The following is a 67,333-nucleotide window of genomic DNA, read 5'->3' as shown; positions in this document are numbered from 1 at the left end:
ATCTTGAATTTACCATCTCCATCTATTCCCACCCATTCCTGAGAGTTCTTGGTTTTTATCTTGGCTTTTGATTTCTATCCACTGAGAATTTCTCTTTTGTTTGTTTAATTGCTCTCTCCACTAATACCCATAGCAACTTGTACTTCTTCTTTCATTACAGATCACATTTTAATTTCTTTTTCAAAGTCTATCTTCCCCCCAAAACTTTTAGCTACATGAAGGCAGAGACCATTTCTGCCTTCTTCATTACAATATCCCTAGCACCTTTGCACAATGTCTGGCACATAGTAGGTAATTTCCCTTGTCATTAGTGTATATGAGGTTGTTTTTGTTTTTCTTCAAAATAAATCTTATTAAAACATAATTGGTTCCAAAAGAAAATTCAACAAAGAAACTACAAAAAGGAAAATTCAGAAACGATATCCTTCTGTTCTAACACAAGCTGATTGATGCGCAGGCTCACGAGACCTTTTTGAAAGCCTGTATGAGGGTGCCCCTCAGAGTGACACAACTGCAGGTGCTCTTCCTTCCTTGAGGTCTCAGACATGTAAGCCCTGGGGAAAACTGTACATGAGTGGGATAACTTTGAACCTTGAAATGACTCTGGTCTCCCCCCACACACACACACAGTTTTGATTTGGTGGTATGTCATGACAGTCATACGCTGCATATTTCAGTCAATGATGGACCACATATATGACGGTGGTATAGCATATAGAATAGGTGTGCAACAGGCTATACCATCTAGGTTTGTGTGAGTACACTCTGTGATGTTCACACAACAATGAAATCACCTAACAACATGTTTCTCAGAGTGTAGTCCTGTGGTTAAGCGGTGCATGATTGTATATGTGTTTGCCCCTTGGCTCTAGTGTGATGTGGAAAGATGAGTTGTAATCGGAAAGGTGTGAGTGAATTTACTATTGAATATATGTAGTGCTTATTTAAGTCACTTTCTCACCAGTTATTTCCCAGATCCAGCTGGATTTTATCTCTGGCTTGCAATTAGAGTAAAAGAATGCAGAGAGGAGACAAACTTTTAAAATGTTCTGTCTAGAAGAGAATAAGAACCCTTTCTAAAACAAAATACAAAGTTCTAGTATAAATGATGCTTGAAAGGGGGGAAAAAAGCATAATATGAATTAACTGAAAATAAAAGACAATGCTTTATTCTGGTTTATCATTCTATATTAGAAGCTAAGACATTTTGTTGATTTGTATGCTCTGATAGATACTTTCTCTTCTAAGGGAGGGGAAGAGTTATGGACAGGCTGAGCTCAGTGTGCAGATGTGAAAATGGAGATGTGCAGTGCCCTGACAAAGACTAAAGTCTCTGAGACAGCACTGGGTCACTGCATCAGCATTGCTTCACCACGGTATCCTTGCTTTCTGTATTGAGTTCCTTCCTGGTTCACAAATGTTCTCTCTTCACCCTTTATCTAATCAGCCACAATAAAATACAACTGTCAACCAGAGTGCATTTAAACCAAAAAAAGGTAAGTATTTGGTACTTCACAGCAATGCAACTCTGTTTTACTGTTTAAATCTGGAGGAGAATCAGAGATCCTGAATTCCCAGCCCAGGAAACATATGAGGCAAACAAATTTAAAAGAAGGGAGGATACTTGGCCAGGGAGTTGGTATCCTGGTTTCTAGACCCTGCCTTACGCAACTTCAGGGGCAAGACCCTAATTATAGATCTCAGAGTGCTTCAGCTGCATCATCTGGAATTGTGATGCTACTACGTACACCTTACCATTCCCCCTTAATATACTGCGAACTGGCAGAAGAAACGCATTGGGCTACGCAGAAAAATAATGTTTTGAAGCATTATTAGTATCATTATGATTATTATTGTCATTATCTTTATACTTGGTACTTATTACTGATGTTTCCTTCATCAAAGAAACTCAAAGATTTATTTAAAAAAATATGTATTCATATAGCATATCTCTAGGAAAATTCTAGAATTCTGATATACAAAATATGTAATTTGCTTAAGTTTTCAAACAAGTTTGTAGATAATCCAGAGCCAGAATTCCATTCCAGTACATATGAATATGTATATTACTGTTTGTCAGAGCAACAGCATAAATAACCCATTCTCTGGCATTTTATATTTTTAAAAATATGTTTTTATTAATTTTAGAGAGGAAGCGAGAGGGAGAGAGAGATAGTAACATCAATAATGAGAGAAAGTGATTGATTTACTGCCTCCTGCACACTCCCTTCTGGGGATCGAGCCTGCACACCAGGCATGTGCCCTGACCAGAAATCAAACCCTGACCTCCTGGTTCAAAGGTCAGTGCTCAACCACTGAGACCACTGGCCAGCCTCCCCTAGCATTTTAATCCCACCCCCTAGTAATTGTTTAAATGTCTTGCATACCTCTATTTCCACTTTAAATATTACTTAAGACTAGGCATTCTTTCTTTAAAAAAAAAAATATTTGTATTGATTTTTAGAGAGGAAGGGAGAGGGAGAGAGAGAGAAACATCAATGCGAGAGCGACTGGCTGCCCCCTGTACCCTGCATGCTCCCTACCAGGGATCCGGGATGGAGCCCGCAACCCAAGCATGTGCCCTGACAAGGAATCAAACCTTTTGGTGCATAGGCGAAGCCCAACCAACTAAGCCACACTGGCCAGGACAAGTAGGCATTCTTTTAATTTTTTTAAATGAGCAGCTTTCTAAATTAACCATCAAGCTTCCAAAAATAGTAAGAGAATGAGATTAATTCTGATCACAATAGTCTTCCAAATAGCTGCTGTAATTTGTCAGGGTTCTCCAGAGAAACAGAACCAATAGGATGTATATATATATATAGAGAGAGAGAGAGAGAGAGAGAGAGAGAGATTTATTTTAAGGAATTGGTTTACACGATTGTTGAGGTTTGATGAGTCCAAAACCTAATGAGGTGGGCTTTCATGCTGGAGACTCAGGGGAGAGTTGCAGTTTGAGTCCAAAACCAGTTGGCTGGCAGAATTCCTTCTTGTTTGGGGTAAGTCAGTCTTTGTTCTATTAAAGCTTTCAACTGATTGGGTGAGGCCCACCCGCATTACAGAGAGTAATCTGCTTTACTCAAAATCCACCAATTTAAATGTTAATATTATCCAAAAAAACACCTTTAGAGAAACAAAGGTATTCAACCAAATATCTGAGTACCCTGGCCTTGGCAAGCTGACACATAAAATTAATCATCACAGCTTGTTTAATTATATTCAGACTTAGGTAAATAGTTTAGTGGCATTAAACAAGTACTATATATTATCTTAATTCTGAACACACTATACTCTTCTAAGAGATATAGTATAGAGGAAAATCAGTAGGATAAAAGTTTTAAAAAATAGATATGCATAGTCAGTTTCTCCAAACCTCAGTTTCCTCATCTGTGAAATGGAAATATTTTAATATTCTTAAATTGTAAACTTGAGCACTTTACAAATTATTATTAATGTATATAATTGCTCTGAACATGTGTACTTTTTCCCCTCCAAAACATGATTAAATACTTTATTATGCTTAAGTAGCTCTATTTCAGTTCAATAATTTGTATTTTCAAGAATGATTCTTCAACTGCATTGTTGTAAGATATATTGTAAATAAGTATTGTCACTAATATAAAGTATCAAAGTTTGCAAATGATTTTATTTTTTAATAAATTAGAGTGGATGCAATATCATCCCTATAATACTATTCTTTGTAACTTGCATTCATATATGCTTTATACCTTGGAAAGAAAGGAATACTAGGAATTGCACAAAACTTGAAGACAATGTCATCTTAGTTGCTGCCAGTAATCTCGATCCCCTTTCAGTAATGTTTCTTGCAGATGAACATTACCCATACTCTAACTTTAGTTTTTCTTAAAAATTCTGAATACAGTGAACTGAAAGTATCAGTTGACCTCCTCTACTTAAGGTTCATCTATAGCCTGTCTAGTATAGAAATTTTTGCCCTGAAATGGGCCTCCCACTTCTAGCTTACAAGTCCAACATCAGAGAAATAAGGGGTCTCCATATTGACGAAGTCCAATGAGATCACCTTAGTCATGCTATCATCTAACCATTTAAGAACTTTAAAACTATGTTAGACTTTAAAAAGAGAAATGGCAAAGGAAAAATACTAGCAGGCAGGATCTTGATCTATTTCATTCCACTGGCCTAACAATATGCATCGTAAATACTGTAAGGTGATCATATGTCCTGGTTTGCCTGCTATGGTCCTGGTTTATGACTGCTGTCCTAATGTAATTATTAATAGCACCCCCCTCATCCAAAACATAGAGTGCTTACAATTGTTTATCAATGTGCACTCAATTTCTGTACAAAACATGTATTAAATGCTCACTAAATATTTACTAAATGAATGATGATCCAAATAGAGTGGCCCACTAAATTGATTTCAAAGAATTTAGTTCCGTACTAAGATGCTATGAACAGTGTGGTAGGCTGAATGATGCCTCCCCCCCGCAAAAGACGTGTCCATGTCCTAATCCCTGAAACCTATGAATATTACCTTATATGGCAAAAGATGTATTTAAGGGTCTTGAGAGCAGTTTATCCTGAATTATCTGAGTACGATACACATGTATCTTCATAAGAGAGAGTCACAGGGAATTTTGTGACACACACAGGGGAGAAGGCATTGTGAAGACAAAAAGGGGAGAGATGCAGCCACAAACCAAGGAAGCTGGAAGAGACAAGGGATGGATTTTCCTCTAGAGCGTTGGAAGGAATTATCACCCTGCCAACACCCTGATTTTTGGACTTTAGACCCTCAGAACTGTGAGAAAATTAATTTGTTGTTTCAAGCCACCCACTTTAGGACAATTTGTTATGGCAGCTAAGTCAGCTAATTTTCAATTTCCCTATCTGTAAAATGGGGGAAATGACACTTCCTTACTTGCCTCCAAATGATTTTTACTGAGATTCGAATGAAAAAAAATGTATATTTTTGTACTCAGTAAATATTTATGGAGATCTACTATATACCAGGAACTATCCTAAGCATTGTATCTAAGGGATATAACAGTGAACATGACAGACAAGTTCCTGCTATAATTGAGTGTACATCCTAATGCAGTAAGCAGACAATACACAGAAAGAATGCAAAAAATCATTTTTAATAGTGATAAAACTGAAAAATATGTGGAGTAATGTAATAGAGTGCCCAGAAAAGGAGACATCACATAGGATGGTCAGGGAAGACTTGTCTGTAGGTGACCATAAGCTCATAAAGATGTGACCCAAATTATGAAAAAGAGCCAGCCATGTAAAAAAATGAGTAAGAGCTTTCTGGGTAGTGGAACTTGAAAAAGAGGTAGCCATAGCCTTTGCATGTTGAGGACTAGGAAGCTTTGCTTGAACTTGGTATGTAGGAGGAACAGAAAAAGGGCCAGTGGGACTGAAGTATAGAGGTCGAGAAGAACATGGTACATGAGGTCGAAGCTGTCTTCCAGGGCTGGAGCATGTAAGGCCATGCAGGCCACCATAAAAAATTTGGGGTTTATTGTGGATATAATGGGAACTCATGATCAAAGGGTTTAAAAAATGGTAATGATGTTATCAGATTTACATTTTTAAAAGATGACTGGCTTCTGGGTAGAGAATGTATTGGAGAGCAAGAAATGAAGTTGAGAGACCATTTAGGAGGCTATTGCAATAATACAGGCTAGAGATAATGGTGGTTAAAGTGATAGCAATATACTGGACTGGGTAAAAGTAGGTTTACAGTTGTGAGTACACAAAACACATAATTTATTCTGGTATCATTATTTATTAATTATTGTATTATTTTCCATAAGAACACTTTAACCCTACTTTTGCCCCACGCTGTAGGTCAAGAGAAGTGGACCAGTTTAAGATATATTTTGGAGACAGAGCCAAAAGAACTTCTGATGGATTGGATTTGAGAGATGAGAGACAGAGAGGAATTAAGAATGATTCATAGGTTTCGCCTTAGCAACTGGCTGATGGTACATGATGGAAGAAAACCTATTCTGAACATGTTAAACTTAAAATGCCTATTAGATATCCAAGGGGAAGTTTCAGTAGGCAACTTGATATATAGCCATTGCTTCATTGGGGGAGGGATGAATCGGAGACGAAGAAAGGACTTTGGTAATCATCACCATATAAACTGTATTTAAAGCCACAGGATAAAAAGTGAATTATCTAGGGGGAAAATATTCAGAGAAAAGAGAAAGAGGTCCAGCATAAATTCTTGGGCACATCAATATTTAAAGGTCAAGCATAGATGGAGAAGCCAGCAAAGACAGCTGAACTGGTGAAGGAGCCACTCAGGTAGAAGGAAATCCTGAAAGTGTAAAGTCATGGAAGTCATGAGAAAAATGAATGAATAAATGTCAACAAGATAATATGCACGAATATTTTCTCAGCACCTGCTGGGTGCAAAGGACTGTACTAGAAATGCAAAAGGAGTGTTCCCAGCTCAAGGACCTTATGATTTTGGAAGGAAGATAGAAATAAGCCCCATAAAAATAATACAGTCCATAGCCTTCTAACTGGTCTCCCTAGCTCCAGGTTTTTCTTTCAATCCATTTTACACAAGCCAAAAGCTTAATTTTCCTAAAACAACACTTTGGTCAATTAAAACTTTCAGCTTTAAACTAAAATTCATTAGAATTCTGAACTTTCTCTGCCCTTAGAGTCAGTCCCAAATCATCCTTCTGGTACTCCAGGATGGTCACAGATTCATCTCCTGTTATTCCCTTTATGAAGCCTTAGAGCATTTATTCTTGGTTGTTCAGTTTAACATTCATTCTACCCTTTCCTGCCTTTGTGTATAATTGGCGTATGTATCTTTTGTCTAGCTTGTGAGCTTCTTGAAAACAGAGATTAAGCTCAAGCTCCTTGCCTAACCATTAGTATATTAATCCATTAGCTTTATTTTTTTCTGCCAAGTCTCTGACAAAGACCTAAATTTTAGTCATATGATATAAAACACTGATGTTATAACAAGTTTTGAGTCCCATAGAGCTAGATTAGGGATAAGCAGGACTGGAGGTGGGATGTAGCTAAGAGCAGTGAAGAAGTCTGAAACCAGATGACAAAGGGTCAAACTAAGGAGTTCTGATATTGTTCTGTTAGGGGAAATCTACTGGCATTTATATATTCATGTCTGTGCTTCAGGAATAAATAGGTAGAGGGGATAAATGAGGATGGCCTCAAAATTACAAGCAATAGCACATCAGTGGGAGTGAATTCTTTGAGGCAGCAATACCAGCCTAACTGGCTCTGTGAGAGAAGACCGGGTGTCTGGGAGTGGTGAAAAATAAGACCAACAGAAGGAGGCTAGGGCTTGAAAGCCAGGCAGAAGCATATGAACTGGGATCCCTGGGTTCAAATGCATGTTTCCCTACTTGGGGAAAGTCCCTTTTCTAGAACCCAGTTTCCTTTTCCTAGGCATTTTTTTCCCCCCAGCTGTAAATGTTATCATTTTCTATAATATTCTGACCTGCTACAGTGGTTCTCAAACCTTGAATGCACACTGGAATCACTTGGAGAGCTTTAAAAGCTGTTGATGCCTGGATCCCGCGTCCCTGGTCTTGGACGAGGCCTGGGCACTGAGAGTTTTAGAAGGTCCCCAGGTGATTCTACTGTGCAGCCAAGATCGAGATCAACTGATGCAGAAAACAGTGAAACACTAAGATCTTAAAGATGGCAATGATGGGGGGGAGGCGGGGGGGCAGTGTTTTAAGGAAGACTTATATGAGTATCCAGAGTAGAGGGAAAAGACTATAGGAGACTGACTGTAAGTTTTCAATAATCCAGGAGAAATTTTTATACTAAGGCCTAGATTAGCATGCATGCAATAAAGTTGTAGGATAGAGGTGAATGTAGGAAGATTATTAGAGGGAAATAACATCAGTACTCAGTTACTGATTGAATATTAAACCTGATCAAAAGGAAAGAGAAAATGTAGAGTCAAGTTTCTAGTACAAAAGAATAGTGGGATCTTTAGCAAAACTAAAATAGTTGTGAAACAGTTGATTAATCAATATTATTGATAATATAGTAATTGACGTGTAATTACTATGTCAGGGACTGTGCTACGTCCTTTCATACATTGTCTCATTGTCTGGAATTTAGCTTTTAGTTTATAGAAAATTGAATTTTAAATACACCCACTTCAATCTGTGATGTTTAACACTTCCATTTTACATCAGTTTTCTCTAAGATTGAAAATCTGTTAAGAGTCCTGACTTGTTAATTCATATTCTTTAGCATTATTTTAACTAATAATGTTAACTGCTGGTTATTATTCTAATATATAGCTCCTGCATCATCTGCTATCCTTTCTGAATTTAAGGATACCCTAATCATCCACCTTCAGCCCCGATCTTTCACTAACTTCAATTCTGAATTTCCAACAGCCTATTACTGATCAGAGATGCCAACTTGCAGGCGTATTTACTTTGGACCACGGTAATTTTAAACATTTGAATTCATTAACATTCAAATTTTAGAAGATTATACATACAAATCCAGATTTCCATCTTTTCATGAAAAATCTTAAAATATGGCAATTCAGGGACTGAAATTTCAACAGATATTTAAGTATAGCTGAATAGCAACGGCCTCATCTAGATGTTTTTTCTTTATTTCACCATAGTTAAATCTCACTTGGCCCTTAGCCAGTTTGCTAAGTGGTTAGAGCATCTGCCTGAGGCCTGAAGGATCTCGGGTTCTATTCCAGTCCAGGTCAAGGGCAGGTACTTCCACTGCAGGCTCGATCCTGGCCCAGTTGGGGTGCATGCAGGAGGCAGCCAATGGATGTGTCTCTCTCTCTCCCCCTTCCACTCTCTCTGAAAAACAATGGAAAATGCATCCTCAGGTGAAGATTAAAAAATAAATCTCACCTGACTCACTCGTTTATGTTCTTGCCTGGCCTCTATAGCCATTTTGCTTTTTTGAATTATTTGTTCAAATTCAAAAGATTCAGTATGTAACTGATCATTTTCCTATTATAATACAAAGCAGTCAGATTAGTTAGTTCAAATATCTTCTCTACCACTTACTGTGTTGCTGTGGGCAAGTTATGAAACTGCTGTCTCTTAGTTCCTGGATCTGTAAAATAGGAATAACAGTATTTATAGTTGTAAAGATTGACATAAAATGGAAGTGCTAAACATCACAGATTGAAGTGGGTGTATTTAAAATTCAATTTTCTATAAACTGAAAGCTAAATTCCAGACAATGATTTGAATTTTTACACATCCATGATGTGATGGAAATATATCAAAATTGTGAATATCTTTCTCTCCCACCAACTGAAAGGTAATTGAAAGATTATGTTTTATCCATATTTTCACTTTTTTTTTTTTTAACCATGGGTTACTTTCTCCCAGCCCAGGTTCTCACATACACTCCCATCTCCAAAGCCCATATCAGAGGAGTTTTACAATTAGAAAAAAAAAAAAAAATGGTAAGTATGCAAAACCTTTTTTTATTTTTAATTATTGAGCTGCAAGTTCCTCAAAAGTCCATCCAGGTTTGAGGGCTCAGTAAATATTCTCTTGGTAATATAGACTAGAATAGTGCTTCTGAACACTATTCTATCAGGTTAATGTATTATTAGTCATGAACAATGTAAGCCAGTTAGGCAAAAATAAAACGCTATGTATATGAAGCATTTTTGCCACTGGAAAGCCCTATAGAAATTATAGAGAAATATTATTCTGGTGTTATTTTGAGGCTAAAGGGGTCCTGAAGTTACAAAGTGAAACCTTTTGTATTTGAAACATAATTTGCACCTTTCCCCTAAAAACGCTTCCCCAGCCCCAAGAGCGAGACTGTCCTTCCAGTTGTCAGAGCCCGAGCGAAGCTGACTTACCGGCGACCACCGCGGGCGCGCGGCGCGGAGGGCTCTCAGCCTAACGCCTGGGGGGCCCGACGCGCCGCCGCGGCGCCGCCCTCCGGGAGCGCGCGGAGCGGGAGCCCGCGGCCGGGTCGGCGTCCGGACGAGCCGCGCTCCCTCGGGAACGGTCAGGGCCGGGCGCTGCACCCCAGGAGCTGCTCGGACACGTCAAACACAAGTTTAGGTCTTTGAAAATCCTGCCCTTTATTGAACACGTTCTTTAGAAGTCATGCGTAAGACACACACACGCTTTCTTTTGATTACACGTTACATTAACCGTGTATCCAAAATGAAGATGGGGACATTGCTGTTGGTTCTTTAGTATGTGGAAATATGACTTCATTTTTGGGTAGCTGAAATGTCGCAAACGATATAACACTTCGTTTTGTGGTACCCCGCCTTTAAAATATTACCCGAGAAGTAAACACAGTTCACCCGGCCGGCTTCGAAAAGCCTAATCCTATTTGTTACGGTGGACCTTACATAAAATGGAAATACACAGCTGACCATCTTCAACGGGCTTTAAAAAAAAAGAAAGAAAAAGAAAACACGAACAAAAACAGGCGCTAGCGATTGAACCCTCGGGCGCCCGGGCGCCTGGGGAAAGCTGTTCTGGGTGAGGCGCTGGGCACAATGAAGCCGCCCGTCGGCCTTCCCGTCCGCGCCGCGGGGCTGCCACTAGCAGGGCGCGCAGGGCAGCTTTCTTCACGCGCTCGGGTCGCCGTCTGGTCTCCCGAACCCGTCTCCCGGCTCCCCCACCGGAGGCAGCCGGGGCCGAGCGCCCGGGGACCCGCAGTGATTCCAGGCGCTGCGCCCCGGGGGCGCCAGCCTCCTACGGGGAGCCCGGCCCGCGAGGAGCAATCACTGCTCCCGGAGGCACCGGGAGCATCAATGCTCCGACGGGCGACGGACAGGAATCGGATAGGGTAGGGAAGGGCGAGCTTTCGTCCCCCAATCCGGGGAGGAAACGAGGGAAAGGGAAAGAGGGCTGTGAAACTCCCGCGTGGGGAACGAACTCGGGGAACAAAGACGGGAGGAAGATGAGGCAGCCACGCCAGCGCAGACGCAGGCCGGCCCTCCGGCTTTACGCAAGCGGCCCGCAGCGCGGCCGTGCTCCGCGGCCCTTACGCCGCTGGCTCGGCTCAGAGTCTTCGTGAATACGGCTTTGCGCACTGCGGCGGGGCTGCGCTGCAACCGAGCTTGGCGCGACGGCTCCTCCCCGCCATCCTGCGCGGATTGGTGGCGGGCGGGAGCCGGGCTGCTGATTGGGTGGCGCAGGAGCCATTCGGGGCGGCTCTGCTGGGTTCGGCTGCCCCAGAGTGATAAGTTCGGCTTCAGACACGCCTCAGAGCCAGCAGTGAGTCGGAGCTCTATGGAGGTGGCGGCGGGTACCGGGTGGTGGCTGCAGCAGCGACTCTTCTGAACTGAGAGTTTCCAGCCGTTTCCGACTCCTTCCTCCCCCTTCCCTCCCCCTTTTTTGTTTTCCGTTCCCCTTCCCCCTCCCTTCCCCGTCCCCGACGGCCGGATCCTGAGGAGGCAGCTGCACTGGCAGCTGAGTTCTCGGTGAAGGTGAGTGGAGCCGCCGCCGCGCCGCCGCCGCTGCCGCCGCCGAGGGGTGCGCTCTAAAATGGCCGCCGTCCCCAGGCCACTTCTCGAGTGGTACAAAATGGCGGCCGCAGGCGGACCCGGGCGGGGCGACCCTTTTTAGCGTTTCCTCCGCGCTTGGGGCACCTGAAAATTCTTCGCCTTTGTTCTCCCTTCCCGTTGTCGACCGTCCTCGTGGCTGCGGGGCTGGGGTCCGGGCGGGCCCTTGCGCGGGTGTGTTCGGAGCGGGAGAGAGCGTGGCGGGGCCGCACGCGCCGCGGCTGGGGAGGACGCGGGTCGGCGGGAGGGCCCGGCCGTTGGCGCGGGACCAGCCGAGGCGCAGGAGTCCCGGAGACCGGCCTCCCGGCGGGGAGGTGTGTGAATTCCCCGTGCCGGCCGGGGGCGGCTGGGCTGCTCTTCCTGGAGGCAGCGAAGGGCATCCCCGACGGGCTCCTCCAGAGACCCGAGAGGGGAGAGAAAACAAAGATTTACGTCCTTTTGTCAGTTGGGAAGGGAACGGGGAGGCGGATGTCAGCCCCTTGGGGATTTATGGGGTGGGTGGGGGCCCCTTGGGAGGCGGCGGGGGGAAGGAGACCGCCTCCCCGACTGGAGAACAAAGAGCCGGCCGGCGGTCGGCGGGGGCGCCTCCGCTCGTCGCCGAGGCTCTCCCGCCGCGGCTTCGTGGGGAGCCCGTCGGAAACGCTTCCCTGACGCGGCCTGGCTGGGAGGAACCCACTGCTCTTTTGTTCCCAGGAAGGGAAGAAACGGGGCGGAGGTTCCCGCTGCCATGTTGGGGCCGAGGCCGCCGCCCGCTCGGTGCCGGCCTCCGCGCCCCTGCCCCTCGCGCGTCCTCCCCGACGCCCTGGGCGCGGAGTTGAGAGAGTGGACAGTGAGGAAACTGCTAGACGGGCCGGTTGTCCCTGACCCAGCGTTTGGTTTGTCGTTGGGGCGTTAAACTGTTAGGACATTTTCCACGTACTGTGCCCATGTTGATAGCTTTTCTCTTACTGAGCTCAGTGCTCAGTGTTAAAGGAGGTAGAATGTGGCTTTTCCTCAAAGATACGTTCTTAGCAGTTGAGATGTTTTTGTATCTCTGCATTCTTGAACATAAGGGAACTTGTAGGTGGCTAAATGTGCTGCCCGTTTGAGTGCATTCTCTTAGTCCTATGAGATCTGCAGTGCAGTGAAAGTTGGATCAACTGCAGTGCCTCGATCCGAAATAAATTGTAATTGAAGGGGGATTTATAGACTTGTATGTGAGCAGTGTCTAATTTTGGTACTCTTTCTCATTCTAGGTTTTTCATTTCTCCCATCCCCATCCCTCCCCACCCCATCCATTAATATTATTCTTTTGAAGATTCTTCATTGTCAAGCCGCCAAAGTGGAGAGTGCGATTGCAGAAGGGGGTGCTTCTCGTTTCAGGTACGTGTAGATTTATTTGGGGCAATTGTTAGAGACCAATCACAAAACCAAAAGAATCATCACACCACACCTAATAATTCTGAATAAACGTGCTGTATGTTTAATTCATAATGTGTTGCGTTCGTTTTTTAAAGTCCTTAAATTTTCACTATCTCTTGTTTATTGCCATGTGAATAATAAATGTAATTGATTATTTGTATTTCCATTATGGCACAGGTTGAGTCTTTATCTGTGGTGTAATTTCTAAAATACAGAATAATTAAAGAGATCCCTCTGAATGAAACATAACTGGGGTATAGCTTTTTTTAATGTTTTTCTTTTAATCAGTGCTTCTTCGGGCGGAGGAGGAAGTAGGGGTGCACCTCAGCACTATCCCAAGACTGCTGGCAACAGGTATGGTGAACAAGTAGAAACAATGAGCCTTACAAATAACAGATTTGTATTAGTTATGCATAACAATATAGTTGTGGCAGTAGACGTCAGGAATTGTAACCTTACTGGGCATGGTTTCTGCTATGCAACCTAAATTTAGGTTATACTGTACATGCAACATGTTCATGAGACACTAGAAAATGTTGGTTCCCAAGATGTGGCAGCATTGGCATCACCTGGGGGTCTGTATTAGAAATGTAAATTATCAGGCCCTCCCCAGACCCATTAAAGCAGAAAGGGAATGGGCCCAGCAGTCTGTTCTAACAAAATCAGATGATTCAGATGTACACTTTTGAGAACTACTGATTGTTTTAGTTGTAAAGGAAGTTGAGAACCTCTAAACTGAAATTTTGGTATTTAGAAGGATTTCTGATCAGTATGACATTTGTTATATGTGACTGCAGGCTATGTTTTAAATTGTCTCGATTTTAATTACAATTTTCTTTTTTTACTAGCGAGTTCCTGGGGAAACCCCCAGGGCAAAACGCTCAGAAATGGATTCCTGCACGAAGCACTAGACGAGATGACAACTCCGCAGCAAACAACTCCGCAAATGAAAAAGAACGACATGATGCGATCTTCAGGAAAGTAAGAGGGTAAGTTGATAGATCTATTTGGTCCTTTTACTAAAAGGCGTGACGAATGGGTTCACTGTATTTCTTTTGTGGGTAGGCTGTATTGCTCAGAAGGCAATGGTTATGCCCAAAGTATTTTAGCAAATGCCAATGTTGACAGTTTTATCTTAAAAGAGCAGCACCATCAGTATTTGGGGGCTTAGAGTTCCTTTTCAGCCTGTTGTGCTGACACTGCCCATGTCTGGTGTTTAACCCAGTGAAGCTCAGAGAACAGGCCTTAGCTCCTGCATCTAATCTAGCCTCCATAATTAGGAGGCTCTTTCTTGTTCTCTGGGTTTTGAGGATATGTGAAACATTTCTTGTCAGCTGGGGACCCCCAGTCAGATACAGATTATAGTCTAAATTATAGTGACAGGTTTATTTAAACATCTTCGGTTAAATGCGTAAGAAGAAACATCTTGATATTAAAGGGAGATGATAGAAGAAAAAATTAACATGATTTAAAAGCTGTTTTTTAACTTAATAACTTGTGTGTTGGCTGACAAAGTGTGATTCCTTTTTTCCCAGCATACTAAATAAGCTTACTCCTGAAAAGTTTGACAAGCTATGCCTTGAGCTCCTCAATGTGGGTGTAGAGTCTAAACTCATCCTTAAAGGGGTCATACTGCTGGTAAGTTACATGTTGGCTTAACTGAAGGGGGGAGAAAAATATTTAACAAACCCAAGTTGGTTTTTTTACACTTGCATTATTGCTTAAAACTCTTGAGGTGTGAGCTAGGTAAATGTATTTTTGAATGATGATTTAAAACACCCACTAACTTTTATGGCATCAGACTTAAGAAGCGGATCTTAAATTGTTCATACTATGTAGGCTTGGAAAGTTAACGAGCTTATCACAAGCAGGCTGTTTAGGTTTTTTTGTTTTTCATTCTGTGGAAAACATTTTTATCTTGGGGGCGAGTTGTGTGATAGTTGATATAATATTCCAGTGTCTGTTTATAGTTTTGATTTTTTTTGGCATATTTTCAACATCTCTGGGGGTGACTAGTATGATTGGACTCTTTAAATACACTGTAATAGCTAACTTTTAAATACTTGTGTTTTTCCAGGCTGTGTGCTAAGCACCTTACGTGCATTACCTAATTCAGTTTACACAGTAATACTTACAAAAGAGGTTTTCTTATTCCCAAATTATAAATGAGGTATAGAGGATTTGTAAGAAATTTGAAATCTAAGATTACTGTGACTGCAAAGAATTATTAAGTTAGAAAGGAAGGGTTCTTTAAATTGTCATACTGAGTTTTGTGGGTGGGGGGGCTTTATGCCATTTCCTGTAGATTGTGGACAAAGCCCTAGAAGAGCCAAAGTATAGCTCACTGTATGCTCAGCTATGTCTGCGATTGGCAGAGGATGCACCAAACTTTGATGGCCCAGCAGCAGAGGGTCAACCAGGACAGAAGCAAAGCACAGTAAGTGGTAGTATTTGCTTTGCCCATTTTAAAGTTGATTTGAAAGATTTCATTAATAAAACTTGCCAAATGTCTTCTTTTTCTAATAGACATTCAGACGCCTCCTAATTTCCAAATTACAAGATGAATTTGAAAACCGAACCAGAAATGTTGATGGTGAGAATTTATCTTTGATACTAAGTAGTAGTAATATGGTACATTTTCAACTTAATTCTGAATGTTGACTTTATTCTTTCATATTTTTTCCAGTCTATGATAAGCGTGAAAATCCCCTCCTCCCCGAGGAGGAGGAACAGAGAGCCATTGCTAAGATCAAGATGTTGGGGAACATCAAATTCATTGGAGAACTTGGGAAGCTTGATCTTATTCATGAATCTATCCTTCATAAGTGCATCAAAACAGTAAGTATGATTAAAAAATAGGCTTAGATAATCCCTGAGTACACGTAATTATTTTGGGGAAATGAGTCAGTCATTGCTTTAGCCATCTGAGAATGTTAGATGGCCAGCAAAACTTAGTTAAATGTCCTGACTGTGGAAGTAAGTATGCAGTGTAGTAAGGTAGGAGTAGACTGATGACCTACTTATGTTAAATTGTTTATTTTGGAGGGATTTCTTTAACACAGACCAAATAGAAAGTACTATATTAGATACTGTAGGAATTATGAGTCAGTGCAAACATAGGGAAAGTATAGCATAAATGTAAGATTTTTCTCAACGTGAGGCATTTCTTTTGGTAGCTTTTGGAAAAGAAGAAGAGAGTCCAACTCAAGGATATGGGAGAGGATTTGGAGTGCCTCTGTCAGATAATGAGGACAGTGGGACCTAGATTAGACCATGAACGAGCCAAGGTATGTATGTTACTAACAATATATAAGTAGTTTGTCTTAATTTTATTCAAATCATTACATTTTTATGTGGTATTATAGAGGATTCCCATATTTAGTCATTAACTTTGATTGGAATCTAGAAGTCTTAAAAGCCTTAAATAGAGTATACATTTGCCATAGCACTTTCTTTTAATGATTTTTTTTTTCTTTTATTAGTCCTTAATGGATCAGTACTTTGCCCGAATGTGTTCCTTGATGTTAAGTAAGGAATTGCCAGCGAGGATTCGTTTCCTGCTGCAGGTAAAACTGGCTTCTTTAATTGTTAGTAAGCTTCTTTTGTTTAGAATATTAAAATGAAACTTACTAAAATTATTTTTAAATTAAAGGATACCGTCGAGTTGCGAGAACACCATTGGGTTCCTCGCAAGGCTTTTCTTGACAATGGACCAAAGACGATCAATCAAATCCGTCAAGATGCAGTGAAAGTAAGATTTTTTTTTTTTATCAAGTGAGCTTTAAGATTATAATCAAAGGACCCTATTAAAACTTGTTTGAGGCTCGTACTGGTGGAGCTCAGAAATTACATAAAAAGCACAACAATTTCCCTCAATACAAGAATTTTAGTTTTACATAAAATAGTGTCCAAAACAAGTATTTTATTCACTTTATTTCTAAAGGATCTAGGAGTGTTTATTCCAGCTCCTATGGCTCAAGGGATGAGAAGTGACTTCTTTCTGGAGGGACCGTTCATGCCACCCAGGATGAAAATGGATAGGGACCCACTTGGAGGACTTGCTGATATGTTTGGACAAATGCCAGGTGATTTAGAACAAAGCAGTAGTTTGGTTATTTAAAAAAAATCAGTGTAACATACTGATAGAGTTGTAAAAAGTAGAGTTGTAAAAAGTTGTCCATGTATATATTTCAAGGTAGCGGAATTGGTACTGGTCCAGGAGTTATCCAAGATAGATTTTCACCCACCATGGGGCGTCACCGTTCAAATCAGCTCTTCAATGGCCATGGGGGACACATCATGCCTCCCACACAGTCTCAGTTTGGAGAAATGGGAGGCAAGTTTATGAAAAGCCAGGTAAGAAAACATTTAAGAATGTTTAGGCAACAAGTATTAAACCCTGTAACATAGGTGATTTAGTTTCTGCTTTTTAAAAAATGCAAATACTTTAGGATCATGTGTTTCTAAACCAATTTATGCCTGTGGCAGTTGTTTTAAACTGGGTGAACTGTTTATCCCTAAGATCACTAAAGTACTAGTAAAACCACATCACTTTATTTGAGAGTTAGGTTAGATTTTACTCTTCCCTGTTTCATCTTTTACTTTCTCTGGGCAAATTCAGTTAAGCTTTCCTTATGGCTTGGCTCATCCCTTTGGTACTTTATTACCATAATTTGTGGACCCCTTTTTATCTAGACTTTCTTTCTCCCTTTCTGAAATAGGGGCTAAGCCAGCTCTACCATAACCAGAGTCAGGGACTCTTATCCCAGCTTCAAGGACAGTCGAAGGATATGCCACCTCGGTTTTCTAAGAAAGGACAGCTTAATGCAGATGAGGTACATTTGCCTATGTTACTTAATATACCACAGTTTGTCTATTCAGAAATCTATTGCCCGATGATTATAAAAAGACGCGTTGTTAAGAGGACTTAATGCTGGAGTTCTTTACCTTCTTTCTCTCTTTTCTGTACTTCTTTTTCTTTCTTTGGATATCCAGCGTCCTGTGAGCGAAGATTATGAGATATGAGGGCAAGTTTCTTAAGTGTTTAGTGAGAGCAAGGAAAATGGTTGTCAAGATTTTTACTGTGATTTCCCTTTAAATAGAATGACTTCACTAAGAATAAAACTCTTAATTAAGTTTTCTGGTTATTTTAGTAATGCTAGTCCTAGGAGAATTCAATACAAGTATAAGGTTTACAGTATCTTATTCTCGTGTAGATCAGATTTTTAGTTCTCTTGCCAGAAATTAAACCTGTTCACAAGGAGTACCTTTTTGGTTATTGGTGAAACTTACATTCCTGCTCTAGATCCTATCATGTTTGTATATACTGAGTCAATCTTAGGATTTTGGAATGTTGTATTTAGCGTCTTACCCAACTGCATATTGTTAACTTGGGATACCTGTTTTGATTTGTTTCCAATTCTAGATTAGCCTGAGGCCTGCTCAGTCGTTCCTAATGAATAAAAATCAAGTGCCAAAGCTTCAGCCCCAGATAACTATGATTCCTCCCAGTGCACAACCACCACGCACTCAGACGCCACCTCTGGGACAGGTATTGCACCATAGCATGGCAGCTTTTTCTACTTTAATACTTTTTAAAGATGTCTAAAGATTTTTTTTTAGTGTATTCCCTCTAAATTCACAAGTTTCCTTTTAAAATTTTTAAACATTTATACCTGTTATGTTACTGTTTTTTAGACACCTCAGCTTGGTCTCAAAACTAACCCACCACTTATTCAGGAAAAGCCTGCCAAGACCAGTAAAAAGCCACCACCCTCAAAGGAAGAACTACTTAAACTAACTGTAAGTTTCAAATAATCCCATAGCCTAGTTCATGAAGTATATTTGAGTTTAAAATAGAAGGCACTGAAGACACTGGGATTGTGTTCTTTTCAGGAAACTGTTGTGACTGAATATCTGAATAGTGGAAATGCTAATGAAGCTGTCAACGGTGTGAGAGAAATGAGGGCTCCTAAACACTTTCTTCCTGAGATGTTAAGCAAAGTTATCATCCTGTCACTAGACAGAAGTGATGAAGATAAAGAAAAAGCAAGTTCTTTGATCAGCTTACTCAAACAGGAAGGCATAGCCACAAGTGACAATTTCATGCAGGTAGGACACTTTTCTGGTTCTCTGAGAAGTCTTTCCATTCAAATTGGAGAACTAACAAACTGATTCTTATATCTTCCTTTTAAGGCTTTCCTGAATGTATTGGACCAGTGTCCCAAACTGGAGGTTGACATCCCCTTGGTGAAATCATATTTAGCACAGTTTGCAGCTCGTGCCATCATTTCAGAGCTGGTGAGCATTTCAGAACTAGCTCAACCACTGGAAAGTGGCACCCATTTTCCTCTTTTCTTACTTTGTCTTCAGCAACTAGCTAAATTACAAGACCGAGAATGGTTAACAGAACTTTTTCAACAAAGCAAGGTCAATATGCAGAAAATGCTTCCAGGTAAGAGAACACTGGGGAGGGTTTTGTTTTGTTTTAATGCTAAGTCTAGATTCCTTGGTACCTTGAGTGGGTTTATGTAGTTCCAGCAGTGTCATTGTTCTGTCCAGATTGTGATAAGTATTACCTGCCACGAGTAGATTCACTTTCATAAAATGTTGTGATATTTTTTTTTAACTAATTTGCTTCAAATGTCAAGTTTCCTTTGCTGGGTTAGTTCTTTATTTTTTTTATTTGTACATTTGGGAAATCATTACCTGATGATAAAAATTGCTTTCTCTCTTTAGAAATTGATCAAAATAAGGATCGTATGTTGGAGATTTTGGAAGGAAAGGGACTGAGTTTCTTATTCCCACTCCTCAAATTGGAGAAGGAACTGTTGAAACAAATAAAGTTGGATCCATCCCCTCAAACCATATATAAGTGGATAAAAGATAACATCTCTCCCAAACTTCATGTAGATAAAGGATTTGTGAACATCTTAATGACTAGGTAAGAAAAAGTTGGCCTTCTGCAAAAAGTTTATAGGGCAAGGGATTAAGAATTGTCTGTTTCTAATTAGGAAATTTGCTTTTGGGTTCTAATAAGATTTTTTTCTGTAGCTTCTTACAGTATATTTCTAGTGAAGTAAACCCACCCAGTGATGAAACAGATTCTTCCTCTGCTCCTTCCAAAGAACAGTTAGAGCAGGAAAAACAACTGCTTCTTTCTTTCAAGCCAGTAATGCAGAAATTCCTTCATGATCATGTTGATCTACAAGTGAGTGCCCTGTATGCTCTTCAGGTGCACTGCTACAACAGCAACTTCCCAAAAGGTGAGAGGAGCAACATGGGAAGAATGACAAGTATGGGGTAATTTTTAAACAGCACACTAAATAATGAGATTACATTTTGTCTTTTAGGCATGTTACTGCGCTTTTTTGTTCACTTCTATGACATGGAAATTATTGAAGAAGAAGCTTTCTTGGCTTGGAAAGAAGATATAACCCAAGAGTTTCCAGGGAAAGGCAAGGCTTTGTTCCAGGTAAATCTTGTGGAGAAATTTGGTCTGCTTTTCCCAACACTTGGCATTACTTTAATGACAAGCCTTTAAAACTGAAATACAAGCAAAGTAGTCATAGTGGTTTGTACATATCATTCTGCACTGTTATACACTATGGTAAAGTAGACCGCAGCAGCAAAATGAGGTGAAGCTATGACGTGAACAGCTTTGATCCTACTGGAGTGCGTTAGATGTTAGGTTAGAGATGGCTAATGTTCTTTATGTAAGCAAAGCCATTTATAAATATTGGGTGACTGTGCAAGATTGGATTTAAGCTTTTTTAAAAATGCCAGTCAAGAGGAGATTGCTTCTTCTCATAGCTTGATTTTCTATCTTAGTGTGGAATTCTGACCCTAGGGGATTCTAAAATGACAAGGCAAGTTCCAGGCCTGATTCCAGAGACTCTGATTTAATAGGTCTTACTAGACTAGTTTTCCAGGGGACCAGGCTTTGAGAAACAGTGGTCTCCAATGTCTTTACTCCTAAGGTTCACTACTAGTTTAATGAGCATCGGTCACCCTTGCAGCATTTAGACTTAGAGCTCTGTCCTTGTCCTTTTCGAGTCTGATCTGATCTGGCAATTTGGGGATGGAGCTGGGAATCGCTTTAGGAAATTTTTTTTTTTTTAAAGAGGGGGAAGAGAGAGAGAAACATCAATCAGTTGCGTTCCGCACTCACCCTGACTAGGGCTCGGGATTGAACCTACAACTTAGGCGTGTGCCCTGACGTGGATCAACCAGCAACCTTTCGGTGTACGGGGAGACAGTCCTAACAACAGCCACATGGGCCGGGGCTAGGAATCTTATTTTTACACCCCCTCCCCTTCACTGTACAGCTTTAACATATCTAGGTTTGAAAAGAACCTCTGTCCTACTAAAATGATCCTGAAATATAATTGGAGCAGTGTCATAGAATGACATCTAAGCTAACTTACCATCAACAGCTTATATGATATCTCAAATATAACTAACAAATGGTTTGAAAAATAACCTTAAAGCTAATATACAACTAGGATGTTCGCAGTTATAAAAGGTGCAGTACTACATAAAACTTGGTCCTTGGGTAGGTTGCTAGTTTGGTCCTGAATCAAAGCTTTTGTTAAGTTTTTCTGTTAGTACGACTTTAATTTTTTACATTACAAATTAATTTACAGGTGAATCAGTGGCTAACCTGGCTAGAAACTGCTGAAGAAGAAGAATCAGAGGAAGAAGCTGACTAAAGAACCAGCCAAAGCCTTAAATTGTGCAAAACATACTGTTGCTATGATGTAACTGCATTTGACCTAACCACTGCGAAAATTCATTCCGCTGTAATGTTTTCACAATATTTAAAGCAGAAGCACGTCAGTTAGGATTTCCTTCTGCATAAGGTTTTTTTGTAGTGTAATGTCTTAATCATAGTCTACCATCAAATATTTTAGGAGTATCTTTAATGTTTAGATAGTATATTAGCAGCATGCAATACTTACATCATAAGTTCTCAAGCAGAAGGCAGTCTATTGCAAGGATCTTCTTTGCTGCCAGTTATCATAGGCTGTTTTAAGTTAGAAAACTGAATAGCAACACTGAATACTGTAGAAATGCACTTTGCTCAGTAATACTTGAGTTGTTGCAATATTTGATTATCCATTTGGTTGTTACAGAAAAATTCTTAACTGTAATTGATGGTTGTTGCCGTAATAGTATATTGCCTGTATTTCTACCTCTAGTAATGGGCTTTATGTGCTAGATTTTAATATCCTTGAGCCTGGGCAAGTGCACAAGTCTTTTTAAAAGAAACATGGTTTACTTGCACAAAACTGATCAGTTTTGAGAGATCGTTATGCCCTTGAAGTGGTTTTTGTGGGTGTGAAACAAATGGTGAGAATTTGAATTGGTCCCTCTTATTATAGTATTGAAATTAAGTCTACTTAATTTATCAAGTCATGTTCATGCCCTGATTTTATATACTTGTATCTATCAATAAACATTGTGATACTTGATATAGTTGTGTATGACTTTAAGTTAGCATCCACCAATTTATGAAGAAACAGACATGGAACATTAAATTCTTATTACTCTAACTCCGTTTCCATGAGACAATTTCTCAGGTCAGGCTACTGGAAGTAACCAATATACAAACAGTCCTTATGATCAAAGGCAGTGCTGAGATGACAAGTCTCGTGAATTTGGAGTGCACTGCTCATGGGTAGCAACCAATTTGGTGACCATTACCTTTTCATTGACATACTGAAATACATGGTGACTGAGGCTAACCACCCTCATGGCCAAGGCAGCAGAGCTGTTCATCCTGCAGGCATTCCCAGTAGCTGCTGCTTGAGTCCTGGTTGCTCTCTGGAGAGTTCTAGGCAGACAAACAACAAACCTTACTGCTGTACCTGACAGAACATTGATGTCTTCAGTGTTCTACCAGCTCATTCTCCAAGGGGTGGGGAGTAGAACCAATGTTTGTGTCCTGTTTACATCAGAGAAGCCAGCCCTTCCTATATTAGCCATCCTCTCCACTGAAATTCTAACAACTAACAGGCATAGCTTTTGGTGGATGTCCTGAGTACGATGAAATTAAGGTTAAGCAGAGACTTCAACACTTTAGATAAAAGAACCTCAGGAAGCTGACTGCTAAGCTGTGGAAATCATGATAAATGGCATTATTCCTGGCCATCTGCCCAACCTTCCCACCAGTTCAGCAAGGAAACTGGACCAAAGGAAGTCTTAGACCTGATGTGCGGTTGTCATTGGCTGCAGGGGTGAGGCTTTCATGCTCACACCCTCCCCTCCCATGCTTCAAGAACAACTCATACTGATGACCCTTTGAATAACTCCCATCTTGCTCCAGACACTGAAGAGTGGATTTTATAACCTACCATACTATGGAGTATGATTTCAATGTACTCGGCATGTACCTTGTATGAATAATGTCTTTAGTATTGGCAAAGAAATAGGCAGTGACTTGTCTTAAAGATTCCACAATAGCCTTAACTGGATTTTCTGCTTAGCCTTTTTTGGTCAGAACACAGACTAAGAAAGAGGGATCCTTTTAAAAAAAAAAAAAAAAGCAACACTTGGCCCCAAACCTACCAAATGACTTTCCACCTAGTTAGATTTTTAAGAAAAAGTGAGTTTGATCTACACAGCCCTACATTTGATCCAGTCTCCCCTGTTCCCTGTCCTTACCCTATTTCTCTGACCTATTTCCTGTGAGACCTTTGCTCACTCTGCCCCATGGCCTGGCCTCCATTTGGTTCCTGAGACATGCCAAGCATCGGAGGTTTTCTGTTCCTAACGCCTAGATAACTGGATGACTGGCTACGTCAGCTCCATCAGGTCTTGGCTCAAATGTCACTTATTAGTAAGGTCCCTACTGTCTACCCTATTTAAAACGTAACCCTGAACACATATGCCTTAGGTATCTCCATGCTTACCATTATTATATGACATACTAAATATATCTGACCCCCTACAGAATGTGAAGAAATCTGTTTTGTCCACTACTGAATCCCCAGCACCTAGAACAGTGCCTAGCACACAGTAAACTCAAGTATTTGTTGAAACAAATCACCAATTAATACAATTATCTTACACGGCAGGATCTGGTCGTAACAGAAGGAAGAAGTTGTGGAAAGAACTCAGACTTGAGTTGTAGATAGGTGTAGGATTCATCCCTACTGCATATTAGCAGTGTGATGTTAGGCAGTCATTTTAATTCCAAGTTGATTTTTTTTTTTAATGGGGCTAATGATTGCCCACAGAACTAAATAAGGTAATATGCGAGTTACTTACCTTTGAGCCTCACACCTAGTAGTCCTTCAAAATACAGGGTGGGGCCAAAGTAAGATTACAGCTGTTCCTATGGAAAATAATACAATAATAACACAAGAATAAACTGTTTCACATCCTCACAACTGTAAACTACTTAGGCTCCACCCTGTGTGTGAATTTATGTCTTACCTTCTCAGTAGCTTTTCCAAAACATGTCTCAATAAGAACTTCCATCCTGAGCTTCCAATCAACAGCTAAGATCTAATGGGAATTTCTCAGTCATTTTATTTGACCTATCAAAAACAACAGTTGACTACTCTCACCTTGTATTCTCTCAGGCTTCTCAGTCTCATTTTAACGCTCTCTTTTCTAGCCTGGCTCATGAATGTCCTGCTTTCTTCCCTCAGCTCTTACCACCTACTCTTGTAGCTCCAATTACCACCTGTGTGCTGGTGACATCTATATGTTGAATCCAAACGTCTTTCCAGATGTCAGACTTGCACATCCAACCAGGTCTTGGACATTATTAATGTGCCCAAGGACTGTAAGCAGAACATGTCCATCACTAAACTCTTCCTCCTCTCCAAATGATAACCCCATCCAAAACACCCCATCCAAGCCAAAAATGAGTCATCCTTGACCCCTCCTTCTCTCTCTCAACCAATCATTGCATTCTCTCTGTTTTATTTACATTATAGCTATTCACTGCACCTCCCTAGTCCAAGCACCATCATCTCATGCCTGAATTACAGCAACAGACTTCCAGTTGGTCTCCCCATCTCTTGCTGTCCTAGTCCATTCTCCACATTACAATCAGAATGGTCTTTCTTAAGAGTCTGGTCTTTCCTCTACCCTTCAGTGGCTCCTGATTTTCCTCAGAATTATAACTCAAGTTCCATAATCTAGCAACCAAGTCCTGAGCCATCTGCTATTTCCTCCCTTTTACATTTTATTTTTTTATCTCCTTGTCTCTGGGCCTTTGCACAGGCTGTTTCCTCTGCCTGTAACATTGCTCTCCCTACTATTCCCACCTCTTCACACCCCTTCATCTAACTTGTTCTTACTCTCTTCCAGGTATTAGGATAGATGTCCCACATTTGGAAATCTTGCCTTTCTCTGCGAAGGTTGAGTTGGGAGTTTGTTCCAATCAGGGTTCTTGGTTGCAAAGAAGAGAAACTTACTTTGGACAAACTAAGTAGAAGGAAAATTTATCGTAACTCCACTTAAGGGATCCACAAGCAGCTCAGAGAACCAGGTTTAGAAATGGTGACTAAGAGAAGCTAGATAGCCTGAACCACAGAAATAACCTGGCTAGGACAGTGGTGTAACCACGCCCATCAAACCCTAGAGCTTCCCCTGCCAGTATGTGAATGAATTCTCCAGTGACGTCAAGTCCAGGTTCAGAGTCCCAGGCAGAGGCCCACAATTAATTGAGCTTGGATCATGTGTCCACCCCTTGCTGCCTTGGTTTTCTTTATCAAGCAGTGATCTGGCCTTTTGGGCCCCTGTTGCGTCAAGCAGGCTCTGACTCCCACCAAGACTTACAGTATGGGGAAAAACAAAAACAAAAAACTTTGTCAGGGATCTGGGTGGACAGTAAAAAATCCAAAAAACCAACAAAATTACAAATACAAAATTAGGTACAGAGCCTTGGAAGAGGCCCAAGCACATGGAGGGTCCTGAAGCATAAGCTTCTTTAACTTTATGAAAAAAAAGTCCAGAAACCATAAAGAAAACGTTGATAGATTTGTCTACTAATCTGTTTGGCTCAAAATAAACAAGAGACTAAGAAAAATATGTGCCATACTCACAATAAAGGGTTAACCACAAAAAGCTCTTAAAAATCAATAGGAAAAAGGCTAACTTTTTAAAACCCAAGTATGTGCCTGGCCCAGGGCATACATTATTGCATTGGATTCTTAGACACTACTGGGATACAGACACTGTTATCCCAATTTGAACAGCAGGAAATTGGGGTAACAGAGATAAAGCCAACATTTAAATAAAGCCACAATCCAAAGTCATATAGTTTGTCATTGCAAGAGCTAAGATTTAGAGTTCAAATAGCTCTAAAGCTCATATGTTTTTATCAGACATGGTTAAATTGCAGCTGATTTCCAAAGGTGGGGAATATGAAAGAAAACATGGCAAACCATATGATGCCCCAAATTACCTCTCAAAGAGGAAGTGCCTGACATTTTAGCTCTAATAATTTGTTTCCACTTACATGAGGTCCTCTCAATTACCTTTTTTTGCATAATGATATACTATTTGGGGATGACACATGTGAACCCTGGAAAAAATAAATGAAACCTACTAAGAAGGGATCCTGATGGCTAACTAGGCTCAAATTTAAATAAATAAATAAATAAATAAATAAATAAATAAATAAATAAATAAATAGAATTAAATTAATTAATTAATTAATTAATTAAAAAGCCTAGCATCCATTTCTGTACAGGGGTGTCTCATGCAAACTGCACTTTATGTAGAAGCTGGCACTGGATTGCCTGCCGCTGCACTGAACTGTCTGCACTGTTTCTGATATCTGAGCCAGCCCTTTAAAGGAGCTCCTGGAATTCTATTTCAACCATAGGACTGAAGCTTTCCACATCCAATCAGAGCTGCATAGCTCCAGCCAATCAGAGAGGCTCTATTCTGACCAATCAGGACAGTGTCTTTTGGACCAATCAAACTGTGAGGATTTGGAATCCTCATTTGCAAGAGAATGGACCAATCAGAGACCAAAGGGGGGGGACTTCTACCCATATAAGACAGCTCCCCCCTGTTGTGGAGAGTGCAATTTCCTTTTCCACCAAGACTGTGTGTTGTTAGCTGAGTTAAAACGCCAAGGCTGTGTTGCTAGAGCTGAGCAGGCCAGCACAGGGCAAAGCCGCTTGGCCTGGGGCACAGCAAACTGTGGAGGGCAGAGCTGGGTAGCCGGAGAGGGGCCTGGCTGTGGGGCTGCCTGGTCCTGGGGCTGCCTCACGGCTGGGCTGTTTTCACAACTGTGCTGTACACATCACGACTGAGATGTTTTACAATGAATAAAGTTTCCTTCACTGCACCCCAAATTGGGGATTCCTGTTGGCAATGAATTGGTGCCAAGGACCATCAGCTGACACACATTAACCTGACATGGTCCAATCAATGCTAGTTTTTAATGTTTATGGAAGCCCCTTGATGGGCTTGGTGCAAAACAAAACAAAAACAAAGCACAAAAAATTTTAATACAGTTTTAACTATTATTCCTGGAGACATAATCACACAATCTAAAGGGTTAGCAAAAGTTATGAACAGGAATTTTAAGGATTGCTTCAAAAATCATACACTTGCCCTGGCCGGTGTGGCTCAATTGGTTGAGCGTCGGATTGTGCACAGAAGGGCTGCCGTTTCAATTCCCTGTTGGGGCATGTATCCAGGTTGTGGGTTCAGTACCCAGTTGGGGTGCTTATGGGAGGCAGCCAATCGATGTTTCTCCCTCTCCCTTCCTCTCACTCTAAAATAGATAAAAACATACTTTAAAAAATCACATTCTCAATAAAGATTGAAAATACCCACCTACGGGACAAATAAGGCCAAATGCACTGATGTGATCCAGATGAGCACTTGTCGCTCATAATATTTCCAGCTGAGCATAGTTTCTCAGGCCTGGATCTCAAACAATGTCATGGAAGGAAAGGGGCTGTTCTCTCAAAAATCATGTAAGATGATTTAGAAAGCAGTTTGAAACTAAGATTTCATCACGAATTAGAATGAATTTATTTTCTGAAATGTGAATGAAGTTCTTAATCTTTATATGTGATTTTAAATGTGCATTTGTAATTAAATTAATACACAATATTATTAGTAGACATTGAACTATTTTGCCAAATCCCAAGTTTATAAATTTAAGTTAATCAAAACCTTTAGGGCAGTGAGAGAACTTTTAAAGTGAGAATGGGGTTTTAACTGCATTATGTTCAGGCCGCCATGCACTCGGGCATATGATTTTGGGGGCCCAAAACACAATTATTGCTTTGTCTTTGGAAATGCTGAGCACTGAATACTAATTCACCAGTGTCATGTGGACATTGCTTTAAAAAAGCAACATCCGCCCTGGCTGGGTAGCTTAGTTGGTTAGAGCGCTGTCCCTATATGCAATGGTTGTGGGTTCAATCCCAGGTTGGGACACGTACATGAATGCATAAATAAGTGGAACAACAAATTGATGTCTCTCATGCTCTCTCTTTCTCCCTCCTTCCCTTCCTCTCTCTCTAAAATTAACCAATAAAAAATTTAAAAGAAAAAAGCAACATCAATAATAACATACGATGGAAAAACAAGGTTGCCGCCATATGCCTCATGCTCCAGTGCCACATGCAACAGGGCCCTAGAGAAGGAACGCCCCAGCTTCCCAGTCCAGGGGTGACATCACTCCTATAGTTCTTATGCCCCCTCTCCTCTGCCCCTGAGAAAAGATGCTTGCATTACTGGAGCTGCAAGGGACAGCCCCCCCCAGCCCTCCTATGCAGCCTGAGCTTATTTTCTCATTGTGCCTCACTCCCATCTCAGCCCACCAGAGCCCGAAGCCCCCTGGATCCTTCCTCAATAACTTTTCTATATCTACAAATCTGTCCCAATTCCCCACCCCTTCTCTCTTGAATTCTGCCTCCACACCCTCTGTGTCCCAGTCTGTCACCAGCAAATGTTCCTGTATTCTCACTCTCTCTGAAATTCCTGTCATCATCTTGCTCTGAAGGAAATCTGTCTGTCCCCCGATGCCCTCACTTCCCCTGCTGTTTTTCCTCTCATGTCAACGGCCTTGGTTGCCAGTGTTCACCTTGCTTCCCACCAGAGCTTTCCAACCGCGTCTGCCCTCCTTTCTTCCAAGGACTCAGATTCTTTGAAGTTCTCACCATCGGACTTGACTGCTTCCCTGGAATGCTCACTTTCCTGTTCTTCAAAATAACCACTGGCCATCTTCCCCTCTTTCCTGAGCCTTCTCTGACTCTCCCCCCTCGTCCTTGTCTCTCTTTACCCAGCCCTACCTTATGAAATTGCCTTGTCAGGCCTTTCAGCCACATGGAAATAAAATTGAGGGAGCTTCCCCAGCAAGGACCCATTTACAATGATATACAGCCTTGCTACTCAGAGTGTAGTCTTTAGACTAGTACCACCTGGGAGCTTGTAAGAAATGCAAAATATCTGGTCTCACTGCAGACACACTGGATCAGAATCCCTAGGTTCTGGCTTAGCCTGTTAAAATTTGACAAGCCTGATACACAATCTAATCAGGCCCCTTACTAACCACCAAGGACTGTACTGTGTCCTGAGACTCAGCTTCTACTTCACTGAGAATCAATTCTATCCCCTTCATTTCTTCCTACCATCGCTGCTAACAACTTGCCAACAACAGTCCTGAGGTGTGACTTCCCTCTTTTTACTATGGAAGAAAGGCCCTAGTTCTTTCCAAAGGCCAAACTCCCCATTCTCAGACCCCATTCCCTGGGGCCAAAAAACTGTAAGGCACTTGCCATCCCACTGCAGGGAACAAGGGGCCACTGGGCAGAGCATGATGGTCACTGGGACCACACTGCCAACTCACATGACAACGGAGAGCTTCAGGGTTGCCTTGAATAGGGGCTGTGAAGATCAGTTGTTTGCAATGTGAGATTCCAGCAGGAGGAATCCCTGAGTCCTCTTGGATGATCAGAAGAGTGGAAATTTGATTTCTGCAATTTCTGTGAACCACGGAAAAAAAGAACGCCTGTTTCCAACGCCAAAGAGTTCAGACTGGACCAGCAAGAGAGTTGCAGGTTGCTGAGGCAAGGTTTTAACATCCATTGAAATTTGGGCCTTCACATCATTGCTCAGGCCAAGGAATATAGTGGTACTCCCGTCTCCTACCTACCTCCTTGGCACAAGAGTGGCCCCTTGCACTGCTTCAGCTGCCACTCTCAGCAGCAGGAGGAGAGGTTAGGGGGAAAGCCTGCACAGGGGCACAGGAACACACAGGTTGGCCAAGACAATTCAGCAGCAGGCTGAGGCAGGAAATGAAGTCTCCACTTTTTTCCAGTCAAGGAAATTGAAGCGCTAGCTCCCATTGGAAAAATCAAAGCAGCATTGTTTCAAGAACAAAACAGGCCAGGAGAGAACAAAGGTTTTGGCGTTGAGCCCTCTCTGGAGAAGATGCTATCACAGACGCTCCACTAGCTCAGATGAATCCAGCTGGTTTGGGACTAAAGACCAATTTACAAGTTTGTTTATTGGAATTGTGCTCAAGGGTACTGGTCCTCTTACCAGTTTGACTAACACTCAGTACCTTCGCAGTTGTCAAAACGGGAACAAAATCTGTGAACAATGAGAATGGTTTCTAAGAAACAGCCACCTGATGATTTATAGCCACGTAGAGAGTCTGACAGCACATCTGAGGGTCACCATGTCTGCAACTCATGGCTGAGTACAGGTGCCACTGGACTGAGACCAGATGGCTGCCATTGACAGTCCAAGCGTACACATCATCCCAACAGAACGAATTTGCTAAAACAGTGTAGGAGCAAAGGACGAAGCTACCAGAGACTGCAGTGGAGAGTCCAGTTCTTTCCCGCAACCTCTATTTTTAGATAAAAAATTTGATTTTAAGAACAAAATATCAATTAGTACCCACTTCTTGGCAAGTCTTATGGTTGGCCCTTGGAAAACAGATGAAAAATATATAATCCGTGCCCTTGAGCTGTCTGGTGGTAAGATATGAATAGATCATTTCAGTCAATAATCTGGAGTCATTGAGGGCAGAGGCAAGGGGCCTAACACACCTCACTTTCTCTGGGAGCACACAATAACCAGTGTCCAAATTATGACCCTGAATCATCAAAAGAGGGTTCAATACCTCACTCAGAATTACCATATATGGGAATGGAGACGGGGGCAACTGAGAAAGGTACACAGGAAGCTTCTAGGGGCATAGGTGTTATATTATTTTCACATTTTACTATATCACATATCCTTCTGTTTACATGACCAAAAGAATGAATGAGCCGAGTCTGACAATACTGAGTCTTCCGACTGAACTGTACCTCCTTTTCCCCAATCCCCCTGATGTCCAGTGCAGGATCTTTCCTTATTGTTAACTCAGTTTGAAACTGTTTTCTGTGACTTGTCACCCAAAGCATCCTAATTGCAATAGGGCTATAGAATACATTACTTTTCTTACTTATTTCTCTATCCCATTCTTTTTTAAGGAGTATTCTGGGACTAGTGTTTCATAGAAACCACTCTGGGGCCACACTGGATTAGACATCTAATCAGGAGATAAAATTGTCAAGAATTCAAAATTTCGTGATCTCTGGATAAGAAACTTGCACATCCAGCCCCGATGTCTTGCATTTAGTGCTCTCTTCACTCTTTAGCTGTGGACCACACAAACAAATTCAGATATTCCACCAGAATGTTGCAGTAATGGCAATCTATAATCATTCAGTTATGTCAAGGAAAATGCATAGAATGCTGAGATATTTTTCAAAATGAAAAATGTCCCATTTTTTGCTGTAGTAAGAAGCAGAATAAAGAAAAGCAAAAAGCAAGAGCAAATACATATATGTCATAAGCAAAAAAAGTAACTTATCTGTATCTTAGAAACTATTAGGCCTGAAATAGCAGGCATGGTTTTCAATTACTTGAAACAGAAAGACCTTACGTTACTAACGCACTGGAGGCCCACTAGACACTCTGTGGAAAATTCTCTGCAGTGGAGACAACAGACCCAAAACACAAGTTGTGCAGTAGAAGCAGGAGCAGAAGAGAGAATGTTCTCCAGCAGCACCTGGAACCAAGGACCTTCCCCCCCCCCCCAGCCCACCCATGGAACCAAAGCGCTGGGACGCAGATGGAACCTGAACACCAGAACCCTTTCGGAAGTGAAGGGTCTGCTGTCCGGGGAGATCCAGGGCTGGTGCCCTTTACCACGCCTGGCTAAGTTCCAAGGCCCTCCAGTTAAAACCTGCCCCACCAGCGCTTCCACATGCCTGTTCCTCCGGACCCCTTAGCAAGATGGATACGAGGCACCTCTTCTTCATTGGTGCCTTCTCGATCAATAAATCTTTTCTTACTCCAAAAAAGAAAATATTAAATAAATGAAATAAAATAAAACTCTGCAGTGACCCTGGAATGTATAACTTAGAAGGGCTTCAAACAACCTTATTTTACAGATAGGGATACCGAGGCCGAGAAGTGAAGCATTTTGTCACATCAGTGCAAGTGCCAGAGCAGCCTTCCTATTGTCAGGACCTGACGCAAAGTGAGACTCTGGTGACAGGGTGCAGTTTGTTGATTTGCTCCACTCAGATCAGAGGACACCCTGAGATCTAGATGAACTTGATTTGCCTGTGGCACATCCCCCTCCTGTGTTGTGCATGCAGCAGGCATCAGGACTGACCTGTGCTGCCCTGGCACATCCAAAAGACCGAAGCGTCAGAAACCACCTTCAGAAAAAATCTGCACTGGGCTGTGCTCCAAATTCTAGTTTTAGGAGCTGATACGAGTCTCCTTTAAAAGGTCTTTCTTGCCTCTGTTGGCTACTTCCTCTCTGAGGGAAGAAACTGTTCATTAGTGGAATCAAAACAAGGGATACTTAAAAAGCTCCAGAAAAGTCATACTGCCTGGAGATTTGAAATATTTTCCTCAAGGGGAACTAGGAAGGAGCAAGGATATTTTTAAAAAGGGATCTATGAAAAAGTAACTGACCCAGTCCCCAGTTGGTCTGAACAAGGCTCAGTGACCTTGATGACTACTGCCAGGCATTCAGAACCCATTCGCTCCTAGGGAGGGCTTCTCCAGGAATTTACCACATGCTCACCACTGAACCTGCCTTCACAATCCTTGCAACAATCTCATGAATTAGGGATAGTCTTCCGCTATAATGGAATAGTTGCTCACTTAGGAAACCTCATGTTATAAAAATAGTAATGTCAGCGGAGGAGGTGATTTAGTTAGAGTCAAAATAACAATGTGGTTTTCCTTGACTAAATTTAGGCAAAATTTATTTTAAAATTAAATAGTTCTAATTATGGTTGTGGTACTTGGTCTAGTTCTGAATTACCATCAAAGCCAATGCAGTTCACATTCTCTAATCGTGACAGATCCAACTGAGGCGTTCAAAACGTACAGCGTAGTGCTCACTTTTACCAGCACACATACTAAAATTGGAACCATGCAGAGATTAGCATGGCCCCCGCGCAAGGATGACACGCAAGTTCGTTAAGTGTTCCGTATTTTTAGTAAAAAGCACAAATTGGTAGTTACAAAATAGTCCCAGGAAAGTAAGTACAGCATAGAAAATATAGTCAATAATATTGCAATAACTATGTATGGTGTCTGCTGGGCTACTGGAAATATTGAGGGGAACACTATATGATTCATAAAGTATATGATTGTCTAACCACTATTGTCTACACCTGAAACCAATACAAAATAAAATTGAAAGGAAAAACAACTTAGTGCAGGAGAAATGGCTTGATTTGGATGAGGAAAGTGGCCTACCCAGGGAAGTGACTTGCCCAAGGTGACATGCTTTTTTAGAATCACAGAGCAAAGTTGCAGGACTATCCCAGGACCCCTGGGCTCAGTGTGTCTGCTCTTACCCAGCTATTCAGGTGTTGCTGCCAAATGGGAGGCTGAGGTTCGGTTCAGGATGGAGACAGAGGAAGATCCTGAGCTCATCTCTTCCAAAGATGCACCAAAACTACAGCTACATAGGGAACAATTTACCCTAAAAAATAAACACACACCCTAAAAACTGTCAGAATGACGCCTTCAAGTCAGGCAAATGAGAAAGAAACCACATGGAAGGGGTAGGAAAGGCTGACATAATCTCGCCATAAACCCCGCTCCCACCCACAAGCAGGAGGGAACTCACAACCCTGAGCTTCTCCGAGGAGCGAAGGCTTTATGCCCCCACAAGCCACCCAACTCTAAGACCTGCACCCTGAGACGAGCCCCCAAAACGCCCCAGAGACCCTCGGGCCAGGCCGTGGGAGCTGAGACGCGCCCACTCACCTGAGCCCAGCGCAGGGGCACTTTGGAAAGCACTGGCTTCAGGTGGAAGGGCCCCACTTGCTAGTTCAGAGGCTCGCAGGAGGGGCGGTGGCCCGGAGGGTGGCTGGTGGCGCCATCTTTGGACACTCCCTCGGCCTTGCTAAAGCCCACAGGTGCCACCCCTTTTCCCTGGGTGCTGCTGGCTTTACCCCTGGCCCACTGGTGCCGTCTTCCTGCTCTCCGCCTTGCTGAAGCGAGCGGGCACCTTCTGTTTCTTTTTCTTTTTCTTTTTCCTTTTGCTTTTTTGGGTGGGGGCCATTTTTGCCTCCTCCCTCTCTGCCTTCGCCACTTTCATACCCTCTCTCTGTTGCCCTCTGGAGCCCCAGTAGCACCCAGAGGGGAGCTTCTAGATGCTGCTCGTGCCCTGGTTTTTACATCTGGTGGCCCAGTTTCTGTGACTGCTGCCCAGGGGACTCCCCTTGCTCGCCTGGCTCTGGAGGCCAGAGGGGCGTGTGCTCCTTGGTCCCATGGAACTGTAACATCAGAGACAGTTCTTGGCAGGCTACCACCTCCTGGGGCACTGTGCAGACAGCAGCCCCCCCCCCCCCCCAGTCTTCCTGTGAAAGACGCCTATTCGTGAGTCTGGGGGCTTGGGCCTGAAGGGAAGGCTTCCGGTTAGGCACACACCTAGGGGTCCATGGAGCTGCTCTGCAAGACCAGAGGCTGGAGCACGCAATCTGCTTTCTCCCCCTTGCTTGATCCAGCGTCTCAGAGCTTCCCTCTCGGCACAGCAAGAGGCCACAGACCAGGAGCTGTCTTTCTGTGCAAGAGGCCTCCTAGTGCATCCTCATGGTGCTGCCGGAGGGCCTGCCTTCCACAGTATTTTTCACAATTTCTTTATCTAGCCATCCATCCACGGGCACTTAGGTTGTTCCATTACCTTGGCTGTACATAATGCTGCAATAAGCACAAGGGTGCAGATTTCTTTCTGAGTTCGTGTTTTCTTTTTATCTGATAGATCCCCAGAACTGTGTTGCTGGCTCATGTGGTAGTTCAACTTTTAATTTTTTGAGGAACCTCCATACTGTTTTCCTTTTTATAACTGTGTGGTGACGGATCTTAACTAGACTTAATGTGATCATTTTGCAACATATACAAATATCACATCATTATGTTGCACACCTGAAACCAATGTTATATGTCAATTATACTTGGGGGGGTGGGGGAAAGGAAGGTTAATCCTGACAAGCAGGCTCCGGGAAAATGAAGCTGCTCTCAGTCCCGAGGGCAATGGGAGCAGAGCAGACAACAGGTCAGTCAGGTTTCCTTTGTCAGAGGAGGGACCTTTCCCTTCCTCAGTGGGGCATTCCCCATATTTGTCATTTCTGTCACCTCCAGGCTCCAGAGGGGAGTTGCACCTGAACAAACAGTAGTGGCTTCTGACATGGGCAACGTGACTGGGGGAGGATTGCTATTCTGCTCATCTGAGGGCACACCTGGGAGAAATTTGCCTCCAAAATTGCTAGTAAGGACATGCACTCAAAACACCTTTGTAGGTGTTTTTATTACTGTCAGCATTAGGTTAAACCCCTACATAAAAAGCTTTCCAAGGGACCCTCTACCAATGAACCTTAGTTTAGATACTGCTTGACATGAAGTGAGTTATCAGTAGGGAAATGCTTTTTAATTTCGATGAACTTTTGTCATTTGGGGATTAACCAATTCACCTGTTATATGTGACATTGGAAAAAGCAGGCAGTTTGAACCTCACCTTTAATAGCTGCATGAACTTCTGAATCTCAGGCTCTTCACCTTCCAAAGCCAGGCCTCCCTTAGTTATTCCAGTTCCCACAGCTGCACGTGATTACCACTGCCTGTGGACCCCCTTCATTCTCCACTTGGCTGGTCCTCTGAGTCACCTCAGTTCTCCCATCCGTCAGGAAACTTGGCCTTGACTTCGTCCTGCCTCGTGCTCCCCCGACCTGTACAAACATTACCCCATTTTTCACACACAGGGACAATGAACTTCTCTTCACCACTAGGTTTTTCAGGACAGAAAAGATTTTCTCCATTCTCAATACCTAAATAATGCATTTAATAATTGTTGACTGTGTGTGTGTGTATATATATATATATATACATATATATCTTTATTGATTTCAGAAAGAGGAAGGGAGAGAGAGAAACATCAATGATGAGAGTCACTGATCGGCTGCCTCCTGCACGCCCCCTGCTGGGGATCGAGCCGGAGACCCACAGGCCCGGCATGTGCCCTGACTGGGAATCGAATGGTGACTTCCTGGATCATAGCTGGATGCTCAACTGTTGAGCCATGCTGGCTGGGCTTGTTGACTATTAATTACAGCTTTTACAAATTGTACTGTGGTACATAAAAATTTTGTTCTTAAGTTGTTAATGAGTAAATTATTGAAAGTAAAATGTATACTAGTACCTTAATTTCTTGCATCTTAAAAAAAAAAAACCACCACAAATCTACAAAGAATTAGAAAACTTTTGAGTAAACAATCTTTGGCTTAATTCAGGTTCTTCCCAGTATCTGTGTAGTTTACTTATGCTAAATTTTCATATACAAATATACTGAGCAATCCTCCCCCAAAAAACAAAAATGACACAAAGTTACCCACCAAAGTTGGTAAAAGAACTTTATTATGCAGCTTAGGTAGGTCTTTGCATTCTAATAACAGAAAGGCATTTTCCACATCTTACTCAACCTAACGAATTATATATTTGTGATTCTATCTACATGGCTGCAGTATTTCACTACTGAAGAAAACCTTCCTTTCGTTTGTACTTCGGTGAAATTATACAGTAGGTGCCTCTTCCTCCAGAAAAAAGATTCTTAATCTAAGATTAAAATGGAACAAAGACATTAATGCCAAGTTTCTTGCACCACTTGGTAAGATTGAAATAAAAATTAAAACTGGATGCTGCTTAACACACAAAGAGGATGAGACTCTGCCACAGTTTCAGTCAGACCCTTGTAGGAATGCTTTAGCATCTGGGTTTATTTACTGCAGTTTTCACATACGATAGGTGGAATTGTACCACAATGAAGAACAGTCACATTCTTCATTTGCACAAGAGATTCAAATATTGGACTCTAGCACAGGAAATGTCTCTTGGGGCTTAGCAATATACAAACAGATAAAAAAAATTGCCTTAGGAAAAATTTCACAACTGTTTGACTAAACATTTGAAACATTTTTATCACAGCTTTCATATATTAAAAAAGTTTCCTCCAGAGATGAAGCTTATTTTTGAAATAAAACCTAGTCGCTATCATCTGACCCACGTTCTGAGCCCCTATCCGAGGCCTCATTGTTGGATCCCTCTGGTTCTGACTCATTTCCAGAGCCTCGGCCAGAGCCCTCATTATCAGATCCTCTCTCCGAATCTCGATCTGACTCAGCACTTGGAGAGGCCGGACGAGAGTCCACCTCGGAGCCGCCCGAGCGGCTTCTCCCAGACTGCAGAGATTCATTGTCAGACTGTTCGGAACCCGAGGGTCTTCTCTTTCTGGCCGGCTGGTCACTGTCTGAATCCTCATCTGACCGCTGTCTTCGGGGCCTTCGGGGACTGCCGGCCTCACTGCCAGACTTATTCTGGTTGTCATCTGACTCGCTCTCCGAGGAGGCATGTTTCTTCCTTGGTTCACCCTCGTCTGAGTCGCTGTTGCTGTTGCGGGGATGTCTGATGAAAAGACAAACCCTGTTAGACACCAGGATTCTGGCCAACAAACAACTTGACAAGTAGAGGATGTGCTTTTTTTTTTTTTTTAAAATATATCTTTATTGATTTCAGAGAGAGGAAAGGAGAGAGAGAGCTAGAAACATCAATGATGAGAGAGTCATTGATTGGCTGCAGCCTGCAACCTGGGCATGTGCCCCGACCGGCAATCGAACCCCGATCACCTGGATCCTAGGTCGATGCTTAACCGCTGAGCCACGCCAGGCCGGGCGAGGATGTGCTTTTAAAAATAAGGACATTTAATGCTCTTTTTCTTGACCTGAATGGTGTTTATACAGATGTTCATTTTGTGATATTTGTTTTGCATGCTTTTTAATAAACGTGATATACTTCACAATAAAAAAGGATTGCAAAGGGGAAAAAATAAGGCCTAAGCAATATAAACAGTGAAAGATGGTTTAAACTAGGCCTCAGGGCACTGCGGGCACCTTTCATCAGAACACAGCATTTAATTTCATATATAAAATTATGAAAAAGGGGTAGTTTTATTTATTTTTATGAACAAAGTCATAGCAGCAAAGGTAAAACCCGGTTATCTCATGTGGATGTAGAAACTTTGGAGATTAACCCCCTCCCAAGGCTGGATGAGTGGGACACTCCCTGTCCTATGACCATGTGTGCTGTCGGTGTCTGAGAGCAGTCACCTTTTCTACCCCAGGGTTTGCTACTGCTCTCGTGCCCTCCACCCAGACCACTTACTCAAGATACTTTGAGTCCCACCCCCTCTACTTATCAGCCGTTAGGTTAAAGGAAGGGTATTTTTGCTTATGCTTGGAATGGTGGTGGCACCCAGGGAATCTTGGCTTCCTGGAGGCTCTGGAGGAAAGACTATTTCTTTAACCACTCACCCTCCACAGCTTTGGAGAGGGGACATGCTTTTCTGGCATATTCTCCAGTTCCGGTTCCCATTACAGGTATTCCAAGAAAGGAATACTGAATCCTACAGGGTGCAGTCTAAGGAGGGTGAGGAGGTGAATATATCACTTTCTTCTGAAACCACAACACACATTATGTAACTCAGGTCACTCTGAGAGACTATGAAGAGTGACTAAGAAGAGGGCTCTATATATTCATTCTGTTTATATACCAAATGACAGCGGGCCCCCGGGATCCAATTCACTCCACTCCACCAGGCTAAATAAGCAAGCACTTCATAGTGGTCAGGACAAAGTTTAACTGATCCAAGTGGCTCGAGTCAACTTGGCCTTGGAGTCAGGTGTAGGTTTGGCAGCAGCTCAGGCTCTCACACTGGACCTTTTTGCCTACAATTTTAACAGTGCTCACTCTAAAACCACACACTTCATTGTTCTGATCACATGCCTCTAACCAATGGACCTGGGCGACACTGTGGGCAAGGGCAAAGCAGTGCTGTAGGGAAAAGCAACCCAAATCTGTGTCAGAAAGCATCTTCAGAGAAAAGGGGAGTTGCAAATCTTTACAGATGGTTCCCTATAGATCTCTACCCAGGAGGCCAGTCTCTCAATAGCACCCTTAGCCCCTCAATATGCTAACTTCTCAGCTCTACCTCACCTCTAACCAACCAGGACTACCTATTCTTTTTCTAACATTCAACTCAAACAGCCTGTCTTTCACAAAAAATATCTCTTACAACTTCCCACCAGCCCAACTCTAATTAGGTATGGTCCCTGGAAAACGATAAGTGCAAACCTAAGTGATAACACTTAACCTACTATAACGTGGCTTGTGAATGATCTGTGAATCTCCGCTGCTTCTAAAGCATACATTCCTGGGGGCAGGTCTACATCTTTTTCCTCTATATCTCCAGTACTTAGCATGCTATCTCATACAATGGTTGTTCAAATGTCTGTTGAATGAATAAATGAAGAGATGGCCATCAGAAGAACATGGTGTAGTAGAGTATTACAAGTCCTAGTGTTAGGATTCCAAATGTGGGGGGCACTTTGAGCTTGAGGGGCAAGTTTAGGACAAGTAAAAGCAAATATTACTTCCCTGGTGGGCTGTGAGGTAAGGAAGAATACTGGACAAGCCATCTAGGATAAGCCCTCCACAAAGTGGGCAGAGCTGAGTCACCACTACTCAACATGGGAAGAAATGGTCAAGCAAGTCCCCATCTCCATGTGACCAGGATCAGGCTACTCATAATACTTCTGGCCAGCCAGTGGTAGTGTAGCAAAATGATATATTTAGGAGAATGTCTGTCATGCAGGAAATTTCAGCTAATACCAACAAAGAAATAAGTTTTCTTCTTTAAGGGACAAATAGTGGGATGAAATGACGAGTTAGAATGAGATGGGCACAAAGGTTTCTTCCAACTATAAGATTCTAAGAAGCTGAAGAGAAGGCATTTTGGCAGTGACAACTCTGTTTCTTTCTTTTCCTCCATCCCTCCCTCCCTTCCTCCCTCTGCCTTTTGTTTTTATTACTCAAGCTTTGTTTTTTAATTTAGCGTTCTGCCTCTGTGCTTGTTCCTTCAATACTTTCACAATGACTTTTTGCTCCTCAATAAGAAGAGCACACTTAATGCAGTCACAGACATAATTCTGTGCACATGGTCCTACTGACATGTTTTTCATTTTAGACCACCTCATTAGAACTTTAGGTCTCACAGCACAAACTTCATGAAGCATGCCTGGGCACACACCCCATGCGGATTTGGGTGCCTTCCCACCCTTTTTGCTATAAAGGCAAATGACTCTATGACCAGGGGTTCAGGCCAGCCTCGTTCTGTTAGGGGCTGTATTTAGGACAGCCTGCAATGGCATGTCGAACACTGGATCTGAATGCCTGTAGGCACTGCCCCTGGAAGAGCTCGGCTATCTTGCTTTGGAAGAACACACCAAGGAAAAATTTCCTACCCTTCATCAGCAATCTTAAGTTTATCCTCATCGGAAGAATCATCGCTGGACGATATTATGGCTTTGGATTTTATTTTCCCCTTCATTGAAGGGGGCAGGCGCTCTGGCTTGGGCTAAAGGAAGATCAAACATAATAGGTCAGTCAACACTCTCACGTCAGGACATCTTGTTCAATTGGGTTTTGCACTATAATTATACAATCAAACAGCAGCCAATAAATTTCAAATTACAAAAGACTGCATGTAGGGGGACAATAAACCACATTATAAACTTACCGCCTTCTTCTTCTCCGTTCTTGGTGGGCGGCGCTTTTTCGGTTTGGGGCCATTTTCTGTTTCTTCATCATCAGATCCTTCCTCTCCCTTCGTAGGTCTTAAGTAGTGAACACCAAGAAAAGTCTGTCAAGACTCATTCATGCCTACAAAGTCTAAGACTACTTGCCATCAAAATATTCATTCTGCTCATCCTTCTTTATGGGTGCTGTCCTCAACCACAGCAGAAGTCTTAACTTATTCTTGCTGCACATGGCTCAGGAGTCTGAAAAAACCATGTATTTATGCAATGTCTGCCAACTAATTTAGTCACCCTTGAGCCCTGTTATTAATCTAAAGTAAGTCTGAACCTTGCATTTGGTGGAGTGATAAAGGATGTGGGAAAAGGCCCAGGTTAGAAACCTCAACATCTCCCTCTTCTCTTTCTTCCATCCCAACTACTCATTCCAGGCCTGCTGCTGTCCTATTACAGCTTCAATTCTACGGGCCTGTGTCTGAATAAATTCATCAGGTTCTTTCCCAAGTATAGTCATCCAAGGCTTGGGAAGAACACATCTAGGTAAGACAGCCCACTGGAGGTTCCTGGACAGGAAGCACCACAGGAGAGGAATGGGACACCTTACAGGCACCTCCAGGTGAGAGAGGTGCAGGCCGCCACTTATCTCAACAGTGGATGGCACTGGGAGGATTAAAAGGCCCTTCTTTCACATTAATTCACTTTTAAAACATCCAGCAAAACCATGAAATGGGCATCATGTTACCATTTCACAGGGAGGAAACTAAGGCGCAGTGACTTATTGTACATGGACAGGTAGTATGGACACACCAGGTTTTCTCATTCTAAACTGAATACATCTTCCAATAAATATTATAATTTTAAAGACGTCAGAAAGGCAATTAGTTCTGACCAACTTGGAGCTCTCAGAAGGGAAGCTGTGGAGATGTGTGGTGATTCGGCACTCCGGGGACTTCGTAGTGGGGCCTATCTTAGGATTAAATAGGAAGTGGGTATCAAGAGGCTTTACTATCTGGGAAAACCAAGTGATTTCCAGGTGTTTGCAAATTCTACACATAAGAAAGATTCAGAAAATGGAAGGTCTTTTGCGGCCTCCACCTGGTGATTTACAACACACGGATGATACCTCCTCCTCCTCTTCTTCCTCCTCTCAGCACCCTCCTCCTCTTCGCCTTCTTGTTCACTCCCACTACCCTTTCTTCTCTTCTTCTTTTTGGATACTGGCAAGTCTTCATCGCTGTCATCATTGACAAATTCATCAAACTCCCCCTTCTTAGAGCGCTGAAACCCAAAAAAGACCACAGTCAGCCCTTTCCTGGCTGATGGAGCACGGCTGGAATTCTAAGGTGTAGAAAGAGGCCATATCCTCTCAGTCATGGGACAAATGAAGGCTCTTGTACCAGGTCACATGGGAGAGGTGCTTGGGGAGGCCCATATTTTAAAGACTTCTAATTAGGATAAATGTCTCAAATGGCAAAAATCAACTACTTAGGTCCCTACAAGGTTTGTGTAGCTAACATTGCAATGCGTTTCTCAATACTGGATGCCATTCAAAGGGCTGTCTTGGAAGACTGTTTTTAGCTAAGGGCTAAGTACAGAGTGAATGTAATCATTTTTATCTTCATTTCTGAAAGTCAAAAGACAGGGACTGGGGCCATCTGTGTTAGTGGGGGGCATGTCTTACCCGGCCACCACCGCTGCCTCTTTTCTTTTCTTTTGCTGCTTCAGTCTCTCCAGTAAACATAAGAATATTTTTGGTCTTCTCAACATACTGGGCCCGCTGTTCTAAAAGTTTTTTTTGCTCTTCCTTCTCTCTGAGACGTTTCTCTTCCTGTGAGAAAAAAAGGGTAGAGAAAACCTCATCAAAATGTCCTTATGATGAAATAAATCATGGCTACCATCTAAAGACTTCTTTTTTACCATACAAAAGTATATATATGCGCACAATTCTTTAATTCTAGTGTAAGTGAAAACACAATACGTACCTGTTCTTTAAGAAGTTTCTGCCTTAACAGTTCTTTTTCTTGCTCTTGTTTGGCTCGTAACTCCCTCTCTTCTTCATCCTGTTTGCGTGCCCGGGCCACATGGTACTGGGCCTGGCTCAGTAAGTCAGAGCATTGCCTAGAACATTCAGATTTAGAGAAACACGAGTGCAGCCAGTGTACTTTATGTTCAAAAACTCAGAGCATCTGTTTTCCTTACACAAATTAAAATGTCTGAAGCAGAATCATTAGCTGACATCTATGGGAAGTGTTAATTAGCAAAATTAACTTAGTTTCTCATAAGCCAATACCATCAACTATGTTAAGTTTCCAAATCATGAATGTCCACCCAAAGCAATGCTAAAAAGGTTTCTAATACTATCTTCACATGTGACTAAGAGTCAGGAATCATACCTTGATTCTAGTGACACAGCTGATATATTTTCCCAATCACCTAAGTACTAAATAAACTTTGCCCTATTCCCTGAAAGAACCCTTAGAAGAAAGCCTTGGTCTAGGCTGGGGTGTCCCAGAGAGGGGTGTGAAAGACTGACCCCTGGAAGACGAGGAATCTGTTCACTATGGTGTCCATCTCCCAGCCCACATGGCGACTGCCGCCTCACTCAAAGTCACCATTCACAAACAGTAATTACCTGGCTTCTGTGGCAGCAAGGGCCAAATCGAATCTCATTTTATCTCCTACTTTACTCAAGTAACTGAAGTATCTAAATGAAATGAGAAAATAAAATACTTAATAAAATTTTAATAAAATCAGCCCTTCAGATTTTTAAAAACTGTTGTACAAAAATAGTCGGAGAAAAGATTTATATAGTAACTGACTTACATGCAAGTATTTAATACATGAAGGGCTAGCATCTCAATAGGAAAATTATATATGCAACTCACTTAAAAAAAGACTCTCATCAATATGCCACTCAATCTGTTTAACAAAAAACAAGTTCATTAAGAAAAGCCAAGTTACACTTAATGTTATCAGTAAATTAACAAATAACCAAAAGTCAGTTCAAGGAAAGAATATTTACTAAACACTAAATTTACTAAACATGTCAGCATGGAGGTTAAGAGAATTAGGCCACAAAAGCACTTAAAATCTGCCAGGCAAGGCAAAAAATGCTTAAACAAGAATTCAAACAAGGTTGGACAAAACCTGAAGAGAAGTCAGGTTTTAATTTTATCACACACTGATTTACCAAATATATACTATAAACTTACATAAATTTTAAGCTGAATAAACCTATTCGTTATTTAAGAGGGAAGGCCTTAATCTTAGCTCAACGAAAATCAGTATCCCATGAAAAGACACACTGGTCTACTAAAATGTGGAATCTAAAAGTTTCAAGTGTGTAAAATGTGAGGTCATGTTACTGTCAGGTTAATGAAAAATCCAAGGCAAGTTTGCAAAGCAAGCCGGCCAGCCAGTTCTAGGGATCCAGCTCCATGATGCAAATCTGGCAGGATCCCAGCTATGGTTTGTCGCCACCTGGTGGCAGCTATCTGCTTTGGTTTACAAATCACTGGAATGATTGGAATAAATTCCCTTTTTCTAATAGATTCCCGAGGGAAGTGGTTTTCAGCACCTTTTGAGAAACACAAGTCTAAAGAAATAGAACATTTCAAAGGTTGTTTCTACAAACTCTTTACCTATGTGCAAGCTCCAGTTCTTTCACAGCGTTAAGTACTTCCTTCAGATTACTCTTCTCATCTTTCAGGACAGAGGTAGCTAATCTTTGTAGGACCAAGGCCACATTAAACATAAGAACTGTATCACTGGGTGCCACATGTCTAGCCTATAAGTAAAAGAACAAAGCAAATACTGTACATGACCCAATGACATGAAAAGGATGTTAGTCAAATAGTGTCAGATACGTGAACATGCACAAAACAGAAAAAAATATATATAAGTTCTTTTTACCTTCAGCAGAGTCTGTTTGCATTCCTGCAACTTGCCACACTTGAAGAGGGCCCGGGCCAAGTAAAGCACAACTTCAGTGTTCTGGTGCTTATAGAACTTTCTGAGGCAGTTTTCATACTGCAATCAAAGAGAAAGTTAAAACACAAGGATTAAATGATAGTTATTTTGTAATAAAATTTTAAGCAATTTTAAAGCTTTATGAAAAGGCATTTTATCCTTTGAATGGTTAATTTCAAAGAATCAGAGAATGATTTTTGACATTCACCAGGACACATTTTCACAACATAAAAAAAATCTGATCAAAAGAAAAACTACTCGAAATAGTTTTTCCATTTGAAATTTGGACCAAAATAGAAAAGACAAAGATTGGAAGGCTGTTTTCATTTTTAGTAAAGCTATCTAGAATCAGCTTATTGACAACTTATTAGAAGTCACATACCTAGATCCTTTGTGTTATACTCTCTACCACCTTTGTTTAGGATTGGTGGAACCTACTGGCAATGGGCATGAAAAGGCTCATATTTCTGGCTGTTAACTTTTTGGTAAAACCAATAATATAGCAATATTGATGTTAATTTTGCCATGAACATGTCACTTTTTGAACATGGAACATATCTTTTTCACAAAAGATGATTAGACAGTTTTCCCCTGAATATCCCTAGTATATAACTTACATTTTAAAAGGCAACATTATCATTCTGCAGATCAGGAAGGTCTACCTCCAAAGTAACAATTTCTGAGACTATCATATGCAATCTGGGTTCTGTAAGTTCTTGTGACTAGTGCCTTTCTGATATTCTGAATACAGAAATAATAGCCATCCTTCTTAGAAAAAAGGGAACCACTTCCCAGAGCCTGGGGTGCTCTTGTCATCTACCTTCACAGTAAGAAGTTTATTTTCTCTTAGCCCTTTTAACTTTTGAATTATAGTAGTGTAACTCTTCTACTTCAAGTTCAAGCATTCAACAAACACGAAGCAACTGGTGGATCCAGGACTCATATCTCTGGACACTAAAGACAGGCCTTCAAATTATATAATTATAAATCTCTGAACAGACGCAGTTATCACAAGAGAGCATACAACTCCATGACAGGGAGAGAACGGTTAAGAAAACATCTGCTCAACAATGAACACGATATAAAAATGTCTTGAAAGATAAGACATTACCATCTGGACAGCACTGATATATTGCTTCTGTTCTACGTAGATGTGTGCTAGGTTCAGCCACACATCACTGATATCTGCGGTTGCTTCTCTTACTTGGGCAAATACATCACGAGCTTCACGGAAGTATCCTTTGTGGGCCAAAACAGCTCCTAGAGTTAGAAAAAGGTTCACAGTTCAGAATTTTCTATTTGTGGCGGGAAAACAACTAAAAGTCCTATTTCAAAACAACTAACTTCATGACATTTAGAAGAAACTGATCTAGCAATATTCCTCCAAAAGCACTCATTTCACAAATTATGGAGATCCAAGTCTCATAATCACCTATTCCATTAGCAGCATACAGATTCTTTGCATCGTTTCTGAGTACTTGCTTGTAGATGGCCAGCGCACGATCTTGATGGCGCTTTTCCTATAAAAGAACCCCAAGCATTATTAAAAAAATTCAAACAAGAATGAAACAAGTATTAGTTTTGTTTTAAAGAGACAAAAAGAAATTACTTTTTCTCGATCTCGGGTGGGCTGATGCAAAGTTTGCAGCCAGACGTTGCCAAGGGCCAGCATAGAGTAAGTGTCACTCTGTGTAGACGGTTGTTTTAATATCCTCTCAAATTTCTTTTGGCCTGGACCCCATTCTTGTTTTGCCAAATGAAGATTACCAATCAAAGACCAAGCATCTGGATGGTCCTGAAACACATGTAAAAAGAAGTGAAATCTGTAATTTGGATTCAGAGAGATAATCATCTTTCCATAGCAGCTGATTACTGAAGAAGTTTACAAGCTACATTTACAAGTGTTTTCAAACTGAGAGTTGAGATGGATCAGTTAGCTGTTAAATCAACTTAGTGTGTAATTATCAGATGTTTGACAGCTATTTCTTACTGTGGGCCACAATAAAAAAGTTTAGATGAATTCTATACTCTTTAATATCTTTAACAAGTAAATGAAAAAAAACAAGGAGATGCCAAGATACCAGAAATATGACAGCCACTAAAAGGGGGAAAAAGATGAAATAATTATTTTTCAAACCTGAGTTAATATTACCAACCTGATTAATCTGAAGTGCTTCCTTAAACCAATCTGAAGCCTCATAAAAGTTTCCTTTATCTCTAGCCATGGCTCCTAGGCGCAGATAGCCTAAAAATATACAGTTAAAAGTTTCTGATTAAAATATTAGCTATAAAGGTCATAATTTTAAAGTCATAAATTTGAAACAATTATTCTTGTTTACATATTCATATGAACAGAAAAAAGTCCCACAGGTGAAAAAATATTAAGCATCAATATAACGAATTAATAATCTAACAAGTTAAAGACACTCAGTGACCACCAATCCTGCTGTTGGAAACCTCAGACTCACCTCCCACCCATTCCCCATGCTAGCACCCCGTTCTAAGTCCTTATCTCAAGCTAAGTTCTTTTAAAAGCTTAGAGCTGTTCTGTCTCCTTTCTCTCTGATGCACAGCATTGTCAAGTTACTTTTTCATGAAAAGCTGCTTGTTGCCCAGCTGGCACAGCTCAGTGGTTGAGCATCGACCTATGATCCAGGAGGTTGTGGTTCGATTCCTGGTCAGGGCACATGCCTGGGCTTCGGGCTCGATCCCCAGCAGGGGGCGTGCAGAAGGCAGCCGATCAATGACTCTCTCTCATCATTGATGTTTCTCTCTCTCCCTCTGAAATCAACATATATATATGTGTGTGTATATATATGAAAGAATGAAAAGCTGTTTCTCATCCAGCAAAATAGTGAAAACATGGATGACGAAGGATTACTTATTAGAAAACCTGTGCTCTAATTGTGGTTCTCTCACTTTAATAATAATTAAAAAAAAGGTGCCACACAAATGTAAGTTATTTTCTACAGAAAATCTCACTCTCCTCAAGAAACCAACCAAGGCTTTCTACCGCCTATCAAATCAATTCAAATTCAGTCTGATATTGCACTAAAATCTTAGTTCTTATTACATCTGTAATAGCATGTCAGGGGCCAAGTTAATAGCTCCTGATTTGACCAAAATCAAAATACCATAGCTTTAGGTTCTTTTAAGGGACGTACACTATGTAAATTACTTTTAATTAAAAACTTTCCAAATTTTACAATGTGTAGGTTGTAAAAATTCAAGGTAGAACAATTTTAGTAATGATTATTTCAAGGAAAAAAAAGGCTCTTTCTCACTATTATAGACACTACAAAAATGTTTCTATGAAATGAAAGCAGGACCATCATAAAGGTGATCCCATCACTGAGATGTTAAATCTAATAAAGGTAGTGACCCACTGAAGGGAGCTCACCTATGGAATATGGTGAGTTTTAGTTAGTTTAGATTTTAGCATAAATTTAAGTGAGGCTGCATTTTTTCTTTTTTAAGGCCACAAATTTGCCTTGAAGAAAAGGGGACATTATAACCTTCAAGTTTTTTTACTACTGGTTCTAAGAAAGATTTTTTTTTTTCAGTCTAAATGTTTGCTGCTGTTGTGGGTATTTTAATACATTTTTTAAAAGCTTAAAAATTCTAGCCCGGCCGGGCGTGGCTCAGTGGTTGAACGTCAACCTGGGATCCAGGCGATCGGGGTTTGATTCCCGGGCAGGGCACATGCCCGGGTTGTGGGCTGCAGCTGATCAATGACTCTCTCATCATTGATGTTTCTATCTCTCTCTCCCCCTCTCCTTTCCTCTCTCTGAAATCAATAAAGATATATTTAAAAAAAAAAAAAAAAGTTTAAAAATTCTTACAGTCAACATAGTTAGGATGTTCCCGCAAGATGTTTTTATATAGTTTTTCTGCTTCGTGGAATTCACACATCGCCTCATACAGCCTGGCTAAATTGTAGGATGTTGTGACAGAAATGGCATTATAATAATGTTCATCGTGCTCAGCTTCTGCCTTTGCACGATCCAATGAGGCCAAAAAATATTTCTATAAGAAAAGAAAATTATTTTGTTAAAAGAGTTGAGACAGCTAAAAAAGTGTGCATTCAACTTAATAGTATGGAAGAAGGGAATTTCTATTTTCCTACCTTTGCCTCCCCTAGATTTCCAAGTCTAAAATGGAGGGCCCCCACATTATTCAGAATCTCTGGGGGGACATCGGCCTGTACTTTTTCCTGAAGGATCCGCGTTGCTGTTCCATAGGCTGAAAGGGCACCCTGTATTTTCAAGGTGGACAGAATAAGGTGTAAGTTTAAGTGAGAGAGACACACATTACACCAGGCTTACAATAAAGGCATTAGGCAGGAGATGAAAAGCATTGCTAAAATACCTGTATGTCAGTCTGTTCTAAGATTTGTGCCAATTCAATCCAAGCTTCAACATCATCGGGATACTGTTCTGTGACCTTCTTCAAATGGCCCTGGGGAAAAAGAGACCATTAAGCTAAAGCATTCCAACTACAAGATGTCAAAGAAGAAAGTGGTGGCTACTCTACCCTGTTTAAAAGTCAATTGTTACTTCAACTGAAGCTAGCTTAGCTAACAAAACTGCTTTCATCACATCTCTACCAGCAATGACAAGAAATAAGGAATGAGAGTCTAGGTAGGGATGAAAATAGCTAAGATTTTTAAAAAGGTACCTTGGCAATGTCTCGTTTTTCTTGATCTTCTGAGGCAGCATATAGAGAGCCAAGAATTTTCATAGTTTCGTAATTGTTAGGGTAGGCTTTCAAAACCTTCTCAAAGCACTGAGATGCATTTTCTTTGTCACCTCGATAAATATACATTTGTCCCAAACCAAAAAATGGCAGCACAAAAGAGGATGAGGCAAACTGTGTGGCTTGATAGTAGTACTGAAAAGCTTGGTCATAGTCTTCCTAAAAAATGAAAATAAAAAAGGACCAACAATACGTACACAGTTCTTCAAAGACCTGCAAAACTATAAAACAAAAAGGATTAGATATTTAGAAAAGGCTGAAAATGATCTTACCTGAACATGGAATGATCTAGCCAGCTGGTAGCAACTTTCTGCTTGCATTGCCTCCACTTCTGTATTATGGAATGCATGGAGCGCCAAGTGCTGGACTTTACTGTAATCCTGAACAATGAAGATCAGAAATCAACTGAGTGAATTCAAGCAACTCCAATAGTCTCAACCATAAGGCTTCTTTTAAAATGTTAACTGAATTAACAACAGCACCATATACAGAATTACTAATGATTTTTCCCATTTCCCTTGCTGATACATTCAGAGGGAGATGGAATGAACATTTACCCAGTATTTAACATTTGCCCATTATACCTATTACTTTTTAAAAATCCCTACAACAATCCTTTGCAGTAATCAGCCCTATTTTTGTGATGAGAAGACCTAAGAGAGGTTAAGTCCCTTATTAAGAATAATGGGGGCACATACCTGGGTTGCAGGTTCATTCCCCACCCTGGTTGGAGCATGTGAGGGAGGTAACCAGTCGATGTGTCTCTCTCACATCGATGTTTCTCTCTCCCCCCCCCCCTTCCTCCCTCCCTTCCACTCTCTCTGAAAAGAAATGGAAAAAATATCCTCAGGTGAGGATTTAAAAAACAACAACAAAACAACAAAAAAGGAGTAGTGGGAATAGTTAAAATTTATTGAGAACTACTACATGCCAAGCACTATGCTAGGCATGATATTTATATTCCAAGTTTAATCAAAACCTTGCAAAGTGTGTCATTATTACCATTTTATTGATGTGGAAGTGGAGGCTTACAGAGATAAAGTGTGCTATCTAAAGTGGAAAAGCTAGAATCTGAATTCAGGTGTTTTTGACTCCAGGGAAATGTTATATCACATGAGAATAGCAACTGCCAGAAATGGAACTGAATTCAGCTATACTTGAATGCATGGGCCATGACTTTCCCTATAGACTTGATTTTCATTTGGATTACTACCCAGCTAATCTCCTTAGAGTCTCAGAGTCAGAGTTTCTACATCAGGAGTAGGAAACAACTTTCCAGTTTTAATTGGAATGTGTTTTATAGTTCGACTACAAATCTGGTCTGAAGTACAGCTTTTGTCTGATCAGTGGCTAGTTTTGACAGTTTCTTTTACATTAGAAATAATAATGGGATTGCAGTTTTTAACAGTAACTGAGTGTTTTCCATTAGATAAGTATTTAATGTGCATATTACATTTAGTTCTACCACCCCTCAAATCCTATAAAGTAAGTATTATTATGGTTTTCCAAATGAGGAAATTAACTTATTTTCCCAAAGTCACATAACTATATAATGGTGATACCTGAAATTGAACCAAGTGATTCCAACTCTACACATTTCATTACATTACAGTCTTTTAGCTAAATTTATACATTATTCAACTGAAATGAGCATAAGGGTTAGGTTCACCTTGCTATGGAATCTACTTTAATTTTCCTGTTTTTATTATTCCATGACTCATGACACACTTTTAGAGAACAAAATAGCTCTATTTGAAATTTAACATACAATGTATTAAAGATTAGATTCTATTTTAAAATCCTCATTCATATCTTCTTCCGCATAACTGAGACTTCTCTTTCTTAATTTTTTCTCCCCCAAATTCTTGTCCTTAATTCACTTTGCATCCTGGCTGCTTCTCTTTCCAATCAAAAGATCAAGCTCAAGTCTCAGCTATTTTTGGAGGTCTGTGTTAACTGCTCCAGGAGTCATGATAGCTCCCATCTCTAAACCCATTTTACCACTCAATTATTGACATGTCTGGGATGTTAATTAATAATACCTTTCCTTCCCAGCTAAGTTATTCTTCTGTAGGGGAGGCAATATAGTGTGGTGGGCAGAGAATTATAAGATCACATCTCAATTTTACTATCTGCTAGCTCAGTGAATTTTGATAAGTGATGTTACTTAACTTTGCTGAGCTTCAATTTTCTTATCTACAGAAAGGGAAATAGAAATAGCCTGCCTACCTCCCAGGACTGCTAAAATGATAAATGGAGAAAATGTATGCAGATGTGCTCTATAAACCTTGAAGACATATATTCAGTGCAAGATGACCTCACATCACCTGGCATAGTGCTGATCACAGATGAGGTGTCCAGTAACTCAGGTTGGCTTGATTTACATATTTTACTTATGAAATCTATAAGGTTATGTATATACTGATTGTGTTAAATTAAATACAAGCAATTCTTTATCTTTAGCAGTGGAAGGATGACTAGAATTGAATACGAAAAACTGAATAATTCTCTTTTGGTTCAAGGAAGCTGTACTAACAGCTGTGAGCACTGATTATTAGATATGCACTCAAATATTTAGAATCAGTTTTTTCTTTTTTCCAGTAAAAGCCAAACTAATACACGTAACTGTTTTATCTTAAACAGTAACACTTCATTTGTTTATGATACATTTCCATCTTCTCCCTAACTAGGTGCTTTTTAGTATCATAAGTTATAGTATAAGGCTTAATTAATAATTCATTATGAAAGGGGAGTATGCTTCCATAGCCAAAGGGAGTAAAACCCTGTGTAACCTTAGGGTATTAACTCTGCCTCAATTATTCATCCATAAAATGGGGATAATGTTCCCTACACATCACAGGCTCAATGTGAATATGATAAATATGGAATGCACTTTTAAAAGTGCTTGGCATTTAGCAAGCATTGAATGCATATTAACAGCACCAATAACAGTAACACAGCATTTACTAATAAGTACTGATGTGTAAGCTTTTACCTAAATTGCTATTTAACTAGTTTAAAGTTAGCACAAGCTAGTACCTGGGTTTCTGTATGGCAGATTAAACTTTCATGCTTACTGTAAAACTTTGCCAATGAAATCTTGGAGTCAGTACTTAAGAAGCCTAAAATACCACTGTTTCTATAAAATTAGTGGCAACTTTAATAAAAATTAAATCATAATCGATATGCAGAAATTTCAATGACTCTTTGTTGTCTACATAAGTAGGTTCATGCTCTGTATAATACACAAGTGCCCCACTTTGGATCCCATGCATCACCTATCATGAGCCCACCAAATGCTTATGCAGTTACAAACTAAACTACTAAGACTATTTCCCAGATCTGTGTCTTGCCCCTTTCAACTACCTAGTGACCTCCTCCTAAAAACCTATCACGAGCTTTTCCTTCTTAGTGAAAAACCGTCTTAACCACATGATCACTTCCTCTTTCATTTCTCTGCCACAGAAAGGTAAAGACCTTTATTTTTACTTTTACATTTGTTTACATGTCGGTTTTCTACAAAATTAAATTCCTTGAGTGCAGAAAACATATCTAACTGACCTCTACATCCCTATCACAGTGTTGGGTACCATATAAGGGGTCAATAAATGTTAAATGAATGAATACATGAATGAACAAACAATCCCACCCTCAGATAACTATCTATCCCCAGATATAAACTCTAATCTGAAAAAAAAAAAAAAAATCTTGACATCTTCAAATTGCTTTCCCAGTTAAAAATATAAAATAAATATCAATGGCAGTACAGAAAAACAAAAACCAGGACTTAAGAGTAAAGAAAATTATACTTTCCTGCTAAGTCTGGTGCAGCTACTATGGAAAACAGTATAGAGGGTCCTCAAAAAATTAAAAATAGAATTACCATGTGATCCAGCAATCCCCCTTCTAGGTATTTATTTGAAGAAATCCAAAATACTAATTCAAAAAGATATGTGTATCCCTATGTTCACTGTAACATTATTTACAATAGCCAAGAAATGGAAGCAACCTAAGTGCCCATCAACAGACAACAGAATAAAGAAGATGGAGTACATATATACACAAGAGAATATTACTTAGCCCTAAAAAAAAATGAAACCGTACCATTTGTGAAAACATGGATGAACACAGAGGGTATTATGCTAAGTGAAGTAAGTCAGAAAAAACACACCACACCAAATACTGTATGATTTCACTTATATGTGAAATCTAAAAATCAAATGAACAAACAAAACAGAAATAAAATCATATATACAGAGAACAAACTGATGGTTGCCAGATGGGAGGGGAACTGGGACACTGGGTGAAAATGGCGAAGAAATTAAAAAGTACAAATTGGCAGTTGCAAAACAGTCACAGGGATGTCAAGTACAGCATACAGAATATAATCAATGATATTGTAATAACTATGTGTGGTGTCAGGTGGGTTGTAAGACTTATGGGGGGAATCATTCTGTAAGTTATATAAATGTCTAACCACTATGCTGTACACCTGAAACTGGAGTTAAAAATTAAAAAAAAATTTTTACATTAAATTTATTGGGGTGACATCGGTTAATAAGATTATATAGGTTTCAAGTGTATAATTCTATAATACATCATCTGTATAGTATATTGTGTATGTTCATCACCAATGTCAAATCTCTTCTGTCACCACATACTTGACCCCCTTTACCCTTTACAACCTCCCCACCCCCTTTCCCTCTGGTAACCACCATACTGTTGTCTGTGTCTATGACTTAAATTTTTTTTTTTAAGTAAACAACTTTAAGAAATGACATCTCCTACCTTTTTGAAGAAAAAGTGATTTGCCAAGTGGTTCAATACCATAGGGTTGCTAGGATCAATAGTATAGGCTCTGGAAAGAAGCTGGACACCATTTTTGATGGAATCAGCCTAAAAGAAAAACAATGATGACAGGGCTGAGTGAAAACATTACTTAATTAGCACTTCTTCAGTTTTTGTTATAGTCTGAAGAAATAAGGTTATATAAATCTAAGTTCGGAAACCAAAATATAGCTCATGTTTCAGTTGACCTTCACCAGGGAGAAAACATTTCAAATAGTGAGTTAAACTGTTAAAATTTAGTTTTCTTATAATTAATTGCAAAAGTACCTCCACTGGAAACCTTAAGTAATTATACACAGGGGAAGCACGACAGGGTGTTTCCTTCTCAATACAGGACAGAACTACTTTTATTTTTTAATCAGTACAAAGGTCTTTTTTTTTAAATATTTATCATGCCATGAATTCATAGGGAGTAGGCTCCAGCGTCTCAGGCACCTTACTATTGGTTCTCACAAAATGTGCTTCTCTGGGTGGAGCTGGCTGACAGTTCACTGAACCCAGGTACCTTTCTCTTTGGCTTCCTTCTTTATATGATCATTTTCCTCCACACGTTTCAGGAAGCTATCTCGGCTCTTAGAGTGCTTAATATGCTCAATACATACATGAATTGTCCTGGCAAGAATCTTGCCCTAAACTTGTTTGTTCATAATAATGGCCACCGCATGCTGGGTGACATTGTAGACTCCTCCAGTTTTGCCATGGCAACATTTGTGGGCATTCCTTTTTGAACAATGCCCATTCCCTTGATGTCTACAATATCACCTTTCTTGTAGATTTGAATGTATGTGGCCAAATGAACAACTCTGTATTTTCTAAAAGGCCTAGCGAACTTATACTGGATGCCTCTCTTCTTTCCCTTTGTGTCAGTAATTCTGGTGAATTACTGGAAGATGGTGGTTCTGGACGAAAAGCAGAACAGAACTTCTCTAAGAGAAAACCTTGTAACCTTCTCCTTTCCTCCCTCTTTATATGAATGATACAATGATGAGATGCCTGGAGATGTAGCAGCTACCCTGCAACTATGAGGTGACAGACATGGGAGGAAAGCCCACACATAAAGGAAGGACAGAAAGATATAAAATAAAACCCTGGGTTTGATGATACTGAGGTGTCAAATCCAAGTCTAGCTGGCTTAGTGCATAATAAAAATTCTTATGTTTAAGTCACTACAGTGTGTGCTTTTTGTTTGTTACTTACAATTGAAAACATTCCAAACTCATATACTGTCTATAGTCTCATATTTGAGATCCTGAAATCATAAAACCTCTAAAAAACAAGTTTTTTTGTTATCTTGGAGCAAGCTCATTTGGTGGCAAACTTTACCTGAATTGTGAGGCTATCCTATAAGTGTGGTCACTCATTTTGCCCTGAAATATAAGTTTGCATTTGGGTTCGTGTCCTAGTAACTGGGTGTTCTATATTATGCAGTGCAGGCACCACATTACATTTCTATAATCTGAAATCTTGATTTCTGAAACACTCTGGCTTCAAGAGTTTTAGATATGGGATCATAGGCCTGACAAATTGGCCAGGATTTTTTCACTTACATACCTCTTTATTGTTGAGCTCTAAAACAGCCAGTCCAACCAATGCTCCCACACATTTGGAATTGAGTTCCAGGGCTCTGCTAAATGCGAGACGCGCTTTCTCCAGTTTGTTAAGTTTCACAAAGCAATGGCCCATCCCTAAACGAACTTCCGCTAAAAAATAAAGTCATTCAATCTGTCAAACTAGAGCATTTTTAGGGTTTAAATTTTTAAGAATTCTTAAACATTCTCTATGAGTTGCAAAAATCCCAAAATTAACCTCAGTATAACAATATAAAATCTTGTGGTATATCACAAACTTGATTTCACTGAAGGTTAGATCATACTACTCTCTCCCTGTCCCCCCAACCCTGATCCCTCATCATAGATAACTTTCTCACCAGAGAAGAGAACACCTATAACACTGCTGTTTCTCCCAACATTCCTCGCTACACTGTACTATAATATCTAATTTCTGAACAGCATCTTTAAAAGAGAACAAAAAGCTTCACTGAGACCTTAAATACTGTGACTGAGTACATGCACATACTATCATTCCCTTCACAGCTATGCTCATACATACTGCCCAATTTCAAGGCAATGCCAAAACACAACCATGTTCCTAAGGAACTTCTCCACTGGTCACTAGATACTACCCTTCTCATCTACTTAAGGACACTGCTCCAGCAACTCTCCCCTATTTTTCCTGTATCATCAGGATCTCTACTAGATCATTCTTATCTACATAACAAACATTCTCTCATCTTTTTTAAAAAAATCCTTTCTTGATTCCATTTCCCTTTCCAGTTGTCAATCCATTCCTATTCGTCCCTTAACCACAGAATTTGAGATCTATTTACACTTGCTACCTCTAATTCCTTTATTTCCATTTTCTCTTGATCCACTCTGAGGATCTCACCCCCATCATTCCAGTAAAACTGCTTTTATCAAGGTAACTAATAATTTGTATACTGCAAAATCCAATGATCAATTCTCAATCCCTGTATTATTTTGCCTAACAACAGAATTTGACACTGACACCCTGTTCTTCTGAAAACATTAAAAAAAAAATTTTATTTTTCAATTACAGTTGACATTCAATATAATACTAGTTTCAGGTATACAGCACAGTGGTGGACATTTATATAGCTTACCAAGTGATCCTCCTGATAAGTCTAGTACCCACCTGGCACTCTACACAGTTATTACAATATTATTGACTATATCCCCTATGCTGTACTTTACATCCCTGTGACCATTTTTTACTGCCAATTTGTACTTATTAATCCCTTCATACTTTTCACCCAGTGCTCCAGTCTCTCTCCCATATGGCAACCATGAGTTTGTTCTCTGTATCTATGAATGTCTGTTTTGTTTGTTCACTTATTTTGTCCTTTAGAATCCACATGTAAGTGAAATCATACACTATTTGCCTTTCTCTGACTTATTTCACTTAGCATAATCCCTTTTAAGTTCATTCATGCTGTTGCAAATGGTAAGATTTTATTCTTTTTTGTGGCCGAGTAATATTCCACTGTATATATGTACTACTTCCTCTTTATCCATTCCTCTATTGATGGACAGCTAGATTGCTTTCATATCTTAGCTATTATAAAAAGTGCTGCAATGAATATAGGGGTACATGTATCTTTTTGAATTAGTATTCTGGATTTTTTCAAATAAATACCCAGAAGTGTAAGTGCTGGGTCATAAAGGCAGTTCAGTTTTTAATTTTTTGAGGACCCTTCATACTGTTTTCCATAGTGGCTGCACCAATCTGCATTCCCACCAATAGTGCATGAGTGTTCTCTTTTCTCCACACCCTCCCCAACACTTTCTTGATTTATTGATGATAGCCATTCTGACTGCTGTGAGGTGGTATCTCATTGTGGTTTTCATTTTTTTCCATCCCTTTTCTTTCAGTCTGTGTGTTTTTCAATCTGAAGTGAGCCTCTTGTAGACAGCATATATATGAATCTTATTTTCTTATCCATTCAGTTACCTATGTCTTTTGATTGGATCATTTAATACAATTACATTTAAAGTGATTATCAATAGCTACTGCCATTTTATTATTCACATTTATGTTCCCCTCTCCTCCCTTCTTAAGGAAGTCCTTTGAACATTTTTGTCATACTGGTTTGGTAGTGATGAACTCCTTTAGCTTTTTCTTGTCTGGGAAGCTCTTTCTCTCTCCAATTTTAAATGATAGCCTTGCTGGGCAGAGTAATCAGCTGACAGCCTTATAGGAGCTCCCTTGTAGGTATCTAATTGTTGAGAAATCAGCTGACAGCCTTATCAGAGCTCCCTTGTAGGTATCTAATTGTCTTTCTTTTGCTGCTTTCAAGATTCTCTGTGTTTTAACCTTTGCCATTTTAGTAGTAATATGTCTTGGTGTGGGCCTCTTTGGGTTTATCTTGTTTGGGACTCTAAGCTTCCTGGACTTGTATGTCTTTTTAATTCACCAGGTTAGAAAAGTTTTCAGTCATTATTTCTTCAAATAGGTTCTCAATCCCTTGTTCTTTCTCTTCTCCTTCTGGTACCCCAATGATGCAGATGTTGTTATGCTTGATGTTGTCCTAGAGGTCCCTTAAACTATCCTCTTTTTAAATCCTCACCCAAGGATGTTTTTTATTAATTTTTTTAGAGAGGGAGGAAGACAGAAACAGAAAAAGAGAAACATTGATGAGAGACAGAAACATTGACCAGTTGCCTCCCATGTGCGCTAACTGGGGATCGAACCTGCAATCTAGGTATGTGTCCTGACTGGAAATCAAACCCACCACCTTTTAGTGTATGAAACGACATTCCAACTAGGAATTTAAAAATTTTAATTTTTTAAAATTCTTTTTTCTTTTTGCTGCTCTGATTGTTTTCTGCTACTTTGTCTTCCAAATAACTGATTCAATCTTCTATTTCATCTAATATGCTGTTGATTTCTTCTAGTGTATTCTTTTATTGTATTTTTCATTTTTGAGTGGTTCTTTTTATGATTTCTATGTCCTTTTTTATGCTTACTATCTTTTTGTTGAAGCTCTGAGTTCATCTTCTCTTCCCCTAAGTTGCACGAGCATCCCTATAACCATTGTTTTGAGCTATGTATCTGGTAGAATACTTGCTTCCATTTCATTTTGTTCTTTCTCTGGAGATTTCTCCTTTTCTTTCATTTAGGGTATGTTTCTTTGTCTCCCCATTTAGGTTGCCTCTTTGTGTTTATTTCTGTGTATCAGAAAGATCTGCTATGTCTCCCAGTTTTCGTAGAGTGGCCTTATGTGTTGTACTGGGGGGCCCAGGGATAAAGTCTTCCTGATCACCTGAGCCAGGTGCTCCAGGAGTATCCCTTGTATGAGTTATGTGTGCCCTCCTGTTGCAAGTTGAGCCTTGATTGCTACTGGCATGTCCATGAGTGGAGATGACCCTCAGGCTGGCTGTAAGGGTTGGCCACGCCCACAGCGCACCAGCTGCAGCACGTGGACTTACTCCATGAAGTGGAATTCGTCCTAGCAGGGTCTGATCCCTTTGGGTGTGCTGCTTGTGAAGCTAATCAGGCAGTGCCCTGATGTGGTCTGAAGCCAGCACCCTGTGTGCTGCTCCTGGGATAGGGACTCTAGTGTAGGGCAATGTCAGTCACTGCCTGAGACTAGCCCTAGGTTACCTGTTAGGAGCTACTAATTGATACAGGTTGGCAGCTGCCTCTGTTGGGCCTTGGTGGGTGTGGGAAGGTCCAAGCAGTGAACTGAGGCTGGCTGCCACCAGTACTGGGCCTGGGGCAAGAGAGCAAAAGGCTCAAGGCACATGGAGACCTACTGCTGCCTCTGGCTGCATGTTAAGATTAAGCACTGAAGAAGCCTTGGGCAGTAGGTAAGTTGTGTGAGGCAGGTGCTCAGGTAGTCACTAGGTAGGGGCAAGTGGTGTTCACCAGGTTAATACAGCTTTAAACTTGGTGCCAGTGCTGGGTCTGAGGCCATTCAGCAAAGGTCTCAGGGTACACTGAGGCAGTTGCCACCTGACTGGGGCTTTTGAGGTAGAGCAGGTTCTCAGGGAGTCATCATGGTGGAGCTAGTAGAGTTCACCAGGCTAAAGCAGATTAAGACTTGGCTGTGTAGAGGGAGGGCTCTGCACAGGAAAGGCTGGTGCCTGTCAGCCTGTTGAAAGATGGCCCTTGCCCTGAAGCCACACAACTCAGTTCCTCCATATGTGTCTCTGGCACCCCATGAGCTTGACTGGAATTCTTGGAAAACTTTTCAAGAAAAAATGCAACTTGGGCCTAAGCTGATTTCCCCTAACACAGCCCTCAGCCGTACAGGAGTTGGCCAGGGTAGGACCCCAGGGAGTTTTTAGGGTGAAGATAGTGTAGCTTACCAGGTTAATACCATGTGCGGGGAGTGCTTAACCCAGGGAAGATGGTGCCACAGGCCATGCAGTAGGACTCAACACAGGGGCATTGGACGCTGTTGCTCTAACCCTAACCCCAAAGCCACAGAACTCAGTCTCCCCCATATGAGTGCCGTCCCCCAAGCCACCATCCTTCTACTTAGGGTGAATGCCTACAAGAAAGAATTCGTGCGTTGACCCTTTAAGAAGACACTTAGGTTTCTGGAAACATTTTACATTTGATCTCAGGGATATTATACTTACTCTCTTCTCTATTTCTGACTGCTTCTTCTCAGGCTCCTTTGCTGATTTTTCCTCATTTCCATAACCTCTCAATGTCAGAACCTCTTTTCTAGCTACACTCACTCCCCTGGTTACTGTTTCAGTGATGCATTTCCATGGTCAACCTTTCTAAACAACCAACCCCCAATGCTTCTCATACTCCTTTTCCGCTTTATTTTTCTCCTTAGCCTTTACAATATCTTACATAGTTATATTTTACTCATTTTATCTTCCTCACTGGAAAATAAATTACATGAATGCAGGTACTTCTGTCTCTTTGGCACATACTTGGCACTCAATAAAATTTGCTAAAATAGTAAGATTTTAGAAAGAAAAGTAGTAAAGGGCAAAAAGATTATACTATGATCTACTATTCAGCTTTTGAATAAAACATAATGTGTTTGCAAAAGTCTCTATTCTGTCATTTCAACAAACCTACAGTATCTTTTCGCAACTAACTTTATAAGCAACTGCCAAATCCTTAATATTTAAGTTGCATCAAAAACAACTTAGACTTAAAATAAGGTGTTTCTCTTACCTGGACATCCTGGATTAGTACGCAATGCTTTCTTATAGTAAGCAAGAGCTCCTCTGTAATCCTTCTTGTTAAATGAAATGCAAGCTTTACCTGTAATTTTAAAAAATAAACATGCACTAATTAAAGAACACAAGTTTCACATGCTCTACATTCACCTAATCAAATACAATTCAGTAAGAAATACTTGAAAATAGTGAAAACAATTTCATATCAAAACATGTTTTCCATAAGGGTATATTAATTTATGCCAACAAATGAGTCCTGACTTTATGTTGAATGTTAACAATAAGTAAAATAGCTCAGAGTTGTCCAAATAGAGATTGTCTATTTACTCTTCAGAAGTGGATAACAAAATCGTTCTTCACTAGTATATATTTTAGCTCTGTAATTTCAACAGAAACAATGACCTATTGTACAGAGTTACATTTTTAATAAGGCAAAGCTCTTCTACTTTGGTGTCCAGCCCATTACTAAGAAGCTATTATGAAGAGATATATTTCAGGCATATGCTAAAAAATATAAAAAAAGATGGTTGCCAAAAATGACTTACCAAGAAGGGCTGGAATATTATTTGGAGACTGGTTGAGTACAAAATGAAACTGTGCATCAGCCTGATCCATTTTGTCACCTTCAAGTAGGCAGAAGCAGGCTCTTCCCAACAAATGGTTCTGAAAAGTAACGCATCATCTTAGACTTGACTTTACCAAAGACTAACTGCAATTTAACATAAATGTATAACAATAAGATGAAAACCATACAGACAGGAGGCATCGCATCACCACAGTTTCTCTATCAACTGTAAGGTGTTTAAATTAGTAATAAGCAATTCTTAATAACAAACTGAGAAATTATCCTGAAATGCAACAAGTCTTCTGTTCCAGGAATAGTAACAAAAAAGAAAAGTTCAAACTCTTTAAAATATGCCTGAAATTCATCTGGAGATGTCAGAATTACTGGCTAAACATGTGTATAAGTTTTATATGCTAAATCACTTCAACGGTATAAGGACCAAAGAAATTCCAATTTTAACAAGAGGGGGAAAAAAAGACCAAGAAAAGGGAAAACAAATAAAAAATTAAATTAAAAAACAAAACAAAACAAAAACAAGGAACCCCTCTTCATTTTGACTATTTATATCAACCACACTTTTTTAAGAAAAATTCTTTCCAAGAAATCTATTGCCAATTATACACATTTTGCTTTTGTATGGTATTTTTTTCCTTTCATAAATCCAAAGAAATATGACTTGTTTTACCTGATCGTACATAATAATTTTATCAGCCATTGTATACAACAGGGTTGCCTGTGTAATAAGATCTTTCTTATTGTCCTTATTCTTTTCCTTCCGAGCCTGTTGTACATAGTAGGCTGCCAAAGTATCCAAGCAAGTCATCTGGTCTTTTTCATGGTCTCTATAGTCCAAATTGCCATCTATACGTGCTGCTTCCAACAACTTTACAAACTCTTCTGTCTTTCCTTGCTTGTAGTATTCCAGCTATGAGGTAAAGAATCAAATCAGAATTACTAACACATATGTCCATACAAAAAGTTGTACACACATCTTTATAGCAGTTTCACTTGTAATAGTCAAAAACTGAAAACAACCCAATTGTTGATCAACAGGTGAATGGAGAAACAAGCTATGGTTATTATGTACAATGGCTACTGTTCAGCAGTAAAAAGGAACTGTTGATGCACACTACAACATATATCTCAAAATAACCATTTTGAGTGAAAGAAGCCAGACCAAAAGGAGTACGATTCCATTTGTATAAAACTCTAGGAAATGCAAACTTATCTTTAGCAACAAAAAGCAGATCAGGGGTTGTATGGGCACTGTAGGGGGCAGGGAGAGTTTGGAGAAAAGTTTTGGGGGGGCGGTGGATATATTCATTACCTTGATTGAGGTGATGATTTCATAAGTGTTTACATATGCTAAAACTTCTCAAATGGTACCCAAGAAATATGTGCAGTTTATTATAGGTAAATTATACCTAATAAAGCTGTTAAAAATAAAGCTGTTATAGTCACTACAAGTGTTTCCAACTTACTTCTCACCTAGCAATAGTTGATTTCAAACTAAATCAGAGCCCAAGAGAGAAAGCAATGATGAGAGATATAAAGAACTCCAAACAGAAAACGTGGGTTCTGGTTCTAGATCTATCAAAAATTATCTATGACTTTGGGCTTGTTGAATAACTTCCTTAGGCATGTTTCATTTATTAATAATGAAAGGAATATCATACATTAACCACCTACTATGGGCCACATACTATGCTAGGAGCTTCAAATACATTACATCTAATCTGTACAACTACCCTTAAAGTGAATACTAACATCCCCATATCTTAGATGAGGAAACGCTGAGGTAGATTATTTGTCTAGGGCCACACAGTTAATTAGCAGCCATGTTGGAATTTGAACAAGACTCTCAATTCCCCAAGACTACACTTTTTCCTATGTAACAATCCACAGCCTGCAATGTTCCATCAATTCATCTTACCACAGGTCCCATGCTAATCCTCCAATCCTCCAATTTTTGTGTAAGTACTGTTAAAGAAAACATTTATACTTAAAAAAAAAAAAGTCGAAGTTACTGTCTCGTTCTAAAAAATGTGTGGCAAGCATTAATGACTTGTTCTGCATAGACTAGGAAACTTAGCCCTTCAAGTCAGAAAGGCACTGCTTGTCACTGAAAGTACTTCCAGTAGTCAACTCTCGATTTTGTGGACCTCAATTTAATGAACAAAATTTCTGGTCTATATGTCATATGTGAAAATTAACACCCTGTTAATTTAAAAATGTTTTTAACAAAGATTTGCTTCTAATTTAATTAATAGGTTATTTTTTCTTATTAATTCACTCTTATTTTTAACAAATTTTAGCAAATAGTCCATATATTGGAAAAAACACTGTAATTTCACTGACATAAATAAATACTATATATATATATACAACTATAGTCTACATATTTAAATCCAAGAGTCATTGCTTGTAAACAATGTTCGGCGAATGATTAGCACGTGATCACACTGCATCCCAAGCAGTAACTGGTTCTGTAGTCACCTGGTGTGACTTTCTGCAGCAGTTTTAATGCAAGCCGGCTAATGTTCCAATGTGTGCTAAGCCACGCTCTAGCTGGATGCATTTGTTTACTTGTGGTGACTGATGAATACACGCATTTACTAGACCTATTTGGTGTAAATTTAAAATTATAGTAATATATATAGAAAACTTTTCTCTGAAATTAAACTTTTCATACATACTTAATTTTAATTACACAAATGTGTCTACATAAGTAAAAACAAGTTAAACTAATCTGTCAAGTTTTTAACATATGCATTTGGAAAACCTATTTTATTATATAACAGACTTTTGGCTTTAACAGAAACTTCCTTGCCTGAATTAGTTCGTTATATCGAGGTTTTCCTATAAATTTCCTATGAATTTTGCCTTTACCAACATACGCTAATTTGCCAGTGGAATAGCACACAACTTAGGAAACTGGCCTTTTTGTCCCATAAATGGTAATACAATTAACTTCCATACACATGATACAATTAACTTATTTATCAAGCATCCAAGCTGGCTATTACTGTATCTGAAAACAGTTTCCCCAGTCAATATATAAAAATATCTGTTACATGAATACTGACCGCCAAAGCAATCCATATGTGCAGTTGTGTGTGTTCCTGTTTCAAAATACTGATAACTTCATCTCCCTCCGGTAACTGATCGAAGTCAAGTTCAATGACCTAAAACACAAAATGCAAGTTGTTAAATTGTTTTCTTTTAAAATTCACATTTCTTTGCTGCTTTTCTTGAATATACATCAATATTGATATATGTAGGATTCTGTTCACTTTCAGAAGGGCTGAGCAAGTGCATATATTAAGGAAGGTTTAAGAAGCACAGGATAAGTAGGTTATATGGTAATATTAAAGAAAATGCATAGAGAAGCAAATAAATCCTGTTAGTTGTCTTCAAGTCACTAGAACTATGAAATACTACAAAAGCTCAAAAAATTACAAAACAAAACCCTGCTTAACATATAATGTAGGAAAAGTGCAGATAAGCATCCCAGAGTCGCTGATGCCATAGGTCTGACAAGCCTAGAGGCAATGCAAAGTTCACTGCCACTGTACACGTTAATCACGAAGGCAGCATCTGTGTCAAAGACACTCCTGAATGTGGGCACAAAAGCAGCAGCAGGAAAATGCTGAGGAATTAGATAGTGGTGATGGTTGCACAACTTTGTGAATATTACTAAAAACCACTGGAATTTATGGTAAGTGAATTATACCTCAACTAACCAAACGAACAAAAATAAGAGTATGAACTACCCAAAGAGAGAACAACGATGTTGAAAGCTTTACTCAGACAAGCCCTAGGCCACCATGAATGAGGCATTCGAAAGGGAAGGGGGTTAATTCTATCAGAGCACAGTACCGGCTATATCTTGGGGTCTCTATTTCATGCACCGAGACAGGCTCGAGTTTTTAAGGTAGAAAGGCGACATCGTATCTATTCCCAGGGGCAGATCCTTGGTTTGAGCAGCAGGGAGATCAGGGTGATGTCAGCACCCACCTCTGGGGTCTGTGAGGTGCTTTACAGTGTAGGGACCACTCTCACACCCCTGCGCCCACGAGTGAGGAGGAGAGCAGAGCGCTGTCAAACGAACAGGTAGGAGCGGAGCTTCCAAGCGCTCGGTGGCCCCAAGGCTGCAGGAACACGGCGGCCCCAGCCTGGGAGGGCGCAGGGGCTGGGGAAGGAGGTGAACGGAGCTTCGGCGGGGGATGTCGACCTGGGCTCCTGGGAGAGGGGGTGCTCTCGCTTCGGAAACGAAGCCGAGAGAAAGTGGGAAGAGGGGGTCGTGCAAGTTCACCGCCTCAACCCGCCCCCATACTCGACACTTACCTCGTCGGTGTCCCGGAGGGGAATCTCGATGGAGCCCCGCGACATGATGAGATCAAAAGGTGAGCGGGCGCCTTGCCCCGCCGCTCCGCAGCCGGTACTCCGGGCTTCTGGCCCGTCCAGAGGCGAGCAGCGGCTCGGGGTCTTGTCGTCGCGACAGCCGCTCCGCGGCGACGCCGGAGCTCCGGTTTCTCCTACCCGTCAGCCGCTCAAACAACGAGCAGCCGACGGCGTCCTGCCACTTCCGGCAGGCCCGCCCCCTACCCCGGAAGCACTCCTCCGCGGAGGGCCTTTCGGACCACGCACTCCGAAGCTTTAGTTTACCAGTGTGCGCCTCCGCTGGACAGCGGCCTCTATCTGCCCCGCCCCACCAGCCGCCCCCGGGCGCAGCCCGAGTTTACACTACGGGGGTGGAGCCGCCCCGCCCCGCCCCGCGGCGGGCGGGGTGACGAATGAGGCGAGGGTTCGGGACCCGGCCGCTGACTGACGTGGACCTGCGGCCAATACCGTCAACCCCGTCCTCGGGAGACCCGCCTCTGCGGGCGGGCGGCCGGCCTTGCTTTCCTCTCGGGACCGCGGGAAGATTTCGGCCGTTCTCGGCCCGGGCGTTAGTTCCTCGCTTCGCAGCTGCAACGAACGAATCGCCTGCGCTATCATTTTAGATAGAAATGTTACGTGGATGCTGTAGTCACTGTAATAGTTCATGTGTTTTCTGTGGGTGTTTTTTTGGGGGGGTGGCTTTTTGAAGCATATGGCAATCTGCTAGATTTGTGACTTTAATAAAATTGTTGAATTTGATTAAACGTGTAATCAATGTTTTGATTAAATTATGGAATTTGATTAAATGTGCTTTCATTACCGTTTTCATTAAATTATAGGAAATGATTACATTAGTCCGTGCTCAATGCTTTGATTAAACCAGAGAAGAATCTGATTGTAAACAGTTCAGCTTTACCCCCAAAAAAGAGATTCGCGTACTAAAATTTTCCCAAACATACTTAAAAGTTTTACAGTAACTTCATCAACTACCAGTTTAAAATTT

At 40.7% G+C, this 67,333-nt stretch overlaps 2 protein-coding genes, 2 non-coding genes and 1 pseudogene across 4 annotated transcripts; 3 read left to right on the top strand and 2 right to left on the bottom strand.

The window, feature by feature from the left end:
• The first annotated feature begins 6,256 nt into the window (after window positions 1–6,256).
• Window positions 6,257–22,398, top strand: EIF4G2 (eukaryotic translation initiation factor 4 gamma 2). The gene is made up of 23 exons (XM_087822269.1): window positions 6,257–6,303; window positions 10,910–11,268; window positions 11,319–11,449; window positions 12,822–12,886; window positions 13,214–13,279; window positions 13,774–13,914; window positions 14,461–14,563; window positions 15,231–15,362; window positions 15,452–15,518; window positions 15,612–15,763; window positions 16,102–16,212; window positions 16,408–16,491; window positions 16,578–16,676; window positions 16,869–17,010; window positions 17,121–17,281; window positions 18,351–18,476; window positions 18,623–18,727; window positions 18,821–19,036; window positions 19,121–19,379; window positions 19,664–19,868; window positions 19,979–20,190; window positions 20,278–20,399; window positions 21,571–22,398. Exons 1-23 carry the CDS (start codon window positions 6,257–6,259, stop codon window positions 21,634–21,636), a joined length of 3,171 nt encoding a protein of 1,056 aa, XP_087678395.1. The 3' UTR covers window positions 21,637–22,398.
• On the top strand, window positions 17,814–17,956 carry LOC148092007 (small nucleolar RNA SNORD97). The gene has a single exon (XR_015715353.1). It is a non-coding gene; the product is annotated as a small nucleolar RNA SNORD97 (small nucleolar RNA).
• A 10,928-nt stretch (window positions 22,399–33,326) lies between the features above and the next one.
• LOC148092006 (U6 spliceosomal RNA) lies at window positions 33,327–33,431 on the top strand. Its single transcript, XR_015715359.1, has one exon. It is a non-coding gene; the product is annotated as a U6 spliceosomal RNA (small nuclear RNA).
• A 3,404-nt stretch (window positions 33,432–36,835) lies between these two features.
• Window positions 36,836–66,521, bottom strand: CTR9 (CTR9 component of Paf1/RNA polymerase II complex). The gene is made up of 25 exons (XM_016206630.2): window positions 66,295–66,521; window positions 65,034–65,132; window positions 62,633–62,872; window positions 61,928–62,045; window positions 61,378–61,467; window positions 56,209–56,357; window positions 54,598–54,705; window positions 50,082–50,189; window positions 49,732–49,968; window positions 49,423–49,512; window positions 49,181–49,309; window positions 48,897–49,080; window positions 47,211–47,299; window positions 46,664–46,849; window positions 46,487–46,574; window positions 46,166–46,314; window positions 44,998–45,114; window positions 44,727–44,872; window positions 43,718–43,789; window positions 43,068–43,203; window positions 42,767–42,913; window positions 42,209–42,363; window positions 41,070–41,166; window positions 40,795–40,907; window positions 36,836–37,900 (listed from the first exon to the last, which is right to left on the bottom strand). Exons 1-25 carry the CDS (start codon window positions 66,337–66,339, stop codon window positions 37,480–37,482), a joined length of 3,513 nt encoding a protein of 1,170 aa, XP_016062116.2. The 5' UTR covers window positions 66,340–66,521; the 3' UTR covers window positions 36,836–37,479.
• LOC148092005 (large ribosomal subunit protein eL21 pseudogene) lies at window positions 55,036–56,018 on the bottom strand (annotated as a pseudogene).
• Window positions 66,522–67,333: the final 812 nt, after the last annotated feature.

This window comes from Miniopterus natalensis, chromosome 11, assembly GCF_054644295.1.
Source record: "Miniopterus natalensis isolate mMinNat1 chromosome 11, mMinNat1.hap1, whole genome shotgun sequence".
NCBI classification, from domain to species: domain Eukaryota; kingdom Metazoa; phylum Chordata; class Mammalia; order Chiroptera; family Miniopteridae; genus Miniopterus; species Miniopterus natalensis.
This window is presented reverse-complemented; position numbering and strand designations above follow the sequence as displayed.

Bases quoted from the DNA above. Each gene is read 5' to 3' on its own strand.
- EIF4G2 (XM_087822269.1), top strand. From the start codon at position 6,257: ATGGAGAAGCCAGCAAAGACAGCTGAACTGGTGAAGGAGCCACTCAG. The intron at 19,037-19,120 runs GTAGGACACTTT...CTTCCTTTTAAG, and splicing joins CAAGTGACAATTTCATGCAG to GCTTTCCTGAATGTATTGGA. The intron at 20,191-20,277 runs GTGAGAGGAGCA...TTTGTCTTTTAG, and splicing joins CAACAGCAACTTCCCAAAAG to GCATGTTACTGCGCTTTTTT.
- CTR9 (XM_016206630.2), bottom strand. From the start codon at position 66,339: ATGTCGCGGGGCTCCATCGAGATTCCCCTCCGGGACACCGACGAG. The intron at 49,310-49,422 runs GTATTTTAGCAA...TTGAAAATACAG, and splicing joins TAGAACAGACTGACATACAG to GGTGCCCTTTCAGCCTATGG. The intron at 46,850-47,210 runs GTTGGTAATATT...CATGTGTTTCAG, and splicing joins AAGCACTTCAGATTAATCAG to GACCATCCAGATGCTTGGTC.